The following is a 72,089-nucleotide window of genomic DNA, read 5'->3' as shown; positions in this document are numbered from 1 at the left end:
GTATGAAATGAATGAATTCACTACTGTAAGTCGCTCTGGATAAGAGCGTCTGCTAAAATGTGAAAATGTAAACAAACCAGATTAATATAATTATGACTCAGCTCTTGATCCAAACAGTCTGCTAATGTAACGAGTGTCGTACGGAGTAGACCAAGGCGCAGCGAGTTGAGTGCTCATTTTAACTTTTATTGAACACAAACAAAACAACGAACGAACGCACAGTATTGCAGGCTACACACAGCTATGCAAAAACAACTTTCCACAAACCACAGGTGAAAAAAGGGCTACCTAAGTATGACTCCCAATCAGCAACAACGATGTACAGCTGTTCCTGATTGAGAGCCATACCAGGCCAACAAAGAAATACACAACCTAGAAAATCATAGAGATACAAAACCAGAACAATACCCAAAAACCCCGGAACACATAAAACAAACACCCCTCTTACATAAGAACATATCCCAACAAACCCCGAACCACATAAAACAAACACCCCCTGCCATGTCCTGACCAAACTACAATAACAAATAACCCCTTTACTGGTCAGGACATGACAGCTAAACACACCAGATTATTATAATTCTGGATGTCACGTTGTTCGTAATAATTGGACCAAGGCGCAGCGTACGTAGAGTTCCACATAATTTATTAGAAAGTGAAACTTAGCAAAATACATAGCAATAAAGAATAAACAAACTGTGACGACAATGCAGTGCTAACAGGCAACTAAACATAAACAATGTCCCATTACCCCCAAGTGGAAAAAATGCTACTTAAGTATGATCCCCAATTGGAGACAACGATAGCCAGCTGCCTCTAATTGGGAATCATACCAAACACCAACATAGAAAAACTAAACTAGAACCCTGCATAGAAAATACTAACTAGAAAAACCCTCAGTCACACCCTGACCTACTCTACCATAGAAAATAAGAGCTCTCTATGGTCAGGACATGACACTGGATAACATTTAGATTTTTTTGCCACTTGCCTACACACAATACCCTATAATGTCAAAGCTGATATGTCTTCAATTAATAAGCATTCAACCCCTTTGTTATGACAAGCCTAAATAAGTTCAGGAGTAAAACTATGCTTAACAAGTCATATAATAAGTTACTTACTTTGTATGCAATAATAGTGTTGAACAGGATTTTTTGAATCACTACCTCATCTCTGTACCCCACACACACAATTATCTGTAAGGTCCCTCAGTTGAGTAGTGGATTTGAAACGCAGATTCAACCACAAAGACCAGGGAGGTTTTCCAATGCCTCACAAAGAAGGGCACCTATTGGTAGATGGAGAAATAAATACACCCAGTCAATACAAAGATACAGGTGTGGTTCCTAACTCAGTTGCTGGAGAGGAAGAAAACCACCAGGGATTTCACCATGAGGCCAATGGGGACTTTAAAACAGTTACAGAGTTTAATGGCTGTGATAGGAGAAAACTGAGGATGGATCAACAACATTGTAGTTACTACACAATACTAACCTAAATGACAGAGTGAAAAGAAGGAAGCCTGTACAAAATAACAAATATTCCAAAACATGCATCTTGTTTGCTGTAAGACACTCATGTAAAACTGCAAAAAACATGGCAGAGAAATGTACTTCATGTCCTAAAAACAAATGTTTGGGGCTAATCCAACCCATCAATGAGTACCACTCGTTATATTTTCAAGCATGGTGGTGGCTGCATCATGTTATGGGTATGCTTGTCATCGGCAAAGACCAGGGAGAACAGAGCTAAGAACAGATAAAATGCTAGAGGAAAACCTGGTTCAGTTTATTTTCCAACAGACACTGGGAGACAAATATAACTTTCAGCAGGACAATAACCTAAAACACAAGGCCAAATATACACTGGAGTTGCTTACCAAGATGACAATGTTCCTGATTGGACTAGTTACAGTTTTGACTTAAATCAGCTTGAAAATCTATGGCAAGACTTGTAAATGTCTGTCTAGCAATGATCAACAACTAACTTGACAGAACTTGAAGAATTTTAAAAACAGTAGTGTGCAAATATAGTACAGTCCAGGTGTGCAAAGCTCTTAGAGACTTACCAAGAAAGACTCACAGCTCTTAGAGACTTACCCAGAAAGACTCACAGCTCTTAGAGACTTACCCAGAAAGACTCACAGCTCTTAGAGACTTACCCAGAAAGACTCACAGCTCTTAGAGACTTACCAAGAAAGACTTACAGCTCTTAGAGACTTACCAAGGAAGACTCACAGCTCTTAGAGACTTACCCAGAAAGACTCATAGCTCTTAGAGACTTACCCAGAAAGACTTACAGCTCTTAGAGACTTACCCAGAAAGGCTTACAGCTCTTAGAGACTTACCCAGAAAGACTTACAGCTCTTAGAGACTTACCCAGAAAGACTCACAGCTCTTAGAGACTTACCCAGAAAGACTCACAGCTCTTAGAGTCTTACCCAGGAAGACTTACAGCTCTTAGAGACTTACCCGGAAACACTCACAGCTCTCAGAGACTTACCCAGAAAGACTCACAGCTGTAATCACTGCCAACGGTGATTCTATCATGTATTGACTCAGGGGTTTTTTCATATATATATTTATTTTTACAAAAGTTAGAATTTCTCTTCCACGTTGATATTACAGAGTATTTTGTGTAGATCGTTGACAAAAATGACAATTAAACCCATCTTTCTAACACCACAAAATGTGGAAAAAGTCAAGTTTGAATACTTTCTGAAGGCCCTGTGTGTGTGTGTGTGTGTGTGTGTGTGTGTGTGTGTGTGTGTGTGTGTGTGTGTGTGTGTGTGTGTGTGTGTGTGTGTTCTACATCTGTGAACATGCTAGCTGAATGCAGGAAGCTGGTTCAGGTCTGAGATCAATCACCTTTAAGTATCATTCCTGACCTAAACAAACCCTATGGACACAACAGTCACTGGTCAGCTAGTACCTGAACTAAGCAAACCCCCAGAAGCCTATTATTATACCTATTAAATCCTTCGTGCTGTTGAAAGGATGACCAAGGCGCAGCGGGAATATGGATGCTCATATTTTAATTTCAAAAAAGGAGTAAAGCATCCACTGAAAAAACAATAAACACAACAGGGACAGTCTTACAGGCATACAAAAACGCAGTGCAAGAACAACCACCCAAAACCCCAAAGAAAAACACACACACCTATATAGGACTTCCAATCAAAAGCAACTCAACACACCTGCCTTCAATTGGAAGTCCCAATTAACAACACAAACATTCCCAACACAAACATGCCACGTCCTGACCCCAAAACTAAAACACTAGCTCCATCTGCTGGTCAGGACGTGACAGTACCCCCCCCCCCCCCTCAAGGTGCAGACCCCGGAATGCACCTACCAACAGAAAAACACCAACAAAAAAACCATAAACAATAACCCCTAAACAATAAGGGAGGGAAGGGAGGGTGGCTGCCGTCACCGACGGCACTGTGCTACACCCTCCCTCCCCAACCCACCTATCCTGGAGGTGGCTCAGGTGCAGGCCGTGGACCTCGCTTCACCTTCGGCGTCGCCCACTTTGATGGCGCCGATAGCTGCGCCGGGCAGACGGGCCACTCGGGCTGACCCTGGCAGACGGACCACTCGGGCTGGACCGGAGGACAGGAGGGCCCCTCGGGCTGGGCCGGAGGGCAGGAGGGCCACTCGGGCTGGACCGGAGGGCAGGAGGGCCACTCGGGCTGGACCGGAGGGCAGGAGGTCCACTCGGGCTGGACCGGAGGGCAGGAGGGCCACTCGGGCTGGACCGGAGGGCAGGAGGGCCACTCGGGCTGGGCCGGAGGGCAGGAGGGCCACTCGGCTGGGCCGGAGGGCAGTCTGGCCACTCTGGCAGAACCGGGCAGTCTGGCCACTCTGGCAGAACCTGACTAGCGGGCGGCTCTGGCGACTCCTGACTGGCGGGCGGCTCTGGTGACTGTTGACTGGAGGGCGGCTCTGGCGACTGTTGACTGGCGGGCGGCTCTGGCGACTGTTGACTGGCGGGCGGCTCTGGCGACTGTTGACTGGCGGGCAGCTCTGGCGACTGTTGACTGGCGGGCAGCTCTGGCGACTGTTGACTGGTGGGCAGCTCTGGTGACTGTTGACTGGCGAGGCTGGGCTGACACACTAGCCTCCTGATGCGTGGGGCTGGTACCGGGCGGACTGGGCTGTGCGTCCGTATAGGCGAGATGGTGCTTACCTCAGCGTAACATGGCGCCCTCCACCTCATACGCACCTCCCTGTAGTCACGGGTAGCTGGCTTACGGCTCTTCCCTGGCCTGGCCAAGCTACCCGTGTGCCCCCCCCAAAAAAAATCTTGGGGCTGCCTCTCGGGTTTCCTACCCAACCATGTTCCTGCATAACGTTCCCGATGGTTCCTCTGTCCAGCTGCCTCCACTCTCCTGAGTGCCTCCACCTGTTCCCATGGGAGGCGATCCCTTCCGGCCAGGATCTCTTCCCAGGTATAGGCTCCCTTGCCGTCCAGGACGTCCTCCCATGTCCATTCCTCCCTTTTTCTCTCCTGTCGCTGCTCCTTCCTCTTCCGCTGCTTGGTCCTGGTTTGGTGGGTGGTTCTGTCACGGCTATCTGAGGAAGAAGTGGACCAAAATGCGGCGGAGTTAGGGTTCGTCATATTTAATACACGAACACTATGCAATTCACAAAAAACAAGAAAACTGACAGCCAACACAGTCCTGTCAGGTGCAACCACTGTGACAAGAACAACCACCCACAACCCCAAAGAAAAACACACACACCTATATAGGACTTCCAATCAAAGGCAACTCAACACACCTGCCTTCAATTGGAAGTCCCAATCAACAACACAAACATTCCCAACACAAACATGCCACGTCCTGACCCCAAAACTAAACCACTAGCTCCATCTGCTGGTCAGGATGTGACAGAAGCCTATTATCTGATACACAGTCCCCATGCGCTTAGTTAGATAACGTAATGCACAGACAGACTCACAGATACACACACACCAGAGGAGGCTCATGGGAGGAGCTATATAAGGATGAGCAGATTGTAACGGATGGAATGGAATAAATGGACATCATGTTGGACTCCATTAATTCCATTCCAGCCATTACAATGAGCCTGTCCTCCTATATCTCCTACCGCCAGCCTCCTCTGACACACACCCACTGGCTTCATATTGTTGTGACGAAGTGCACTAAATCCGGAACCTGCAGAGAAACGAAACAGTACAATCAGCTGTTGATTCCTTAATTGGACAGGGATAGCTGAGACTGTGGCCAACTCACTAGTCATTGGGATAGTGGAGACTGTGGCCAACTCACTAGTCATTGGGATAGTGGAGACTGTGGCCAACTCACTAGTCATTGGGATAGTGGAGACTGTGGCCAACTCACTAGTCATTGGGATAGTGGAGACTGTGGCCAACTCACTAGACATTGGGATAGTGGAGACTGTGGCCAACTCACTAGTCATTGGGATTGCTGAGACAACGAACTAGACATTGGGATAACGGAGACTGTGGCCAATACACTAGACATTGGGATAGCTGAGACTGGATAGTGGAGACTGTGGCAAACTCAGTAGACATTGGGATAGCTGAGACTGTGGCCAACTCACTAGTCATTGGGATAGCTGAGACAACGAACTAGACATTGGGATAACGGAGACTGTGGCCAATACACTAGACATTGGGATAGCTGAGACTGGATAGTGGAGACTGTGGCAAACTCAGTAGACATTGGGATAGCTGAGACTGTGGCCAACCCACTAGACATTGGGATAGTGGAGACTGTGGCCAACTCACTAGTCATTGGGATAGCTGAGACTGTGGCCAACTCACTAGTCATTGGGATAGCTGAGACTGTGGCCAACTCACCAGACATTGGGATAGTGGAGACTGTGGCCAACTCATAGTCATTGGGATAGTGGAGACTGTGGCCAACTCAGTAGACATTGGGATAGCTGAGACTGTGGCCAACCCACTAGACATTGGGATAGTGGAGACTGTGGCCAACTCACTAGTCATTGGGATAGTGGAGACTGTGGCCAACTCACTAGTCATTGGGATAGTGGAGACTGTGGCCGACTCACTAGTCATTGGGATAGTGGAGACTGTGGCCAACTCACTAGTCATTGGGATAGCTGAGACAACGAACTAGACATTGGGATAGTGGAGACTGTGGCCAACTCACTAGTCATTGGGATAGTGGAGACTGTGGCCAACTCACTAGTCATTGGGATAGTGGAGACTGTGGCCAACTCACTAGTCATTGGGATAGCGGAGACTGTGGCCAATACACTAGACATTGGGATAGCTGAGACTGGATAGTGGAGATTGTGGCAAACTCAGTAGACATTGGGATAGCTGAGACTGTGGCCAACCCACTAGACATTGGGATAGTGGAGATTGTGGCAAACTCACTAGTCATTGGGATAGTGGAGACTGTTGCCAACTCACTAGTCATTGGGATAGTGGAGACTGTGGCCAACTCACTAGTCTTTGGGATAGTGGAGACTGTGGTCAACTCACTAGACATTGGGATAGCTGAGACTGTGGCCAACTAATGGTCATTGGGATAGCTGAGAATGTGGCCAACTCACTAGTCATTGGGATAGTGGAGACTGTGGCCAACTCACTAGTCATTGGGATAGTGGAGACTGTGGCCAACTCACTAGACATTGGGATAGCTGAGACTGTGGCCAACTCACTAGTCATTGGGATAGTGGAGACTGTGGCCAACTCACTAGTCATTGGGATAGTGGAGACTGTGGCCAACTCACTAGACATTGGGATAGTGGAGACTGTGGCCAACTCACTAGTCATTGGGATATTGGAGACTGTAGCCAACTCACTAGTCATTGGGATAGTGGAGACTGTGGCCAACTCACTAGACATTGGGATAGTGGAGACTGTGGCCAACTCACTGGACATTGGGATAGCTGAGACTGTGGCCAACTCACTGGACATTGGGATGTGGAGACTGTAGCCAACTCACCAGACATTGGGATAGCTGATGTGTGCATGTGCGTACACACACATACAGCAAATGGTACACTGGGTGTTTTAGTGAAGGACGACGATGTGTGTGTTTGTTGTTGTGTTGACTTGGGGGAGACTTGACACGACTGACGACGGACGGCCTGTTTCCTCCCTATTATTGACAGCATATTATTGACAGCGCACCCACACACGGTGACGCACACACAAACTGGCACACACGCACGCAAGCACACATCCATTGACCTGCTTACCATTCAATCAATCACACACATTACACACACACACTTAGGAAACTATGCAGTTTTTTGTTTTTTTATTTCTTACATTGTTTGCCCAGAAAATCTTAATACGTGTTATTACACAAAGCCTGGAAGAACTTTTGGATATCAGAGCGACATCAATTTACCAGCACAACCAGCACTACGACCAGGAATACAACCAGCACTACGACCAGGAATACAACCAGCACCAGGAATGCGACCAGACCTACGACCAGGAATACGACCAGCACTACGACCAGGAATAAAACCAGCACTACGACCAGGAATACAAACAGCACTACGACCAGAAATACGACCAGCACTACGACCAGGAATACGACCAGCACTACGACCAGGAATACAACCGGCACTACGACCAGGAATACAACCAAACGTCAGTATAGAGACAAAGTGGAGGCGCAATTCAACGGCTCAGATATGAGACGTAATCAGGGACTATAAAAAGAAAACCATCCACGTCACAGACAACGACGTCTTGCTTCCAGACAAACTAAACTCCTTCTTATCCCGCTTTGAGGATAATACAGTGCCACCAACCCGGCCCGATATCAAGAGCTGTGCCCTCTCACCTCTGCTTCTCTGTGACCGACATGAGCAAGGCATTTAAACGTGTTAACCCTCTCAAGGTTGCCGGCCCAGACGGCTATCCCTAACTGCGTCCAGCTTGCTGGTGTGTTTATGGACATGTTCAATCTCTCCCTATCCCAGTCTGCTTTCCCCACATGTTTCAAGATGGCCGCCATTGTTCCTGTACCAAAGAAGGCGAAGGTAACTGAACTTAATGACTACCGCCCCCATAGCACTCACTTCTGTCATCATGAAGTGCTTTGAGAGACTAGTCAAGGATCATATCGCCTCTACCTTACCTGACAACCTAGACCCAGTTCAGTTTGTATACCGCCCCAATAGATCCAAGGATGATGCAATCGCCATCACACTGCACACTGACCTATCCCATCTGGACAAGAGGAATACCTATGTAAGAATGCTGTTCATTGACTACAGCTCAGCATTCAACACCATAGTACCCTCCAAGCTCATCCTTAAATCTTGAGGGCCTGGGTCTCAACCCCGCCCTGTGCGATTGAGTCCTGGACTTCCTGACTGGCCGCCCCCAGGTGGTGAAGGTGGGAAACAACATCGCCACTTCGCTGATCCTCAACACTGGGGCCCCACAAGGGTGCGTGCTCAGCCCCCTCCTGTACTCCCTGTTCACCCATGACTGCGTGGCCATGCACCTCCAACTCAATCATCAAGTTTGCAGATGACACAACAGTAGTAGGCTTGATCACCAGCAATGACAAGACGGCCTTTAGGGAGGAGGTGAGGAAACTCGAAGTGTGGTGTCAGGAAAACAACCTCTCACTCAACGTAAACAAATCAAAGGAGATGATCGTGGACTTCAGGAAACAGCAGAGGGAGTAGCCCCCTATCCACATCGAAGGGACAGCAGTGGAGAAGGTGGAAAGTTTCAAGTTCCTCGGCGTATACATCCCGGACAAGCTGAAATGGTCCACCCACACTGATAGTGTGGTGAAGAAGGCGCAAGGGCGCCTCTTCAACCTCAGGAGGCTGAAGAAATTTGCCTTGTCACCTAAAACCCTCACAGACTTCTACACATGCACAATTGAGAGCACCCTGTCGGGCTGTATCACCGCCTGGTACGGAAACTGCACCGCCCACAACCGCAGGGCTCTCCAGAGGGTAGTGAGGTCTGCACAACGCATTACCGGGTGCAAACTATCTGCCATCCAGGGCACCTACAGCACCCGATGTCACAGGAAGGCCAAAAAGATCATCAAGGACAACAACCACCCGAGCCACTGCCTGTTCACCCCGCTACCATCCAGAAGTCATGGTCAGTACAGGTGCATCAAAGCTGGGGCCGAGAGACTGAAAAACAGCTTCTATCTCAAGGCCATCTGACTGTTATACAGCCATCACTAACATAGAGAGGCTGCTGCCTAAATATAGACTTGAAATCATTGGCCACTTTAATAAATGGACCACTAGTCACTTTAGGAAACAAAAGTGCCACTTTAATAATGATATTTACATATCTTGCATTACTATTTTTTTTTAAATAAAAAAATATTTCACTTTTATTTAACCAGGTAGGCCAGTTGAGAACAAGTTCTCATTTACATCATCCCAGATCTATATACTGTCTTCTACACTATGTGTATGTAACCATCCAACCGTACATCCAGCCCCTCCTCTCCAGCTGTACTGACAGCCCCCCATCATTCCCCTCCTGAATAATCTCACCACTGTTAATCATTTCACACCTTTTTCTCACGCTTCGAGCACAACGATGACTCTAAGCTGCCGAGGAGAGCCCCTGAGGACGATGTGGGCTATGTACTTACGGTCTCCTACGGACAACGTATTTCCGTCGTACAAACATGTTAACCCTCGCAAGGCTGCCCGGGCCAAGACGGCATCCCTAGCCACCCCCTTTATAGCACGTGCTGAACAACTGGCTGTCGTATTTTCTGACATTTTTAATCTCTCCATAGTTTAGGCCACTATCCCCACCTGCTTCAAGATGTCCACTATCACCACAGTTTCCAAGAAAGGGGAAAGTAACTGAACTGAATTACTACCGATCAGTAGCACTCACTTCCGTGCTTCGAAAGGCTAGTCAAAAACCACATCACCTCCTCTCTCCCTCCCCGACACACTCAACCCTCTCCAATTCATCTACCGCCCTGACAGATCTACTGACGACGCAATCGCCACTGCACTGCACACTGCCTCTCACCCATCTGGACAAAGGAAATGCATATGTCAGGATGCTGTTCGTCGACTACAGCTCCGCCTTCAATACCATAGTGGCCTCCTCTAATCTCAACACAAAGCTTACATCTGCAGCCCTGTACATGTGACTATTAAACTCTATCTAATAATTGAAATTAACGCTATGGCGTGCAGAGACCATCCCTTTGAATATTACCCCCCCGACCCATATGACCAACTTTTCCTGGCCATACAAAAAGTTAAACAAACATTTCACCCTTTGACTGCTTGAATTACCTCACAAACATCCCCACAGAGAACACCACACACACACACAAAGAGAGAGAGAGAGAGAGAGAGAGAGAGAGAGAGAGAGAGAGGAGAGAGAGAGAGAGAGAGAGAGAGAGAGAGAGAGAGAGGAGAGAGAGAGGGAAACAGAGAGCGGAGAGAGAGAGAGAGGGAAACAGAGAGGGGAGAGAGAGACTGTTAACTGTCATCACTACCATCATCATTACTACTACTACTACCACCACTAAACTGTCATCACTACCATCATTACTACTACCACCACCACCACTAAACTGTCATCACTACCATCATTACTACTACCACCACCACCACTAAACTGTCATCACTACCATCATCATTACTACTACTACTACTACCACCACTAAACTGTCATCACTACCATCATCATTACTACTACTACCACCACTACTACTAAACTGTCATCACTACCCTCATCATTCCTACTACCACCACTAAACTGTCATCACTACCATCATTACTACTACCACCACCACCACTAAACTGTCATCACTACCATCATCATTACTACTACTACTACCACCACTAAACTGTCATCACTACCATCATCATTACTACTACCACCACCACCACTAAACTGTCATCACTACCATCATCATCACCACCACCACCACTAAACTGTCATCACTACCATCATCATTACTACTACTACTACCACCACTAAACTGTCATCACTACCATCATCATTACTACTACTACTACCACCACTAAACTGTCATCACTACCATCATCATCATTACTACTACCACCACCACCACCACTAAACTGTCATCACTACCATCATCATCACCACCACCACCACTAAACTGTCATCACTACCATCATCATTACTACTACTACCACCACCACTAAACTGTCATCAATACCATCATCATTACTACTACCACTACCACCACTAAACTGTCATCACTACCATATTCATTACTACTACCACCACCACCACTAAACTGTCATCACTACCATCATCATTACTACTACTACTACTACCACCACTAAACTGTCATCACTACCATCATCATTACTACTACTACCACCACCACTAAACTGTCATCACTACCATCATCATTACTACTACCACCACCACCACTAAACTGTCATCACTACCATCATCATTACTACTACAACTACTAAACTGTCATCACTACCATCATCATTACCACCACCACCACTAAACTGTCATCACTACCATCATTATTACTACTACCACCACCACTAAACTGTCATCACTACCACCACCACTAAACTGTCATCACTACCATCATCATTACTACCACCACCACTAAACTGTCATCACTACCATCATCATCATTACTACCACCACCACTAAACTGTCATCACTACCATCATCATCATTACTACTACTACCACTAAACTGTCATCACTACCATCATCATCACTACCACCACTTAACTGTCATCACTACTACCACCACTAAACTGTCATCACTACCATCATCATTACTACTACCACCACTAAACTGTCATCACTACCACCACCACTAAACTGTCATCACTACCACCACCACTAAACTGTCATCACTACCATCATCATTACTACTACCACCACCACCACCACCACTAACCTGTCATCACTACCACCACCACTAAACTGTCATCACTACCACCACCACTAAACTGTCATCACTACCATCATCATTACTACCACCACCACTAAACTGTCATCACTACCATCATCACTACCACCACCACCACTAAACTGTCATCACTACCATCATCATTACTACCACCATCATTAAACTGCTATTATTACCATCACCCTACTGCCCATACCACCTAATTTTGGAATGATAAACAACAATAATAACAGAAATAACAATAACAGCAATAACAATAATAGTAATAATAAGTTACTATTTACTATGCAGATGTTATTATTCAGTGTCTCTCAACCCTCTCTCTCTTATATCTCTCTCCCTCTCCCTCTCTCTCTCTCTTCTCCTCTCTCTCTCTCCTCCTCTCTCCTCTCTCGATATCCTCTCCTCTCCTCTCCCCTCCTCTCCTCTCCTCTCCTCTCCTCTCCTCTCTCTCTCTCTCTCTCTCTCTCTCTCCCTCTCCCTCTCCCTCTCCCTCTCTCTCTCTCTCTCTCTCTCTTCTCCTCTCTCCTCTCTTGATATCGCTCTCCTCTCCTCTCCTCTCTCGCTCTCTCCCCCTCTCCCTCTCTCTCCCTCTCTCCCCTCTCTCTCTCCCTCTCTCCTTTCTCCTCTCTCCCTCTCTCCCTCTCTCCTTTCTCCTCTCTCCCTCTCTCCTCTCTCCTCTCTCCTTCTCTCCTCTCTCCTCTCTCCTTCTCTCCTCTCTCCTCTCTCCCTCTCTCCACTGCCCTGCAGATCTACAAGACACGCTGCTACAGCACTCTGACAAGTCAATATGGTTGTTAGTTCAGATTCCCCTCAGAAACTAAAAACATGAGGACACAGATGTCTTGTTTTGTGTCCCAAATGGATCCCTTTTCCCTATGCAGTGCACTACTTTTGACCAGGGCCCACAGGGGGAATAGGGAGCTATCTGTAACTGGACTGCTAAGGGCCTACACTATTAACAGAATTAGGATCAGGAGTAATTTTACATTACATTTGGACATTCTAAGACACCACAACCACACATTCATAACTGCTTATAGCCACAACCACACATTCATAACTGCTTATAGCCACAACCACACATTCACAACTGCTTATAGCAATAACTATTTTGTTTGTTGCTATGTAACCTAGATTAGTGATGAGTGTGAGCTACTCTATGTTCTCTTCAATTTCTAGAAGCTTCTTCTATGTCCAGAATTTCAATCCTGTGGTCTACATTCAGTATCTCTATCAGTCCTGTGGTCTACAGTCAGTATCTCTATCAGTCCTGTGTTCTACAGTCAGTATCTCTATCAGTCCTGTGTTCTATAGTCAATATCTCTATCAGTTCTGTATTCTACAGTCAGTATCTCTATCAGTCCTGTGTTCTACAGTCAGTATCTCTATCAGTCCTGTGTTCTACAGTCAGTATCTCTATCTGTGTTCTACAGTCAGTATCTCAATGAGTCCTGTGTTCTACAGTCAGTATCTCTATCAGTCCTGTGTTCTACAGTCAGTATCTCTATCTGTGTTCTACAGTCAGTATCTCTATGAGTCCTGTGTTCTACAGTCAGTATCTCTATCTGTGTTCTACAGTCAGTATCTCTATCAGTCCTGTGTTCTACAGTCAGTATCTCTATCAGTCCTGTGTTCTACAGTCAGTATCTCTATCTGTGTTCTACAGTCAGTATCTCTATGAGTCCTGTGTTCTACAGTCAGTATCTCTATCTGTGTTCTACAGTCAGTATCTCTATCAGTCCTGTGTTCTACAGTCAGTATCTCTATCAGTCCTGTATTCTACAGTCAGTATCTCTATGAGTCCTGTGTTCTACAGTCAGTATCTCTATCAGTCCTGTGTTCTACAGTCAGTATCTCTATCTGTGTTCTACAATCAGTATCTCCATCAGTATGTATGTAGATGCTGGCTCTATGTCGTACAGTAGTATGTATCATATGTTGTGTTCCCCTGGGACTCCAGCCCCCTGCTCCTCGCTGTAGGAGGAATAAGCTCAACCTACCAGTTTATTCTGTTCAATGAACAACTTTTATAAACATTGTGTTTTACCAAAGCACGCTGGGTTACCAAGACTACCAAACATCTATGGAGTAGCCTGAGTATCATGTGAGCATGTGTGTGTGTGGGCTGTTGTCTTGGCAACGACGGCTGTAGCATCACACTGAAGTAACACTTTGGCGTTTAGAACCAACTGGCCGTGCCAGGCAGACTGGAGAGTCACGGTCATCTGGTTGGTACAGTCATTGGTTGAAGTGATCGGTCCGTTTAACCTCTCATATCTAGCGTGTGTGTAAAAACATACTTGATAGATGTGAGACATGACATTTGTACTTGTGATTGTGTGAACATTGTGTGTGTGTGCACATAACACTCAACGATACCTAACACTCAACGATACTTAACAATCAATGATACCTAACACTCAACGATACTTAACACTCAACGATATCTAACACTCAACGATACCTAACACTCAACGATACCTAACACTCAACGATACCTAACACTCAACGATACCTAACACTCAACGATACTTAACACTCAACGATACCTAACACTCAACGATACTTAACACTCAACGATATCTAACACTCAACGATACCTAACACTCAACGATATCTAACACTCAACGATACCTAACACTCAACGATACCTAACACTCAACGATACCTAACAATCAAAGATGCCTAACACTCAACGATACCTAACACTCAACGATACTTAACACTCAACGATACTTAAGACTCAACGATACTTAACACTCAACGATACTTAACACTCAACGATACCTAACACTCAGCGATACCAAACACTCAACGATACTTAACACTCAACGATACCTAACACTCAACGATACCTAACACTCAACGATACTTAACAATCAAAGATACCTAACACTCAACGATACCAAACACTTAACGATACTTAACACTCAACGATACCTAACACTCAGCGATACTTAACACTCAACGATACCTAACACTCAACGATACTTAACAATCAAAGATACCTAACACTCAACGATACCAAACACTCAACGATACTTAACACTCAACGATACCTAACACTCAACGATACCTAACACTCAACGATACCTAACACTCAACGATGCCTAACAATCAAAGATGCCTAACACTCAACGATACCTAACACTCAACGATACTTAACACTCAACGATACTTAACACTCAACGATACTTAAGACTCAACGATACTTAATACTCAACGATACTTAACACTCAACGATACCTAACACTCAGCGATACCTAACACTCAACGATACTTAACACTCAACGATACCTAACACTCAACGATACCTAACACTCAACGATACTTAACAATCAAAGATACCTAACACTCAACGATACCAAACACTCAACGATACGTAACACTCAACGATACCTAACACTCAGCGATACTTAACACTCAACGATACCTAACACTCAACGATACCTAACACTCAACGATACATAACACTCAACGATACCTAACAATCAAAGATGCCTAACACTCAGCGATACTTAACACTCAACGATACTTAACACTCAACGATACCTAATACTCAATGATGCCCAATACTCTACGATCAAATCAAATTGTATTTGTCGCATGCGCCGAATACAACAGGTGTAGACCTTACAGTGAAATGCTTACTTACGAGCCCTTAACCAACATTGCAGTTTAAAAAAAATATGGATAAAAATAAAATATAAAATGAACAAGTAATTAAAGAACAGCAGTAAAAAATAACAATATATACAGGGGGGTGCCGGTACAGTCAATGTGCGGGGGCACTGGTTAGTTGAGGTAGTATGGACATGTAGGTAGAGTTATTAAAGTGACTATGCATAGATGACAACAGAGAGTGGCAGTGGTGTGGAGAGGGGAGGGGTGGCAATGTGAGAAGTCTGGGTAGCCATTTGACTAGATATTCAGGAGTCTTGTGGCTTGGGGGTAGAAGCTGTTTAGAAGCCTCTTGGACCGAGACTTGGCTGCTCTGGTACCGCTTGTCATGCGGTAGCGGTATCGCTTTTCCTCTCTCGCTCTCTCGCTCTCTCGCTCTCACGCTCTCTCGCTCTCACGCTCTCTCGCTCTCTCGCTCTCTCGCTCTCTCGCTCTCACGCTCTCCCGCTCTCTCGCTCTCACGCTCTCTCGCTCTCTCGCTCTCTCGCTCTCTCGCTCTCGCTCTCTCGCTCTCTCGCTCTCTCTCGCTCTCTCGCTCTCACGCTCTCTCGCTCTCTCGCTCTCTCGCTCTCACGCTCTCTCTCTCTCTCGCTCTCTCGCTCTCTCGCTCTCTCGCTCTCACGCTCTCTCGCTCTCTCGCTCTCTCGCTCTCTCGCTCTCTCGCTCTCTCTCTCGCTCTCTCTCAATTCAATTAAATTTGCTTTATTGGCATGACGTAACAATGTACATATTGCCTAAGCTTACTTTGGATATTTACAATATGAAAATAATAAGAATCAAAATTGTAAACGGGACAACTGTAACAACAATTACCAAGGGTCAAATTTTTTTTTATTTATTTTATTTATTTCACCTTTATTTAACCAGGTAGGCAAGTTGAGAACAAGTTCTCATTTACAATTGCGACCTGGCCAAGATAAAGCAAAGCAGTTCGACAACATACAAAAACACAGAGTTACACATGGAGTAAAACAACATACAATCAATGATGCAGTAGAAAAAAAAATAAGACTATATACAATGTGAGCAAATGATGTGAGATAATGGAGGTAAAGGCAAAAAATGCCATGGTGGCAAAGTAAATAAAGTATGGCAAGAAGAAAACACTGGAATGGTAGATTTGTAGTTTGAAGAAAGTTAAAAGTTAAAATATAAATATAAATAATATGGTGCAAAGGAGCAAAATAAATAAAATAAATAAATACAGTAGGGGAAAAGGTAGTAGTTTGGGCTCAATTAAAGATGGGCTATGTACAGGTGCAGAGATCTGTGAGCTGCTCTGACAGCAGGTGCTTAAAGCTAGTGAGGGAGATAAGTGTTTCCAGTTTTAGAGATTTTTGTAGTTCGTTCCAATCATTGGCAGCTGAGAACTGGAAGGAGAGACGACCAAAGGAGGAGTTGGCTTTAGGGGTGACCAGAGAGATATACCTGCTGGAGCGCGTGCTACAGGTGGGTGCTGCTATGGTGACCAGTGAGCGGAGATAAGGGGGGACTTTACCTAGCAGGGTCTTGTAGATGACCTGGAGCCAATGTGTTTGGCGACGATGATGAAGTGAAGGCCAGCCAACGAGAGCATACAGGTCGCAGTGGTGGGTTGTATATGGGGCTTTGGTGACAAAACGGATGGCACTGTGATAGACTGCATCCAGCTTGTTGAGTAGGGTATTGGAGGCTATTTTGTAAATGACATCGCCGAAGTCGAGGATTGGTAGGATGGTCAGTTTTACGAGGGTATGTTTGGCAGCATGAGTGAAGGATGCTTTGTTGCGAAATAGGAAGCCAATTCTAGATTTCACTTTGGATTGGAGATGATTGATGTGAGTCTGGAAGGAGAGTTTACAGTCTAACCAGACACCTAGGTATTTGTAGTTGTCCACAAATTCTAAGTTAGAACCGTCCAGAGAAGTGATGCTGGATGGGCGGGCAGGTGCAGGCAGCGATCGGTTGAAGAGCATACATTTAGTTTTACTTGTGTTTAGGAGCAGTTGGAGACCACGGAAGGAGAGTTGAATGGCATTGAAGCTCGTCTGGAGGGTTGTTAACACAGTGTCCAAAGAAGGGCCAGAAGTATACAGAATGGTGTCGTCTGCGTAGAGGTGGATCAGAGATTCACCAGCAGCAAGAGCGACATCATTTATGTATACAGAGAAAAGAGTTGGCCCAAGAATTGAACCCTGTGGTACCCCCATAGAGACTGCCAGAGGTCCAGACAGTAGGCCCTCCGATTTGACACACTGAACTCTGTCAGAGAAGTAGTTGGTGAACCAGGCGACGCAATCGTTTGAGAAACCAAGGCTACTAAGTCTGCCGATGAGGATGTGGTGATTAACAGAGTCAAAAGCTTTGGCCAGGTCAATGAATACGGCAGCACAGTAATGTTTCTTATCGATGGCGGTTACGATGTCGTTTAGGACCTTGAGCGTGGCTGAGGTGCACCCATGACCAGCTCTGAAACCAGATTGCATAGCGGAGAGGGTGCGGTGGGATTCAAAATAGTCGGTAATCTGTTTGTTGACTTGGCTTTCGAAGACCTTAGAAAGGCAGGGTAGGATGGATATAGGTCTGTAGCAACTTGGGTCAAGAGTGTCACCTCCTTTGAAGAGGGGGATGACAGCAGCTGCTTTCCAATCTATGGGAATCTCAGACGACACGAAAGAGAGGTTGAACAGGCTAGTAATAGGGGTTGCAATAATTTCGGCAGATAATTTTAGAAAGAAAGGGTCCAGATTGTCAAGCCCAGCTGATTTGTAGGGGTCCAGATTTTGCAGCTCTTTCAGAACATCAGCTGAATGGATTTGGGAGAAGGAGAAATGGGGGAGGCTTGGGCGAGTAGCTGTGGGGGGTGCAGTGCTGTTGAATGCAGTAGGGGTAGTTAGGTGGAAAGCATGGCCAGCCGTAGAAAAATGCTTATTGAAATTCTCAATTATAGTGGGCTTATCGGTGGTGACAGAGTTTCCTATCCTCAGTGCAGTGGGCAGTTGGGAGGAGGTGTTCTTATTCTCCATGGACTTTACAATGTCCCAGAACTTTTTAGAGTTGGAGTTGCACGAAGCAAATTTCTGTTTGAAAAAGCTAGCCTTGGCGTTTCTAACTGCCTGTGTGTATTGGTTTCTAACTTCCCTAAAAAGTTGCATATCGCGGGGGCAGTTCGATGCTAATGCAGAACGCCACAGGATATTTTTGTGTTGGTTAAGGGCAGTCAGGTCTGGGGAGAACCAAGGGCTATATCTGTTCCTGGTTCTAAATTTCTTGAAAGGGGCATGCTTATTTAAGATGGAGAGGAAGGCATTTTTAAAAAATAACCAGGCATCCTCTACTGACGGGATGAGGTCAATATCCTTCCAGGATACCAGGGCCAGGTCGATTAGAAAGGCTTGCTCGTTGAAATGTTTCAGGGAGCGTTTGACAGTGATGAGTGGAGGTCGTTTGACCGCTGACCCATTACGGGTGCAGGCAATGAAGCAGTGATCGCTGAGATCTTGGTTGAAAACAGCAGAGGTGTAATTAGAGGGCACATTGGTTAGGATGATATCTATGAGGGTGCCAGTGTTTGCGGATATGGGGTTGTACCTGGTGGGTTCATTAATAATTTGTGTGAGATTGAGGGCATCAAGCTTGGATTGTAGAATGGCTGGGGTGTTAAGCATGTCCCAGTTTAGGTCGCCTAGTAGCACAAGCTCTGAAGATAGATGGGGGGCAATCAGTTCACATATGGTGTCCAGAGCACAGCTAGGGGCCGAGGGGGGTCTATAGCAGGCGGCAACGGTGAGAGACTTGTTTTTGGAGAGGTGGATTTTTAAAAGTAGAAGTTCAAATTGTTTGGGTACAGACCTGGATAGCAGGACAGAACTCTGCAAGCTATCTCTGCAGTAGATTGCAACACCGCCCCCTTTGGTCGTTCTATCTTGTCTGAAAACGTTGTAGTTAGGGATGAAGATTTCACAGTTTTTGGTGGACTTCCTAAGCCAAGATTCAGACACAGCCAGGACATCCGGGTTGGCAGAGTGTGCTAAAGCAGTGAATAAAACAAACTTAGGGAGGAGGCTTCTAATGTTAACATGCATGAAACCAAGGCTATTACGGTTACAGAAGTCATCAAAAGAGAGCGCCTGGGGAGTAGGTGTGGAGCCAGGCACTGAAGGGCCTGGATTCACCTCTACATCCCCAGCGGAGCAGAGAAGGATAAGTATGAGGGTACGGCTAAAAGCTATAAGAATTGGTCGTCTGTGACGTCCAGAATAGAGAAAAAAAGGAGCAGGTATCTGGGGGCGATAAAATAGCTTCAAGGTATAATGTACAGACAAAGGTATGGTGGGATGTGAGTACAGAGGAGGTAAACCTAGGCATTTAGTGATTATGAGAGAGATATTGTCTCTAGAAATATCATTGAAACCAGAAGATGTCATAGCATGTGTGGGTGGAGGAACTGAGAGGTTGGATAAGGTATAATGAGCAGGGCTAGAGGCTCTACAGTGAAATAAGCCAATAAACACTAACCAGAACAGCAATGGACAAGGCATATTGACATTAAGGAGAGGCATGCTTAGCCGAGTGATCAGAGGGTCCAGTGAGAATCAGACAGCTAGCCGGGCCATAGGTAGCAAGCTGGTGGAAGATGGGAGGGAGGTCTGTTTTTAGCCGCCTCGTGCGTTTCCGTCTGTGGGTTAGTGGGGTTCCGTGTGGAAGGGGGGACCTGTCCAAGTTGGCAAAATAGTTAGTTATAGTGGCCCAAGAAAAGTGTCCGACAGACCTATTCAGATCGCAGCCGAAAAGACAGTTAACGATTAGCTGGCCGCAGATGGGCGATCAGGTTACGTCGCGACGGAGGGGCCAGTTGGAACAACTCCCTCGGGCAGATAACGTCGGTGATCCAATCGTGAAGACCCAATGGGGCTCCGCATCGGCAGTAAAACGGGTCAGGATAGGTGAGTTGTAGCCAGGAGACACTTCAGCTGGCTAGCTCAGGAGTAGCCCACGAGTGGCTGACGGAATTCTTCAGCTGGCTAGCTAGCTAGCTCCGTAATAGTGTGTGTTAATTCCGAGACCGACGTTGCCAATAGTCACTCAGGTAGCAGCTAGTTAGCTGCAAGATCCAGGTGTAAATGTCCAGAGCCTGCGGTAGAAATCGAGGAAAGGAGAGAGAATAGGTCCGATATGCTCTGGTCTGAGTCGCGCTGTACAAAAACTGGCGATAGCTTTTCGAGCTAATGGATAGCTGAGGACAGCTAACCGTAGCTAGCTGAACTTCAACGTTAGCCAGTGAAAATAGCTAACCTCTGGCTAGCTTCTGTCGTGGAATTCAGATGAGGTAAATAATACTTTCTTTTTTTTTTAAATTGATGAGGCGGGTTGCAGGAGAGTGCTTTGAGGTTGAGTGTTTAGAATAAAAAAATGTAAAAAGATAAGTGAAGAAAAAAAATATGTAAATATATATATATATATACACGGGACACGACAGGACGTCTGAACTGCTACGCCATCTTGGATCAAAAAAAATAACCATACATTGAACAATAACAATAATTATACAGTAGAGGACATGTGCAGGTTTATTGGTCTGTCAGACACTGTCCCTCATCTTATGGCAGGCAGCATTGTAAGGCGCTGCCAATCCACAGCTCTCTGCGTCCTCCCCCAACAGGATGGCTAGCCTACTCTCATCAGAGAGGTCTTTAACCTTGAATAAGGGTTTCAAATTTTGGGAAATGACACTCTCTAATTGTTTTATATTTTTTACATTTTGTCAGGAAATGCAGCTTTGTCTCAGGTTCTGTTGTTGTGCAGTGGTTGCGCAGCCTTTCCTCTACAGGGAGTCAGGTTTTTCTGTGTCTACCCTTCTCAATGACAAGGCTGTGCTCACTGAGCCTGTACTTTGTCAAGGTTTTTCTAAGGTTTTGATCAGTAACCATGGTCAAATAGTTAGCCACGGTGTACTGTCGATTTAGGGCCAGATAGCACTGCATATTGCTTTGTGCTTGTGCTTGTGTTTCCCAATAAGCAATGTAGTTTTGTTTTGACTGTGTTGTAGTTTGGTTTATTCTGATTGGTTGGATGTTCTGGTCCTGAGGCTTCAATGTGTTAGTAGAACAGGTTTTTGAACTCAGCCCCAAGACCAGCTGGATGAGGGGACTCTTTTCTTTGTTCATCTTAATTATGTCCTGCATGCATTGTTTGTAGTTTTCCTCTGGACATGTAATAGAATCTTACAGACCTCTGCATGCAGGGTTTCAATGGGGTGTTTGTCCCATTTGGTGAAATCTTGTTTTGTAAGTGAACCCCACACCTCGCTGCCATAAAGTGCAATTGGTTCAACAACACATTCAATTCGTTTTAGCCAAATTTGAATAGGTATTTCAATTTGAAATTGTTTTTTAATGGCGTATAATGTCCTGTGTGCTTTCTCTCTCACTTCATTCACTGCCTCATTAAGGTGTTCAGTTGAGCTTATTTTAAAACCTAAGTAATTGTAGTGTGTGCAGTACTCTATATATTTTGTACCAATTGAGAACTTTAGTCAAATTCCCTGAGATCTAGATCTTCTCTGGAAAATCATTGTTTTTGTATTTTGGGGGTTTACTGCCAGGGACCAGGTCTGGCAGTACTGCTCATGCAGGTCCAGGCTCTGCTGTAGGCCATGTGCTGTGGGGGACAGCAGGCATAGGTCATCTCTGAATTGTGGAGACTAACACCAGGGGCTGAGGATTTTTCTAGAATAGTGGCCAATTCGTTGATGTAAATATTGAAGAGTGCAGGGCTCAGATTGCATCCCTGGCGAAGGCCCCGCCTCTGGTTAAAGAATTCTGTTCTTTTCTTGCCAATTTTAATTCTGCACATATTGCCAGTATACATGGATTTAATTATGTCATATGTTTTACCCCCTACACCACTTTCAATAACTTTGTAGAACAGTCCTGTATGCCAAATAGAATCAAATGCTTTTTGGAAGTCGATAAAGCAAGCGTACATTTTGGTATTATTTTGGTGGACATGTTTATCTATCAGGGTGTGTAGGCTGTAAATATGATCAGTCGTGCAATGTTTTGGTATAAATCCAATTTGGCTTTTACTCAAGACATTTTAAGGAAGTTTAGAACTCTTACATTTATAATACCACAGAAAACCTTCCCCAGGTTACTCTTCACACAAATGCCTCTGTAATTGTTATGGTCAAATTTGTCTCCATTCTTAAAGATTGGGGTTATGAGTCCTTGATTCCAGATGTCAGGGAAATAACCTACACTCAGGATCAAATTAAACAGCATTAATATAGCCAATTGAAATTTTGCACTAGTAGGTTTGAGCATCTCATTTAGGATGCCATCAGGTCCGCGTGCTTTTTTAAATTTAGAGCTCCTGGTCAGTAATTGGGGAGTCCAATGGATGTTGATTGTCCTTTATAGCTTTTTCTAATCCATTCAACTTCTCATGGATTTGGCGTTGTTCTGCATTTGTGTCAATTTGAACGGTGTTGTAGAGTTTTTTAAAATGGGTTGTCCATATGTCACCATTTTGTATCGCTAATTCCTGTTGTTAATTATTATAATTTTTTTCCAATTTTGCCAGACATTGTTTGTGTTTATGGACTCCTCAATTAGTGTCAGCTGCTTGCTGTTGTACTGTGTTTTTTTGGTTCTGAGTGTACGTTTATAGAGTTTTAAAGTCTCCCAGTAATGAAGGCGTAATTCACCATTATCTGGGTCTCTGTGCTTTTGATTGGATAGTGTTCTAAGTTTTGTCCTTATAATTTTATAATCTGCATCAAACCAGTTGTCATCTGTGATCTTTTTTGTTTTGTTTTTTATCAATTTCAGCTGTGCTTCTTTTGTCGTTTGCCTGAATATATAGTTGATGTTTTTTACTGCTAGATTGATGCCTTCTTTACCGCGAGTGAATGTGCTCTCCAGAAAGTTATCTAAGAGTATTTGGATATTTTGGTTACAGTTTTTTTTGTATTATTCTGTGCTGTTTTGGGCCCATCTGCATGAATTTCTGATGTTGTACAGCTTACTAGGCTGTGAATGTGTGGTTGTTTCCATGTCTGTTCTTTTGAGGAACAACGTAATTTGGCTGTGATCAGACAGAGGTATTCGTGGCTTGACAGTGAATGAGCTGAGAGAGAAAGGGTCAATGTCTGTAATCATATAGTCTACTGTGCTGTGGCAAAGAGGTGAGCAATAGGTGAATCTCCCCAAAGAGTCCCCCTGTAACCTACCACTGACAAAGTACAGACCCAGGCTTCTACAGAGCTGCAACTTCCGTTGTTGTTGATGATGGTGCTGTCACATGACTAACTTCCGGTCCGGAGCGAGCAGTCACACTTCGCTTCGCTCCACAGGTAATATTACACTTCTTTACATTACAACGGTTTGGTTTGTTTGATCTGAGCAATTTTTCTTAGCTATCAAAGATAATTGTGTAGTCTAGAGTAATTAGAGTAATTACCGAGGCTAGCTATTTTTTCGTCCTCCTAACGTAGTCAACACTGCTAGCTAGCCAACCGTTACCGACTAGCAGCGCTGTAGATACTAATACATTACAACAGAACGATTTGACCAGTGCAGTGTCAGCTAGCTAGCTACATAGCTGTCTTTGTCATAGCTTGATAATTGTGTAGTTTAGTAATTATCGAGGTTAGCTAGGTTAGCTAGCCAGCTATTTCCGTCCCCCGCGACGCCATTGTTCCATTGTTCCATACCTAGCCAACCTAGCCAACTATTACCGACGAGCAGCATTGTAGAAACTAAATACATTACAAAGGAACGTCTTGATTAGTGTTATGTTAGCTAGCTACAAAGTTGCTTTTGTATAATAGCCAACCTCTACCGACTAGCAGCACTGTAGAAACTATCACATTACAACGGAACGACTTGATTAGTGTAGTGTTGTGTTAGTTAGCTAGCTAGTTAGCTAGGATTTTCGTCATTTTAGTCAATAAGATTTTCGTAACGTAAGCTTAACTTTCTGAACATTCGAGACGTGTAGTCCACTTGTCATTCCAATCTCCTTTGCATTAGTGTAGCCTCTTCTGTAGCTTGTCAACTATGTGTCTGTCTATCCCTGTTCTCTCCCCTCTGCACAGGCCATACAAACGCTTCACACCGCGTGGCCGCTGCCACTCTAACCTGGTGGTCCCAGCGCGCACGACCCACGTGGAGTTCCAGGTCTCCGGCAGCCTCTGGAACTGCCGGTCTGCGGCCAACAAGGCTGAGTTCATCTCAGCCTATGCTACCCTCCAGTCCCTAGACTTCCTGGCGCTGACGGAAACATGGATTACCACAGATAACACTGCTACTCCTACTGCTCTCTCCTCATCTGCCTACGTGTTCTCGCATACCCCTAGAGCATCGAGCCAGCGGGGTGGTGGCACTGGAATCCTCATCTCTCCCAAGTGGACATTCTCTCTTTCTCCCCTGACCCATCTGTCTATCTCCTCATTTGAATTCCATGCTGTCACAGTTACCAGCCCTTTCAAGCTTAACATCCTTATCATTTATCGCCCTCCAGGTTCCCTTGGAGAGTTCATCAATGAGCTTGATGCCTTGATAAGTTCCTTCCCTGAGGATGGCTCACCTCTCACAGTTCTGGGTGACTTTAACCTCCCCACGTCTACCTTTGACTCATTCCTCTCTGCCTCCTTCTTTCCACTCCTCTCCTCTTTTGACCTCACCCTCTCACCTGCCCCCCCTACTCACAAGGCAGGCAATACGCTTGACCTCATCTTTACTAGATGCTGTTCTTCCACTAATCTCATTGCAACTCCCCTCCAAATCTCCGACCACTACCTTGTATCCTTTTCCCTCTCGCTCTCATCCAACACTTCTCACTCTGCCCCTACTCGGATGGTATTGCGCCGTCCCAACCTTCGCTCTCTCTCTCCCGCTACTCTCTCCTCTTCCATCCTATCATCTCTTCCCTCTGCTCAAACCTTCTCCAACCTATCTCCTGATTCTGCCTCCTCAACCCTCCTCTCCTCCCTTTCTGCATCCTTTGATTTTCTCTGTCCCCTATCCTCCAGGCCGGCTCGGTCCTCCACTCCTGCGCCGTGGCTCGACAACTCACTGCGAGCTCACAGAACAGGGCTCCGGGCAGCCGAGCGGAAATGGAGGAAAACTCGCCTCCCTGCGGACCTGGCATCCTTTCACGCCCTCCTCTCTACATTTTCCTCTTCTGTCTCTGCTGCTAAAGCCACTTTCTACCACTCTAAATTCCAAGCATCTGCCTCTAACCCTAGGGAGCTCTTTGCTACCTTCTCCTCCCTCCTGAATCCTCCTCCCCCTCCCCCCCCCTCCTCTCTCTCTGCGGATGACTTCGTCAACCATTTTGAAAAGAAGGCTGATGACATCCGATCCTCGTTTGCTAAGCCAAACGACACCGCTGGTCCTGCTCACACTGCCCTACCCTGTGCTTTGACCTCTTTCTCCCCTCTCTCTCCAGATGAAATCTCGCGTCTCGTGACGGCCGGCCGCCCAACAACCTGCCCACTCGACCCTATCCCCTCCTCTCTTCTCCAGACCATTTCCGGAGACCTTCTCCCCTACCTCACCTCGCTCATCAACTCATCCTTGACCGCTGGCTACGTCCCTTCCGTCTTCAAGAGAGCAAGAGTTGCACCTCTTCGGAAAAAACCTACACTCGATCCCTCCGATATCAACAACTACAGACCAGTATCCCTTCTTTCTTTTCTCTCCAAAACTCTCGAACATGCCGTCCTTGGCCAGCTCTCCTGCTATCTCTCTCAGAATGACCTTCTTGATCCTAATCAGTCAGGTTTCAAGACTGGGCATTCAACTGAGACTGCTCTTCTCTGTGTCACGGAGGCTCTCCGCACTGCTAAAGCTAACTCTCTCTCCTCTGCTCTCATCCTTCTAGACCTATCTGCTGCCTTTGATACTGTGAACCATCAGATCCTCCTCTCCACCCTCTCCGAGGTGGGCATCTCCGGCGCGGCCCACGCTTGGATTGCGTCCTACCTGACAGGTCGGTCCTACCAGGTGGCGTGGCGAGAATCTGTCTCCGCACCACGTGCTCTCACCACTGGTGTCCCCCAGGGCTCTGTTCTAGGCCCTCTCCTATTCTCACTATACACCAAGTCACTTGGCTCGGTCATATCCTCACATGGTCTCTCCTATCATTGCTACGCAGATGACACACAATTAATCTTCTCCTTTCCCCCTTCTGATAACCAGGTGGCGAATCGCATCTCTGCATGTCTGGCAAACATATCAGTGTGGATGACGGCTCACCACCTCAAGCTGAACCTCGGCAAGACGGAGCTGCTCTTCCTCCCGGGGAAGGACTGCCCGTTCCATGATCTCACCATCACGGTTGACAACTCCCTTGTGGCCTCCTCCCAGAGTGCTAAGAACCTTGGCGTGATCCTGGACAACACCCTGTCGTTCTCCACTAACATCAAGGCGGTGACCCGATCCTGTAGGTTCATGCTCTACAACATTCGCAGAGTACGACCCTGCCTCACACAGGAAGCGGCGCAGGTCCTAGTCCAGGCACTTGTCATCTCCCGTCTGGATTACTGCAACTCGCTGTTGGCTGGGCTCCCTGCCTGTGCCATTAAACCCTTACAACTCATCCAGAACGCCGCAGCCCGTCTGGTGTTCAACCTTCCCAAGTTCTCTCACGTCACCCCGCTCCTCCGCTCTCTCCACTGGCTTCCAGTTGAAGCTCGCATCCGCTACAAGTCCATGGTGCTTGCCTACGGAGCTGTGAGGGGAACGGCACCTCCGTACCTTCAGGCTCTGATCAGGCCCTACATCCAAACAAGGGCACTGCGTTCATCCACCTCTGGCCTGCTCGCCTCCCTACCTCTGAGGAAGCACAGTTCCCGCTCAGCCCAGTCAAAACTGTTCGCTGCTCTGGCACCCCAATGGTGGAACAAGCTCCCTCATGACGCCAGGACAGCGGAGTCAATCACCACCTTCCGGAGACACCTGAAACCCCACCTCTTTAAGGAATACCTGGGATAGGATAAAGTAATCCTTCTAACCCCCCCCCCCCCCTAAAAGATTTAGATGAACTATTGTAAAGTGGTTGTTCCACTGGATATCATAAGGTGAATGCACCAATTTGTAAGTCGCTCTGGATAAGAGCGTCTGCTAAATGACTTAAATGTAAAATGTCTCGCTCCATCCACCAACGCCACGTTGCACCACAGACTGTCCAGGAGTTGGCAGATGCTTTAGTCCAGGTCTGGGAGGAGATCCCTCAGGAGACCATCCGCCACCTCATCAGGAGCATGCCCAGGCGTTGTAGAGAGGTCATACAGGCACATGGAGGCCACACACACTACTGAGCCTCATTTTGACTTGTTTTAAGGACATTACATCAAAGTTGGATCAGCCTGTAGTGTGGTTTTCCACTTTAATTTTGAGTGTGACTCCAAATCCAGACCTCCATGTGTTGATAAATTGGATTTCCATTGATTATTTTTGTGTGATTTTGTTGTCAGCACATTCAACTATGTAAAGAAAAAAGTACTTAATAAGATTATTTATTTCATTCAGATCTAGGATGTGTTGTTTAAGTGTTCCCTTTATTTTTTTGAGCAGTATATATACATATAGGAATATAAATATTCCTATTCATTGAACAAGTAAACTTTTAGTACAACGTGTATGTGTGTGTGTGTGTGTGTGTGTGTGTGTGTGTGTGTGTGTGTGTGTGTGTGTGTGTGTGTGTGTGTGTGTGTGTGTGTGTGTGTGTGTGTGTGTGTGTGTGCATGCATGCGTCCGTGTGGGTTTTGTGCAGTTTAGTGCAGATGTATTGGGGGAGGTGTTTACTTAATCCTGCAGGGTTCTCTTGTCTTCTGATAACCAGCTGCGCTGGTCCTGCTGTTGGGCCCTGTGGAGTGGAGGGGGCCCAGGTCTGGGCCGGGGGGCTTCCTCTCTGGTCTGGTAGGGGTGGTGGTCTGATGCAGGATAGTAGGCTGGGCCCTGTGGAGTGGAGGGGGCCCAGGTCTGGGCTGGGGGGCTTCCTCTCTGGTCTGGTAGGGGTGGTGGTCTGATGCGGGATAGTAGGCTGGGCCCTGTGGAGTGGAGGGGGCCCAGGTCTGGGCCGGGGGGCTTCCTCTCTGGTCTGGTAGAGATGGTGATCTGGTGCGTGATAGTAGGCTGGGCCCGGTCCAGTCTGGCTAAGCCGATGGAAGTGATGATGCTCTGGTGGTGTGTGGGGCCTGTGGGGTGCGCTGGGACTGGTGGGGCACTGAAGGGGCCTGGGGCTCCTTGGTGGTGCAGTGGTCTGGTAGGGGTCTCTGGGTGCTCCTCTGTCCAGTGCGGCATGGGGTGTTTGTCTTCCAAGTGCCACGTCCTTTAGAGACTTGGCAAACATCCCTACTGTCTGCTTCCTCAGGTGGGAGTGGTCGTGCAGATGCTCTGGGGTGATTGTTGGGGTGGTGAGCAACGTGTACGTTCGGGAGTAGGCCACACCCTCAGGTGATGTCAGCGTTGACTTTCTGAATGGTACGGGGATGAAAGTCTTTGCGGGGCAGCAGAGTGGAGATGGGGATGTGGGAGTTGGGGAACCACTCAGAGGCCCTCTCTGCTACTCTGTTGACCAGGCTGCCTACTCTCTCCTGCTCCTCTCGCAGGTTGTTGGTGCCAGTGTGAATAATAATGTGGCCTGGTGTGTCAAAGTCAGGCTGGGACAGGATGTGGAGTGCATCCTGTGTTTTTGGGCACCATATTTTGCACACCTTGTGGTGGGGGAGGAGTTTATCCTCTTGGATGAATTTCCCATTTGAGTCAATGAGGATGGCCACCTCAGTGGGTTTTACCAGAGTAGTGCATTTACAGTCTGTAGCTAGGGTACACAGGGCCTCTCTCTCTCTCTCTCTCTCTCTCTGCCTCCCTCTCTCTCTCTCTCTCTCTCTCTCTCTCTCTCTCTTTCTCTCTCTCTCCCTCTCTCTCTCTCTGCCTCCCTCCCTATCTATGTCTCTCTCTCCCAGTCTCTCTCTCCCCCTTCTCTTTCTCTCTCTCGCTCGCTCTCTCTCCCTCCGCTCTCTCTCTCTCCCTCCCCTATGGCCTTGCCATAGGTTGATGCAGAGCTATTGATCTCTTGTCATTGGAAGGAAAGAACATGACAAGTAAATCAATTACACACACAGTGTTTAGGGATAGGGGGCAGCATTGGGAAGTTTGGATGAAAAGCGTGCCCAGAGTAAACTGCCAGTTACTCAGGTCCAGAAGCTAGAATATGCATATAATAGATTTGGATAGAAAACACTCTAAAGTTTCCAAAACTGTTAAAATAATGTCTGTGAGTATAACAGAACTCATATGGCAGGCATAAACCTGAGAAAAATCCAACCAGGAAGTGGGAATTCTGAGGTTTGTAGTTTTCAAAAGAATGCCTATCGAATGTCCAGTGTCTGTGGGGTCAGATTGCACTTCCTAAGGCTTCCACTAGATGTCAACAGTCTTTAGAAGTTGTTTCAGGCTTCTATTGTGAAAGGGGAGTGAATAAGACCACTCTAAGCTGATGGCCCAGGTGAAAGCCTCTAGTTTAGTCACGCGCGTAGCCGTGAGCGCGAGCTCCATTCCCTTTCCTTTCTAATGAAAACACTATTGTCCGGTTGAAACATTATTGAATATTTATGATAAAAACACCCTAAGGATTGATTAGAAAATCGTTAAACATGTTTCTATGAACTCAAATTGAACTTTTTTGACTATTCGTCTAGACTTTGTGCCCCGCTTTGTGCATTTGGATTACTGGACTAACTCGAACAAAAAGGAGGTATTTGGACATAAAGATGAACTTTATCAAACAAAACAAACATTTATTGTCTAACATGGAGACCTGGGAGTGCCACCAGATAACGATCATCAAAGGCGATTAATTTTAATGCTATTTCTGACTTTTGTGACTCCTCTCCTTGGTTGGAAAATGTCTGTATGGTTTTTGTGGCTAGGCGCTGACCTAACATAATCGCATGGTGTGCTTTCGCCGTAAAGCCTTTTTGAAATCAGACACTGTGGCTGGATTAACAAGAAGTGTATCTTTAATCGTATGTATAACACTTGTATCTTATGTCAATGTTTATGATGAGTATTTCTGTAATTTCATGTGGCTCTCTGCATTTTCACCGGGTGTTTGTTTGAGACAATGCATTTCTGAACATAACACGCCAATTTCAAATGAGGTTTTTGGACATAAAGATTAACTTTATCGAACAAAACAAACATTTATTGTCTAATATGGAGTCCTGGGAGTGCCACCAGATAAAGATCATCAAAGGTTAGTGATTAATTGGTTGGATTAATGAGAAGTTTATCTTTAAAATGGTGTATAATACTATGTTTGAGGAATTTTAATTATGAGATTTCTGTTGTTTGAATTTGGCGCCCTGCATTTTCACTGGCTGTAGGCCAGGTGTTCCGCTAACAGAACCTCCTTCCCAGAAAGGTTAATCAGGTTTCAGATAGAAAACTGCTGGGCATGAAATGTTCAAGTGACACAGTATAAGCTATTTGGGGAATATCATTTGTGTAATGAACAGCTGTGACAGACAGACGAGGGAGGGAGGGAGGGAGAGAGAGAGAGAGAGGGAGAGAGAGAGAGAGAGAGAGAGAGAGAGAGAGAGACCACTACAATACTGTAGCTAGTTAACAATTGAAGGGATAATCATTTAATAGCCGTGATTATTTATTTGAGACAAGATAACTTAACAGGTGAGAAGACGGTTAGCCTACCTGGAGGCTAAAGGTGAAACGTCTTCAGTTGCCAGTTACTTCTCTTGTGGTGAGGGCGGCTGAAGTGTCAGGTGTGTTAGTGTACAATATACATAAAGATATACAGACAATCGTGGAAAAGAGGTCAAGTCATCTTTTCACTTCCTGTACATCAGTTTACCTACTGTTCTCGTTTCACAAAGGTCAGCGGGCAACAACAGGACATCTAACCGCATGGTCTTAATAGCCAGAAGCATGTAGCTTCTTAAATTGCTTCAGTTGTTGCCTACTGTGGGCTACATGTTGTGAGATTAAGGTGAGGGGAGTTCCACAGGCTAGCGTTACGGATATCCCACTGTTGTGAGATTACAACCACTACCTTACACATTATAGTTTAAATCCTCTGTGTGTGTGTGTGTGTGTGTGTGTGTGTGTGTGTGTGTGTGTGTGTGTGTGTGTGTGTGTGTGTGTGTGTGTGTGTGTGTGTGTGTGTGTGTGTGTGTGTGTGTGTGTGTGTGTGTGTGTGTGGCTAATCGGTTTGGTAACACACTCCATGAAGACAATAGCTGGACAAGATGTTATATTTGAAGTCTGACCTTCTTGTGATTGACAGAGAGAACCCTCTGCTCCTGCCTAAAGAACCCTGCTGAACATTAGTGCACTATAGAATAGGGTGCCATTTATGGGAAAATTAGTGCACTATAGAATAGGGTGCCATTTATGGGCAAAATTAGTGCACTATAGAATAGGGTGCCATTTATGGGCAACATTAGTGCACTATAGAATAGGGTGCCATTTATGGGCAAATTAGTGCACTATAGAATAGGGTGCCATTTATGGGCAAAATTAGTGCACTATAGAATAGGGTGCCATTTCAGAAGGAGCGCCCGTCTCCTCTCTAAAGCTCCTAATATAGTTACACTGTTGGACTGGCTGTTTTCTGTACTATGACTGACTGGTTGTCTGCTCTACAGTGACTGACTGTGTCACGGTTGCCGTTGGTAAAGGAGGACCAAAACGCAGCAGGTATGTGTATGCTCATCTTGACGTTTAATAAATTCAAAATGAACACCAAAATAACAAAAGAACGAACGATCAACAAAACAGTCTGGTAAGGCACAAGGCTAAACACAGAACAATCTCCCCCAAATGACAAACACACCCTAATATATGGGACTCTCAATCAAAGACAAATAGACAACACCTGCCTTCAACTGAGAGTCCCAACCCCAATTAACCAAACATAGAAACAGACACACTAGACTAAACATAGAATACATGAAAATCAAACAGTGCCCAAACACCCCGGAATACTTAAATCAAATGCCCCTTCAACAAACACACCACCCCGAACCACATAAAACAAATACCCTCTGCCACGTCCTGACCAAACTACAATACTAATTAACCCTTATACTGGCCAGGACGTGACAGACTGGCTGTTTTCTGTACTATGACTGACTGGCTGTTTTCTGTAATGTGACTGACTGGCTGTTTTCTGTAATGTGACTGACTGGCTGTTTTCTGTACTATGACTGACTGGCTGTTTTCTGTACTATGACTGACTGGCTGTTTTCTGTAATGTGACTGACTGGCTGTTTTCTGTACTATGACTGACTGGTTGTCTGCTCTACAGTGACTGACTGGCTGTTTTCTGTAATGTGACTGACTGGCTGTTTTCTGTAATGTGACTGACTGGCTGTTTTCTGTACTATGACTGACTGGCTGTTTTCTGTAATGTGACTGACTGGCTGTTTTCTGTACTATGACTGACTGGTTGTCTGCTCTACAGTGACTGACTGGCTGTTTTCTGTACTGTGACTGACTGGCTGTTTTCTGTACTGTGACTGACTGGCTGTTTTCTGTACTGTGACTGACTGGCTGTCTGTGGGACGGCTCCATTCTTGCTTCTCTCCTCTCCGCAGTTCGCCTGACAGTACGTTTTCCCGTTCGCTCCCGTTGCCTTTTACGCGCCACTCGACATCTGCAGATACACACACACACACAGTAGCCTGGTGTACCCTCACAGCACACACACACCCCCCAATCGATGGAGGTATATATCGAATACTCATACTAGGAGTCTCTATCATCTTCTACAAAACTGCCTTCCTTCATTTCTGCTGAGTATTTTTCATCAAGAGGGTAGACTAAATGTTTTTTATTCCTCGTTTGAGTTTATCAAAATGTTGGAGACATGTTGTCTATTGACTCAGAGTCGCGTTCAGAGCGCAGAGCTCGGGAATCTTAGCGGATTGACTGAAGGGGATCCCGGATCAATTATTTATCTCCTTCCCCCGTCGGAACAAGAGTTTGCATGCAAAAGGTGGTTTATTTCGGCAAGGTAAGACTCGTGCATTTTCTAAATGTGGTAAAACCCTTTTCCCTTATGGCCCATGCAGTCTTGTTGCTGTGTTTTCTGGCTACTTTAAACAGTATACCATTTTGCATGTTGGTGGGTGTGCGCGGGGGAATATTTTTTTGTGATATGAAAAATAGAAACAATTAAATTAGTTAAAATTAGGCTCAATGGTGCAACGAAAGAGTTGTGCAACAGTTTCTGGGGGGGGGGGGGTGACAGGTTGGCGGCTGCAATCAATACTATCATACACATTTCCATTACTGAAATATTATGTAATAAATACAGTGTAGTTCAGCCTATTTAAATCCACAATTCACACACCTAATTAAACCAGTAAATTTAACGGAAGTATAATTTAATCAATTCAAAATGTCTAGCTTTACCTTCAGGCTATATTTAGGTTTTGTAATATATAGTTATTAATCTCCATTAATAATCTCAGTTATTAAAGACTAGGCTACTATGTGTCAGTGTTGCGTCACATAATAATGTCCGTGATCACTCAGGGGAGTGACGACCGCAATTAGAAACATTTTCCAGTCTGTCCCACACCAGCCCTCTTACCAATACCGTATCATTTATTAAACAGAAAAGAGGCACTTGGATTACAGATATTCGCATAGATGTAAACGATTTGATAATGTATGATGAACACGACAGCAGAGATGTAGGCTATGTAATATGTCATGGTTGAATATAACAACAAGGTTCTTAGTCGAGTGGGTCAAAATTTACTTTTTAGCTGCATCTTTAATATGGCTTCATATAGTCCGCTCAGGCGTTATCTATAAAGCTTCATACGGTCCGCTCAGGCGTTATCCATAAAGCTTCATACGGTCCGCTGAGGCGTAATCCATAAAGCTTCATACGGTCCGCTCAGGCGTTATCTATAAAGCTTCATACGGTCCGCTCAGGCGTTATCTATAAAGCTTCATACAGTCCGCTGAGGCGTTATCTATAAAGCTTCATATAGTCCGCTCAGGCGTTATCCATAAAGCTTCATATAGTCCGCTCAGGCGTTATCCATAAAGCTTCATACGGTCCGCTCAGGCGTTATCTATAAAGCTTCATACGGTCCGCTCAGGCGTTATCTATAAAGCTTCATACGGTCCGCTCAGGCGTTATCCATAAAGCTTCATATAGTCCGCTGAGGCGTTATCTATAAAGCTTCATACGGTCCGCTGAGGCATTATCTATAAAGCTTCATACGGTCCGCTGAGGCGTTATCTATAAAGCTTCATATGGTCCGCTGAGGCGTTATCTATATAGCTTCATACGGTCCGCTGAGGCATTATCTATAAAGCTTCATACGGTCCGCTGAGGCGTTATCTATATAGCTTCATATGGTCCGCTGAGGCATTATCTATAAAGCTTCATACGGTCCGCTGAGGCGTTATCTATAAAGCTTCATACGGTCCGCTGAGGCATTATCCATAAAGCTTCATACGGTCCGCTGAGGCATTATCTATAAAGCTTCATACGGTCCACTGAGGCATTATCTATAAAGCTTCATACAGTCCGCTGAGGCGTTATCTATATAGCTTCATACAGTCCGCTGAGGCGTTATCTATATAGCTTCATACATTGGCGAAAATCTGATATCAACTTTGGAGGGGACAATTACATGAAATTTTCTCAAGAGCAATTCCTGAGGGGGACACCAAAAGTAGTGCTGTAACACATAGTCTACGTTTAATATGGTAAATGTATATTGAGGAACCAAAGAAATAAGGTGTTTGCCGTACTCCTAACTACCGGTACCCAAAACTACACAACTAATCACAACAGCAATACCATTGCCTTTAACAAATCTTAGTTCAGTCACCAGTTTAAGTTGAGAGTGGGGGGTATCCATGGCATTTTCCAATTATGTTCCTATTTTACAAGTCAAAAAAATTGAGAACCTTTCATAATGTTGCCAAACAAAGACTCAACAAACTTACCTGAGACTCCCTGTCTCTGCCAGTCTGTCCCTGCATATCTGTCCCCAACTCTGCTGTCTGTGTGCCATCTGTTGCCTGCTCTGCCTAATGACATCATTGTGAAACATTTCCATTAGAATTTCATTTCTTTCTTATGAACATTTTATCAACTAGTCTTTGAGATATTAGGCTACTAGGGTTCTTACTTTGCGTTTTGGTGTGTTGAAAAATACTCTGATGTCCGTCTTTTATTTTTCTGCCATTTTTCTACCTGGCTGGCTGGCTGGCTACACACACACAGTGTGTAGGTTATTTACAGTAGGAGATGGGCTTCTATCATCTTCAATCATTCTATTTGGGCTTCAATCTAAAAGGTAGCTAGCAAATGTGAAACGGATTAAAATGACAAGAGTTGACAGCTGTATGAGTTCACCATTTACACAACATATGCTGCAACCTTTTGTAATTTTAATAGTTTGTTTCTTATTGGCTGGCTTCCAACAATAGCTGAATTTGCAAAGCTAGCGAGCACCAATTCAGTTTCAGTGGTGTTTGCTATAATCTTTGCTACCCTGGTTAAATAAAGGTGAAATAAAATAAATTAATAAAAGTTCACTTGCGACAATTTAGCTTTTGCAACGAGACCATTAAATATATTTAAGACAATGGTAGAAGAGAGTGTAGTTCTGTTCAGTTTGGATTTCAGTTTATCGCTAACCTTATCACAGGGACTTTGAAGCACTAACTTACATCTGCATGCTGATTCCGTCTTTGACGACGCCACATAAATGGAATAGGTACTAGCTAGCTTAATAGTTAATATTTGCGCACTAGCGCTGCATATTCAGCTAGTGTGTGTGCGCGATTGACTGGATTAACCTCACGTCAGTTACGTTCATTGAGTGCCTTTCAGACAGTAGATACGACCCCTCTGTTACCTGGCCAACTAAGGAACTGGCAGTGGATCAAACCATTGTGAGGCAAAGGGTGGGGGGGTTGCAATCTTTTGAAACTTAAAAACGCGCTATTAAGTGTCTATAATCAGCACAATTGCTTTCATTGCGTATTATTAATATTATTTAAATTACATAGTTCTGTTTCAGTGATATATTGGGGGGGACAAATCATATTTTTCCCAGGATGGGGGGGTCGTGTCCCCCCCGTCCCCCCCGGGATTTCCGCCCCTGTCTTCATATAGTCCGCTCAGGCATTATCTGTAAAGCTTCATATAGTCCGCTCAGGCATTATCTATAAAGCTTCATATAGTCCGCTCATGCGTTATCTGTACTAGCGTCCAGGGAGTGCAACCTTGAGAAGATACAAGGCAGTGATAACGATTGATGTTGGTTTTGGCAGGGAGATAATGACTTGTGTAAATTGCAGGTAAATACTTCTCTGAATGAAAGAATAAAATCTACGTCGACTCTGCTCCCCTGATCCTGGTCCAGTATTTATAAAACGTCTCAGACTAGGAGTGCTGATCTAGGATCAGATCCCCCCCCCCACCCCATGTCCATGTGATCTTATTTATTTGAGATGGAAAAATACATAACTGATCCCAGATCAGCTGTCCTACTGTAATCTGAGACGCTTCCTGTGTAGAGGTAGTTCAAAACAGATCCTCCCGTCATGATAGAGTACTGTAGCCTAGGTCCCATCACATAGGTAAATCAACATTATCTGTTGTTATTTTAACCTTTATTTAACTAGGCAAGTCCTTTATGAACAAATTCTTATTTACAATGAAGGCCTACCGGGGAAAAGTGGGTTAACTGCCTTGTTCAGGGTTAGAAAGACAGTGTTTGTACCTTGTCAGCTCAGGGATTCAAATCCAGCAATCTTTCGGTTACTGGTACAACGCTCTGACCACTAGGCTACTTGTAACGTTAGTGGGTTACTCACGGGCACAGTACAGCGGTTTTGATTTTGAGACTGGAGTGCAATGAGTCCAATTGAATGAGTCCAATTGAATTGATTTCAAATGAAGGTAACACTTCAACTGTGATGATAATGTAACTGTCATAAATAACTTAAATCAAATCACATCACATTTTATTGGTCACATACACGTGTTTAGCAGATGCTATTGTGGGTGTAACTAAATGCTTGTGTTCCCAGCTCCAACAGTGCAGTAATATCTAACTAAATGCTTGTGTTCCTAGCTCCAACAGTGCAGTAATACCTAACTAAATGCTTGTGTTTCTAGCTCCAACAGTGCAGTAATATCTAACTAAATGCTTGTGTTTCTAGCTCCAACAGTGCAGTAATATCTAACTAAATGCTTGTGTTTCTAGCTCTGACAGTGCAGTAATATCTAACTAAATGCTTGTGTTTCTAGCTCCAACAGTGCAGTAATATCTAACTAAATGCTTGTGTTTCTAGCTCCAACAGTGCAGTAATATCTAACTAAATGCTTGTGTTCCTAGCTCCAACAGTGCAGTAATATCTAACTAAATGCTTGTGTTTCTAGCTCCAACAGTGCAGTAATATCTAACTAAATGCTTGTGTTTCTAGCTCCAACAGTGCAGTAATATCTAACTAAATGCTTGTGTTCCCAGCTCCAACAGTGCAGTAATATCTAACTAAATGCTTGTGTTCCCAGCTCCAACAGTGCAGTAATATCTAACTAAATGCTTGTGTTCCTAGCTCCAACAGTGCAGTAATATCTAACTAAATGCTTGTGTTTCTAGCTCCAACAGTGCAGTAATATCTAACTAAATGCTTGTGTTTCTAGCTCCAACAGTGCAGTAATATCTAACTAAATGCTTGTGTTCCCAGCTCCAACAGTGCAGTAATATCTAACTAAATGCTTGTGTTTCTAGCTCTGACAGTGCAGTAATATTAATTAATATCTAACATTTTCACAACATATACCCAATACACACATATCTAAGTAAAGGAATGGAATTTAAAAGGCTTTCATTCTGAGGTACTGTCACGTCCTGACCCTAGTAAGATGTCATTTTCTATAGTAGAGGAGGTCAGGGAGTGACGGGGTGTTTTGGGTGGTTTGTCTATGTTTTCTATTTCTATGTTTTGTTCTAGTATTCTATTCCTATGTTGGAGGTTTTTGGGATGATCTCCAATTAGAGGCAGCTGGTTCGCGTTGTCTCTAATTGGAGATCATATTTAAGTTGGGGTTTTTTCTAGTGTGTTTGTGGGCAGTTGTGTTCTGTGTAGACATGTAGCTGTGTTCTGCGTAGACGTGTTCTGTGTAGACATGTTCTGTGTAGACGTGTTCTGTGTAGTTGTGTTCTGTGTAGACGTGTTCTGTGTAGCTGTGTTCTGTGTAGTTGTGTTCTGTGTAGTTGTGTTCTGTGTAGTTGTGTTCTGTGTAGTTGTGTTCTGTGTAGTTGTGTTCTGTGTAGTCGTGTTCTGTGTAGTTGTGTTCTGTGTAGTTGTGTTCTGTGTAGTTGTGTTCTGTGTAGTTGTGTTCTGTGTAGTTGTGTTCTGTGTAGTCGTGTTCTGTGTAGTCGTGTTCTGTGTAGTCGTGTTCTGTGTAGTCGTGTTCTGTGTAGTTGTGTTCTGTGTAGTTGTGTTCTGTGTAGACTTCAGTACCTGACAGAACTGTTAGCTGTTGGTTTTCTCTTTGTTATTTTCTTTAGTGTTCTGAGTTTTAATAAACGTCTTCATGAGCACTCAACACGCTGCACCTTGGTCCCCTCTATACCACAGCCGTTACAGGTGCACTCAAATGTTATGAAAGAAATTTGATTATTTTGCTGAAATTAAATTGGATATTGATAGATTTATATTGATTTTGATTTGAAGACTTATATTGTAGTGTTATTGTAACAACAGGTGTCTCTGGCTCTATCTGCCAAATCTCTGTTTTGCTATAAGGACTAGACCACTGTGTTGTTACTATAAGGACTAGAACACTGTGTTGTTACTATAACACTGTGTTGTTGCTATAAGGACTATAACACTGATTTGTTTCTATAAGGACTAGAACACTGTGTTGTTACTATAAGGACTAGACCACTGTGTTGTTACTATAAGGACTAGAACACTGTGTTGTTACTATAACACTGTGTTGTTACTATAAGGACTAGAACACTGTGTTGTTACTATAACACTGTGTTGTTACTATAAGGACTAGAACACTGTGTTGTTGCTATAAGGACTAGAACACTGTGTTGTTACTATAAGGACTAGAACACTGTGTTACTATAAGGACTAGAACACTGTGTTGTTACTATAACACTGTGTTGTTGCTATAAGGACTAGAACACTGTGTTGTTACTATAAGGACTAGAACACTGTGTTGTTTCTATAAGGACTAGAACACTGTGTTGTTTCTATAAGGACTAGAACACTGTGTTGTTTCTATAAGGACTAGAACACTGTGTTGTTTCTATAAGGACTAGAACACTGTGTTGTTTCTATAAAGACTAGAAAACTGTGTTGTTTCTATAAGGACTAGAACACTGTGTTGCTATAAGGACTAGAACACTGTGTTGTTACTATAAGGACTAGAACACTGTGTTTCTATAAGGACTAGAACACTGTGTTGTTTCTATAAGGACTAGAACACTGTGTTGTTACTATAAGGACTAGAAAACTGTGTTGCTATAAGGACTAGAACACTGTGTTGTTACTATAAAGACTAGAACACTGTGTTGTTTCTATAAGGACTAGAACACTGTGTTGCTATAAGGACTAGAACACTGTGTTGTTACTATAAGGACTAGAACACTGTGTTTCTATAAGGACTAGAACACTGTGTTGCTATAAGGACTAGAACACTGTGTTTCTATAAGGACTAGAACACTGTGTTGTTTCTATAAGGACTAGAACACTGTGTTGCTATAAGGACTAGAACACTGTGTTGTTTCTATAAGGACTAGAACACTGTGTTGTTTCTATAAAGACTAGAACACTGTGTTGTTTCTATAAGGACTAGAACACTGTGTTGTTTCTATAAGGACTAGAACACTGTGTTGTTTCTATAAGGACTAGAACACTGTGTTGTTACTATAAGGACTAGAACACTGTGTTGTCACTATAAGGACTAGAACACTGTGTTGCTATAAGGACTAGTACACTGTGTTGTTACTATAAAGACTAGAACACTGTGTTGTTGCTATAAGGACTAGAACACTGTGTTGCTATAAGGACTAGAACACTGTGTTTCTATAAGTACTAGAACACTGTGTTGTTTCTATAAGTACTAGAACACTATGTTGTTTCTATAAGGACTAGAACACTGTGTTGCTATAAGGACTAGAACACTGTGTTGTTGCTATAAGGACTAGAACACTGTGTTGTTTCTATAAGGACTAGAACACTGTGTTTCTATAAGGACTAGAACACTGTGTTGTTTCTATAAGGACTAGAACACTGTGTTGCTATAAGGACTAGAACACGGTGTTGTTGCTATAAGGACTAGAACACTGTGTTGTTTCTATAAGGACTAGAACACTGTGTTTCTATAAGGACTAGAACACTGTGTTGTTACTATAAGGACTAGAACACTGTGTTGTTTCTATAAGGACTAGAACACTGTGTTTCTATAAGGACTAGAACACTGTGTTGTTTCTATAAGGACTAGAACACTGTGTTGTTTCTTTAAGGACTAGAACACTGTGTTTCTATAAGGACTAGAACACTGTGTTGTTTCTATAAGGACTAGAACACTGTGTTGTTTCTATAAGGACTAGAACACTGTGTTGTTTCTATAAGGACTAGAACACTGTGTTGTTTCTATAAGGACTAGAACACTGTGTTGTTGCTATAAGGACTAGAACACTGTTCAATAGAGATATCTGTAAATATGCCAGTTCAGAACCTCCAGAACCTCCATCTCTTCTCTGTTGTAATAATTTAATTTTACTGACCTTTATTTAATCAGGGAGTCACCAGTGTCTCTTTTACGATGGAGTCCTGCATATACAATTTCATAAAATGCATAAACAATCTAATACTATGTAAAACTAATAAAACACGTATTGAACAGACAAACATATAAATACATTCAACTAAAACACATTCTTCATCATAAAAATCCTCTGTTGAACCCACTCAGGTAGTTTGCAATATACAGGTTCTTCTGTTTTTTCTCACAATACCAACTCTCTCTCTCTCTCTCTCTCTCTCTCTCTCTCTCTCTCTCTCTCTCTGTCCCTGTCTCTCTCTCTCTGTCTGTCTGTCTGTCTGTCTGTCTGTCTGTCTGTCTGTCTGTCTGTCTGTCTGTCTGTCTGTCTGTCTGTCTGTCTGTCTGTCTGTCTGTCTGTCTGTCTGTCTGTCTGTCTGTCTGTCTGTCTGTCTGTCTGTCTCTCTCTCTCTCTCTCTCTCTCTCTCTCTCTCTCTCTCTCTCTCTCTCTCTCTCTCTTTGTGAGTCTTCATTCTCTCAGCCAAGGAGGAAGTTGTCTAATGAGGACCCAAAATAATTCTGCTTCTTTTTATTTCCCCTCATCTCCTCCCCAGATAAGCCTCCTCCTCCTGTCCTCCATCCCTCCTCCTCCACCACCACCACACCACCATGGCTGAGACAGTCGGACCTAAGACCCCCCTCAACACTCCACGGGGTAACAACCACCCAGGGGTAACCTCCCTCCCCCCAGAGCCCATCCAAATCATCCGCACCAAGGCCAGCTCCAGGAGGGTCCGCATCAACGTCGGAGGTCTAAACCACGAGGTCCTTTGGCGGACGCTGGACAGGCTCCCCCGCACCCGCCTTGGAAAGCTCTGCGACTGCAACACCCACGAGAGCCTGATGGAGGTCTGCGACGACTACAGCCTCAATGAGAACGAATACTTCTTTGACCGGCACCCTGGCGCCTTCACTTCGATCCTCAACTTCTACCGTACAGGGAAGCTGCACATGATGGAGGAGATGTGTGCCCTGTCATTCGGCCAGGAGCTGGACTACTGGGGTATAGATGAGATATACCTGGAGTCCTGCTGCCAGGCCCGGTACCACCAGAAGAAAGAACAGATGAACGAGGAGCTGCGGAGGGAGGCGGAGACGCTGAGAGAAAGAGAGGGAGAGATTGAGTTTGATAACACTTGCTGCCAGGAGAAGAGGAAGAAGCTTTGGGACCTCCTGGAGAAACCAAGCTCCTCCCTACCTGCCAAGGTAAGAGATGGAGTGATTAGATAAATAATGGAAGGAGGGGAGAGGGTGTAACTGTACCTGTAACTGTACCCCCGCTAGTTTTGTGTGTGCTGTGTACTCTCACTGGTTTTGCTCCAGAGAGGAGGGAGCGTGATGTTATTTTTTGTATTTCTGGATCGTCACTTATAGTGTTTGTGAGGAGAGGAGAGGAGAGGAGAGGAGAGGAGAGGAGAGGAGAGGAGAGGAGAGGAGAGGAGAGGAGAGGGGTAGAGAAAGATATAGGGAGGGGAAGGGTATTTTCTGGATCGTCACTTATAGTGTTTCTGAGGAGAGGAGACGAGAGGGAGGGAGGGCAGTGAGAGGACAGGAGAGGAGAGGAGAGCAGAAGAGAGGAGAGGAGAGGAGAGGAGAGGAGAGGAGAGGAGAAGAGAGGAGAGGAGAGCAGAAGAGAGGAGAGGAGAGGAATAAGAGGGGAGGAGTTGCCACAGGTAGCAGGTATAGCTAGTAGTACTACAACAGAGATGAAGAACTGTTCTGTTGGATATTGGACTTTGTGAAATATGCTCACACTCTCCTATGTGTTCAGCATAGAGCTGAAGTACAGTGATGTATCCTACATTATGGTGACAGTATTGTACAGTATGGTGACTGTATTGTACAGTATTGTGACTGTATTGTACAGTATGGTGACTGTATGGTGACTGTACTGTACAGCTTGGTGACTGTATTGTATAGTTAGGTGACTGTATTGTATAGTTAGGTGACTGTATTGTATAGTTTGGTGACTGTATTGTATAGTTAGGTGACTGTATTGTATAGTTTGGTGACTGTATTGTATAGTTTGGTGACTGTATTGTATAGTTAGGTGACTGTATTGTATAGTTAGGTGACTGTACTGTATAGTTTGGTGACTGTATTGTATAGTTAGGTGACTGTACTGTATAGTTTGGTGACTGTATTGTATAGTTAGGTGACTGTACTGTATAGTTTGGTGACTGTATTGTATAGTTTGGTGACTGTATTGTATAGTTTGGTGACTGTATTGTATAGTTTGGTGACTGTATTGTATAGTTTGGTGACTGTATTGTATAGTTAGGTGACTGTACTGTATAGTTTGGTGACTGCATTGTACAGCTTGGTGACTGTATGGTGACTGTATTGTATAGTTAGGTGACTGTACTGTATAGTTTGGTGACTGTATTGTATAGTTAGGTGATTGTATTGTATAGTTTGGTGACTGTATTGTATAGTTTGGTGACTGTATTGTATAGTTTGGTGACTGTATTGTATGTGCTGGATGCAGCACGTGTGTGTGTTGATACATTATGGTCATCGTTTGTCATCGTGTTAGCCATATTTTCCTGCGGTCATTAGCAATCTTAGAATTCAAACCGTTTCCATAGTCACTAACACAGTCTAAGGTAATTACGTTGTGATGATATTGGTTGTCTCTAAGTGAATTACAATGGCTGTAGGGGGATGGTGTAGGGGCCAATAGTTGTAGGGGGATGGTGAAGGAGCCAATGGCTGTAAGGGGATGGTGAAGGAGCCAATGGCTGTAGGGGGATAGTGTAGGAGCCAATGGCTGTAGGGGGATAGTGTAGGGGCCAATGGCTGTAGGGGGATGGTGTAGGGGCCAATGGCTGTAGGGGGATAGTGAAGGAGCCAATGGCTGTAGGGGGATAGTGAAGGAGCCAATGGCTGTAGGGGGATAGTGTAGGGGCCAATGGCTGTAGGGGGATGGTGTAGGGGCCAATGGCTGTAGGGGGATAGTGAAGGAGCCAATGGCTGTTGGGGGATAGTGTAGGGGCCAATGGCTGTAGGGGGATGGTGAAGGAGCCAATGGCTGTAGGGGGATAGTGTAGGGGCCAATGGCTGTAGGGGGATGGTGAAGGAGCCAATGGCTGTAGGGGGATAGTGAAGGAGCCAATGGCTGTAGGGGGATAGTGTAGGGGCCAATGGCTGTAGGGGGATGGTGTAGGGGCCAATGGCTGTAGGGGGACGGTGAAGGAGCCAATGGCTGTAGGGGGATAGTGAAGGAGCCAATGGCTGTAGGGGGATAGTGAAGGAGCCAATGGCTGTAGGGGGATGGTGAAGGAGCCAATGGCTGTAGGGGGATAGTGAAGGAGCCAATGGCTGTAGGGGGATAGTGAAGGAGCCAATGGCTGTAGGGGGATAGTGAAGGAGCCAATGGCTGTAGGGGGATAGTGAAGGAGCCAATGGCTGTAGGGGGATGGTGAAGGAGCCAATGGCTGTAGGGGGATGGTGAAGGAGCCAATGGCTGTAGGGGGATAGTGAAGGAGCCAATGGCTGTAGGGGGATGGTGTAGGGGCCAATGGCTGTAGGGGGATGGTGTAGGGGCCAATGGCTGTAGGGGGATAGTGTAGGGGCCAATGGCTGTAGGGGGATAGTGAATAGTGAAAATCAGTGGCGGTCAGTGCCGTTTAAAATGAGGGAGGAAGAAACATTTTTTTTATGAGCACAGCCTTATTTCTATTACAGCATATTGGATGACTGTCATTCATATTCACCCAGTTCAATGTAACATCCATACTTTTAGGCAGCAGTTGAAAAAGTACTCAATTGTCATACTTGAGTAAAAGTAAAGATTCCTTAATAGAAAATGACTAAGTGAAAGTCACCCAGTAAAATACTACTTGATTAAAAGTCCAAAAGTATTTGGGTTTAAATATACTGAAGTATCAAAAGTAAATGTAAAAGTATAAATACCTGCACCCTAAATGACTCCCTGCACCCTAAATGACTTCCTGCACTCTAAATGACTCTCTGCACCCTAAATGACTCTCTGCACCCTAAATGACTCCCTGCACTCTAAATGACTCCCTGCACCCTAAATGACTTCCTGCACCCTAAATGACTCCCTGCACCCTAAATGACTCCCTGCACCCTAAATGACTTCCTGCACCCTAAATGACTACTTGCACCCTAAATGACTACCTGCACCCTAAATGACTCCCTGCACCCTAAATGACTTCCTGCACACTAAATGACTACCTGCACCCTAAATGACTCCCTGCACCCTAAATGACTCCCTGCACCCTAAATGACTTCCTGCACCCTAAATGACTACTTGCACCCTAAATGACTCCCTGCACCCTAAATGACTTCTTGCACCCTAAATGACTCCCTGCACCCTAAATGACTTCCTGCACCCTAAATGACTACTTGCACCCTAAATGACTTCCTGCACCCTAAATGACTCCCTGCACCCTAAATGACTCCCTGCACCCTAAATGACTTCCTGCACCCTAAATGACTTCCTGCACCCTAAATGACTACCTGCACCCTAAATGACTCCCTGCACCCTAAATGACTTCCTGCACCCTAAATGACTACCTGCACCCTAAATGACTCCCTGCACCCTAAATGACTCCCTGCACCCTAAATGACTTCCTGCACCCTAAATGACTACTTGCACCCTAAATGACTCCCTGCACCCTAAATGACTTCCTGCACCCTAAATGACTCCCTGCACCCTAAATGACTCCCTGCACCCTAAATGACTACCTGCACCCTAATTGATTCCCTGCACCCTAAATGACTTCCTGCACCCTAAATGACTACTTGCACCCTAAATGACTCCCTGCACCCTAAATGACTCCCTGCACCCTAAATGACTCCCTGCACCCTAAATGACTTCCTGCACCCTAAATGACTACTTGCACCCTAAATGACTCCCTGCACCCTAAATGACTACCTGCACCCTAAATGACTACTTGCACCCTAAATGACTACTTGCACCCTAAATGACTACCTGCACCCTAAATGACTACTTGCACCCTAAATCACCACTTGCACCCTAAATGACTACTTGCACCTAAAATGACTTCCTGCACCCTAAATGACTCCCTGCACCCTAAATGACTCCCTGCACCCTAAATGACTCCCTGCACCCTAAATGACTCCCTGCACCCTAAATGACTACTTGCACCCTAAATGACTACTTGCACCCTAAATGACTCCCTGCACCCTAAATGACTACTTGCACCCTAAATGACTAACTGCACCCTAAATGACTCCCTGCAACCTAAATGACTACTTGCACCCTAAATGACTATTTGCACCCTAAATGACTTTCTGCACCCTAAATGACTCCCTGCACCCTAAATGACTGTCAGTCACTCTAGTCACTGACCCAGGATTTCTCACACACACGCACACACACACACACACACACACACACACACACACACACTCCCACACACACACACACACACACTTTAACTATTTGCACATCGTTGTGTCTCTACATCCATCATTTATCTCTCTCTGTCCATCCATCCCTCTCTTCCTCTTTCACTGAAAGTCCTTTTCTCTATGCTAAGTCTCTCACCACCTCTGTCTGTTCCTCTCTCTCTCTATCTCGTCCCACAATCCCTCTCTCTGTTTCTACCTCCATCCCTCTCTCCATCTCGTCCCACAATCCCTCTCTCTGTTTCTTCCTCCATCCCTCTCTCCATCTCATCCCACAATCCCTCTCTCTGTTTCTACCTCCATCCCTCTCTCTATCTCATCCCACAATCCCTCTCTCTGTTTCTACCTCCATCCCTCTCTCCATCTCATCCCACAATCCCTCTCTCTGTTTCTACCTCCATCCCTCTCTCCATCTCATCCCATAATCCCTCTCTCTGTTTCTACCTCCGTCCCTCTCTCCATCTCGTCCCACAATCCCTCTCTCTCTGTTTCTACCTCCGTCCCTCTCTCCATCTCGTCCCACAATCCCTCTCTCTCTGTTTCTACCTCCGTCCCTCTCTCCATCTCGTCCCACAATCCCTCTCTCTCTGTTTCTACCTCCGTCCCTCTCTCCATCTCGTCCCACAATCCCTCTCTCTCTGTTTCTACCTCCGTCCCTCTCTCCATCTCGTCCCACAATCCCTCTCTCTCTGTTTCTACCTCCGTCCCTCTCTCCATCTCGTCCCACAATCCCTCTCTCTCTGTTTCTACCTCCGTCCCTCTCTCCATCTCGTCCCACAATCCCTCACTCTGTCCTTCTTCCTCTCCCACTCCCTCTCCCCACTGTCCCACTACACAGCTGTCTGTAGTTGATGCATGCAACCCTACTATGGTTGATCCCTTTGCCTACATACAGACTTGATTTCATTGGCCACTTTAATAAATGGAACACTAGTCACTTTAATAATGTTTACATATCTTGCATTAGTCATCTCACATGTATATACTGTATTTTATACCATCTATTGCATCTGTCGTTGCTCATCCATATATTTATATGTACGCTGCCGTTCAAATGTTTGGGGTCACTTAGAAATGTCCTTACTTTTGAAAGAAAAGCACATTTTTTGTCCATTAAAATAATATCAAATTGATCAGAAATACAGTGTAGACATTGTTAATGTTGTAAATTACTATTGTAGCTGGAAATGACAGTTTTTTAATGGAATATCTACATAGTTGTACAGAGGCCCATTATCAGCAACCATCACTCTTGTGTCTCCGTTCAGGTTCCCCGTTAGAGTTACAGCCTGTGTCTGAGTTCAGGTTCCCCGTTAGAGTTACAGCCTATGTCTCCGTTCAGGTTCCCCATTAGAGTTACAGCCTGTGTCTGAGTTCAGGTTCCCCATTAGAGTCTCCGTTCAGGTTCCCCATTAGTGTCACGTTCCTCTCCAGACCCACTCAGCAGAAGTTCATTTGATTTAGGTTGGGGTTTCCTATTGAAGTAATTTACAGTCGGAAGTTTACATACACCTTCGCCAAATACATTTAAACTCAGTTTTTCACAATTCCTGACATTTTAATCCTAGTAAAAAATCCTTGTCTTAGGTCAGTTAGGATCACCACTTTATTTTAATGTGGAATGTGAAATGTCAGAATAATAGTAGATAGAATGATTTCTTTCAGCTTTTATTTCTTTCATCACATTCCCAGTGGGTCAGAAGTTTACATACACTCAATAAAAATTTGGTAGCATTGCCTTTAAATTGTTTAACTTGGGTCAAACGTTTCGGGTAGCCTTCCATAAGCTTCCCACAATAAGTTGGGTGAATTTTGGCCCATTCCTCCTGACAGAGTTGGTGTAACTGAGTCAGGTTGGTAAGCCTCCTTGCTCGCACACGCTTTTTCAGTTCTGCCCACAAATTTTCCATAGGATTGAGGTCAGGGCTTTGTGATGGCCACTCCAAAACTAAAACTTTGTTGTCCTTAAGCCATTTTGCCACAACTTTGGAAGTATGCTTGGGGTCATTGTCCATTTGGAAGACCCATTTGCGACCAAGCTTTAACTTCCAGACTGATGTCTTGCGATGTTGCTTCAATATATCCACATAATTTTCCTATCTCATAATGCCATCTATTTTGTGAAGTGCACCAGCCCCTCCTGCAGCAAAGCACCCCACAACATGATGCTGCCACCCCCGTGCTTCACGGTTGGGATGGTGTTCTTTGGCTTGTAAGCATCCCCCTTTTTCCTCCAAACATAATGATGGTCATTATGGCCAAACAAATCTATTTTTGTTTCATCAGACCAGAGGACATTTCTCTAAAAAGTACAATCTTTGTCCCCATGTGCAGTTGCAAACCGTAGTCTGGCTTTTTTATGGCGGTTTTGGAGCAGTGTCTTCTTCCTTGCTGAGCGGCCTTTCAGGTTATCTCGATATAAGACACGTTTTACTGTGGATATAGATACTTTTGCACCTGTTTCCTCCAGCATCTTCACGAGGTCCTTTGCTGTTGTTCTGGGATTGATTTTCACTTTTCACACCATAGTACGTTTATCTCTAAGAGACAGAACACGTCTCCTTCCTGAGCGGTATGACGGCTGCGTGGTCCCATGGTGTTTATACTTGCGTACTATTGTTTGTACAGATGAACATGGTACCTTCAGGTGTTTGGAAATTGCTCCCAAGGATGAACCAGACTTGTGGAGGTCTACAATTGTTTTTCTGAGGTCTTGGCTGATTTCTTTTGATTTTCCCATGATGTCAAGCAAAGAGGCACTGAGTTTGAAGGTAGGCCTTGAAATACATCCACAGGTACACCTCCAACTGACTCATTGGAGGTCAATTAACCTATCAAAAGCATCTAAAGCCATTACATCATTTTCTGGAATTTTCCAAGCTGTTTAAAGGCACAAGTGAACTTAGTATATGTATACTTCTGACCCACTGGAATTGTGATACAGTGAATTATAAGTGAAATAATTTGTCTGTAAACAACTGTTGGAAAAATGACTTGTGTCGTGCACAAAGTAGACGTCCTAACCGACTTGCCAAAACTATAGTTTGTTAACAAGACATTTGTGGAGTGGTTGAAAAACGAGTTTTAATGACTCCAACCTAAGTGTATGTAAACTTCCCACTTCAACTGTAGCTCAGGCTTCCCCTTATCACAGACACACACATATACACACACACACACACACACACACACACACACACACACACACACACACACACACACACACACACACACACACACACTGACCAGTGACATGTCAGTTAGAATGGCCAGTGCTCAGTGGGCCTCAATGAGAGAGGAGCTGAATCTCTGATGTAAATCACGATCGCGCGGCATATTAAATGACCTTCTACGCGTCTCTGATACGGTCTGGATAGCATCGTAATTATTCTAGGTATCCTAAACTAGGTATTGGCAGGTGCGTTGCAGCTAATTCATATTGCTTCCCTGCCTGGGTCTTGAAAAGCTATTACTGAGGGAAGGGAGAGTCCACCTTGTAAAGGGAAACAAATCACTATTTCATTCAGGAAATGTTTCCAGCGCATGCAAAGCTCGTAAATGTAGAACTAGCCAGCCAATGAAGGAAGAGGGAACTACAGGATGTTGACAGTTAATACGATGTTTAAAATCCCTAGTCCTTAAGCTTAACCCTAAAACACAGGATAGCCACCAACATTAGAAACTTGTTCCTCTCCCAATCCCTATGTTTTATATTAGTAAACTAGTGCACTTTATAGGGAGTCGTGTGCCATTTGAGACATATGGGCAGCCCTATATTTCTCACTCTTCCTCCTCTTCAGTCTCCTTATAGCCTGCCTCCTCCTCTCCCTCCTCTCCCTCCTCTTCAGTCTCCTTATAGCCTGTCACCTCTCCCTCCTCTCCCTCCTCTCCCTCCTCTTCAGTCTCCTTATAGCCTGTCACCTCCTCCTCTCCCTCCTCTCCCTCCTCTCCCTCCTCTTCAGTCTCCTTATAGCCTGTCACCTCTCCCTCCTCTCCCTCCTCTTCAGTCTCCTTATAGCCTGCCTCCTCCTCTCCCTCCTCTTCAGTCTCCTTATAGCTTGCCTCCTCCTCTCCCTCCTCTTCAGTCTCCTTATAGCTTGTCACTGCAGGAGCAGAAAAGGATGTGTTGCAGCCCCCAGGGCTGGTCAAAACGAATGCGCTACTTAGGGAATAGGGAGCCATTTGGGATGCAGGTACGGCAGCTGTAGGAGGTAGCTGTGTTCATGATCCACTCTCCCAGACATGAAATATAATCCTAACCCTCCATCCCTCCATCCCTCCATCCTCTAACCCTCCCTCCTCTAACCCTCCCTCCTCTAACCCTCCATCCTCTAACCCTCCATCCTCTAACCCTCCATCCCTCCATCCTCTAACCCTCCATCCCTCCCTCCTCTAACCCTCCATCCCTCCATCCTCTAACCCTCCATCCCTCCATTCCTCCATCCATCCCTCCATCCTCTAACCCTCCATCCTCTAACCCTCCATCCTCTAACCCTCCATCCCTCCATCCCTCCCTCCATCCATCCATCCCTCTATCCCTCTATCCCTCCATCCTCTAACCCTCCATCTGTCCCTTCATCCCACTATTAGTCCCACTGGTCTCCTCCCTGGCTGGGATGGAACAAAGTGTAATGTATCTGTGTGAGGAGATGAGGCCACTCAGCTAGCAGCTCTGTGTTTATGCGTACTGTAAAACTGAATGATGTGTCTTAACTATTGTTGGGCTCCATCTCATGTCCACCCAACACCTTATTTACAGGTGGTGTTCAACATGGAACAACAGGACTTTACTGACACAGTACAGTACATTACAGATATTAGTTGATACTTAGAGAGTCCTCTGGGTGTGTCACTTAGAGAGTCCTCTGGGTGTGTCACTTAGAGAGTCCTCTGGGTGTGTCACTTAGAGTCCTCTGGGTGTGTCACTTAGAGTCCTCTGGGTGTGTCACTTAGAGAGTCCTCTGGGTGTGTCACTTAGAGAGTCCTCTGGGTGTGTCACTTAGAGAGTCCTCTGGGTGTGTCACTTAGAGAGTCCTCTGGGTGTGTCACTTAGAGTCCTCTGGGTGTGTCACTTAGAGAGTCCTCTGGGTGTGTCACTTAGAGAGTCCTCTGGGTGTGTCACTTAGAGAGTCCTCTGGGTGTGTCACTTAGAGAGTCCTCTGGGTGTGTCACTTAGAGTCCTCTGGGTGTGTCACTTAGAGTCCTCTGGGTGTGTCACTTAGAGAGTCCTCTGGGTGTGTCACTTAGAGTCCTCTGGGTGTGTCACTTAGAGAGTCCTCTGGATGTGTCACTTAGGGAGTCCTCTGGGTGTGTAATTTGAAGTTTGTAAGAACGATGGCCATTCAGTAATGATTTGTGGAGTCATAAAAAAACATAGTTTTGCCCAAACTGTGTCATCCAAAATTTCCAGAAAATCATGGTTGGATGATTTCTGAAATGAGGAGGGACAACTCAAGGACAGAATCCTTCATTTGGGAGTCCTTCACAAACCTTGGAATTGTTCTAAAGTTACCAGAGCTTAACAACCCTAGATGTCATATAAAAGTATACATGTTGTCTAAATAGTCCCAGTGACTCTAAACAGACAGGGTTCAGGCCCAATACATGGTCCCAGTGACCATAGATAAACAGGGTTCAGGCCCAATACGTGGTCCCAGTGACCATAGACAGACAGGGTTCAGGCCCAATACGTGGTCCCAGTGACTCTAGACAGACAGGGTTCAGGCCCAATACGTGGTCCCAGTGACCATAGACAGACAGGGTTCAGGCCCAATACATGGTCCCAGTGACTCTAGACAGACAGGGTTCAGGCCCAATACGTGGTCCCAGTGACCATAGACAGACAGGGTTCAGGCCCAATACGTGGTCCCAGTGACCATAGACAGACAGGGTTCAGGCCCAATACGTGGTCCCAGTGACCATAGATAAACAGACAGGGTTCAAAATCAAATCAAATCAAATGTATTTATATAGCCCTTCGTATATCAGCTGAAATCTCAAAGTGCTGTACAGAAACCCAGCCTAAAACCCCAAACAGCAAGCAATGCATGTGAAAGAAGCACGGTGGCTAGGAAAACTCCCTAGGAAAAACTCCCTAGAAAGGCCAAAAACCTAGGAAGAAACCTAGAGAGGCACCAGGCTATGAGGGGTGGCCAGTCCTCTTCTGGCTGTGCCGGGTGGATATTATAACAGAACGTGGTCAAGATGTTAAAATGTTCATAAATGACCAGCATGGTCAAATAATAATAATCATTGTAGTTGTCGAGGGTGCAACAAGCACGTCCGGTGAACAGGTCAGGGTTCCGTAGCCGCAGGCAGAACAGTTGAAACTGGAGCAGCAGCATGGCCAGGTGGACTGGGGACAGCAAGGAGTCATCATGCCAGGTAGTCCCGAGGCATGGTCCTAGGGCTCAGGTCCTCCGAGAGAAAGAAAGAAAGAGAGAAAGAGAGAATTAGAGAGAGCATATTTAAATTCACACAGGACACCGGATAAGACAAGAGAATACTCCAGATGTAACAGACTGACCCTAGCCCCCCGGCACATAAACTACTGCAGCATAAATACTGGAGGCTGAGACAGGAGGGATCAGAAGACACTGTGGCCCCATCCGATGATACCCCCGGACAGGGCCAAACAGGCAGGATATAACCCCACCCACTTTGCCAAAGCACAGCCCCCACACCACTAGAGGGATGTCTACAACCACCAACTTACCGTCCGAAGACAAGGCCGAGTATAGCCCACAAAAATCTCCGCCATGGCACAACCCAAGCGGGGGGCGCCAACCCAGACAGGAAGACCACGTCAGTGACTCAACCCACTCAAGTGACGCACCCCTCCCATGGATGGCATGGAAGAACACCAGTAAGTCAGTGACTCAGCCCCTGTAATAGGGTTAGAGGCAGAGAATCCCAGTGGAAAGAGGGGAACCGGCAAGGCAGAGACAGCAAGGGCGGTTCGTTGCTCCAGCCTTTCCGTTCACCTTCACACTCCTGGGCCAGACTATACTTAATCATAGGACCTACTGAAGAGATAAGACTTCAGTAAAGACTTAAAGGTTGAGACTGAGTCTGCGTCTCCCTAATGGGTAGGCAGACCATTCCATAAAAATTGAGCTCTATAGGAGAAAGCCCTACCTCCAGCCATTTGCTTCGAAATTCTAGGGACAATTAGGAGGCCTGCGTCTTGTGACCGTAGCGTACGTATAGGTATGTACGGCAGGACCAAATCGGAAAGATAGGTAGGAGCAAGCCCATGTAATGCTTTGTAGGTTAGCAGTAAAACCTTGAAATCAGCCCTTGCCTTAACAGGAAGCCAGTGTAGGGAGGCTAGCACTGGAGTAATATGATCAAATTTTTGGGTTCTAGTCAGGATTCTAGCAGCCGTATTTAGCACTAACTGAAGTTTGTTTAGTGCTTTATCCGGGTAGCCGGAAAATAGAGCATTGCAGTAGTCGAGCCTAGAAGTAACAAAAGCATGGATTAATTTTTCTGCGTCATTTTTGGACAGAAAGTTTCTGATTTTTGCAATGTTACGTAGATGGAAAAAAGCTGTCCTTGAAACAGTCTTGATATGTTCTTCAAAAGAGAGATCAGGGTCCAGAGTAACACCGAGGTCCTTCACAGTTTTATTTGAGACGACTGTACAACCATCCAGATTAATTGTCAGATTGAACAGAAGATCTCTTTGTTTCTTGGGACCTAGAACAAGCATCTCAGTTTAAAAGTAGAAAGTTTGCAGCCATCCACTTCCTTATGTCTGAAACACAGGCTTCTAGCGAGGGCAATTTTGGGGCTTCACCATGTTTCATTGAAATGTACAGCTGTGTGTCGTCCGCATAGCAGTGAAATTTAACATTATGTTTTTGAATGACATCCCCAAGAGGTAAAATATATAGTGAAAACAATAGTGGTCCTAAAACGGAACCTTGAAGAACACCGACATTTACAATTGATTTGTCAGAGGACAAACCATTCACAGAGACAAACTGATATCTTTACGACAGATAAGATCTAAACCAGGCCAGAACTTGTCCATGTAGACCAATTTGGGTTTCCAATCTCTCCAAAAGAATGTGGTGATCGATGGTATCAAAAGCGGCACTAAGATCTAGGAGCACGAGGACAGATGCAGAGCCTCGGTCTGACGTCATTAAAAGGTCATTTACCACCTTCACAAGTGCAGTCTCAGTGCTATGATGGGGTCTAAAACCAGACTGAAGCGTTTCGTATACATTGTTTGTCTTCAGGAAGGCAGTGAGTTGCTGTGCAACAGCTTTTTCTAAAATTTTTGAGAGGAATGGAAGATTCGATATAGGCCGATAGTTTTTTATAATTTCTGGGTCAAGGTTCGGCTTTTTCAAGAGAGGCTTTATTACTGCCACTTTTAGTGAGCTTGGTACACATCCGGTGGATAGAGAGCCGTTTATTATGTTCAACATAGGAGGGCCAAGCACAGGAAGCAGCTCTTTCAGTAGTTTAGTTGGAATAGGGTCCAGTATGCAGGGTTCAGGCCCAATACATGGCCCCAGTGACGATAGATAGACAGACAGGTCCTAGACAGGCTTAGACAGTGTTCAGTCCTAGACAGAGTTTAATCCCAACATGAGAGATGTAATGATCTGTACTTGTCTTTAAAGGAGAGTGGAGTTTAATCCAAACATGAGAGATGTAAGGTTCTGTATTTGTCCTTAAAGGAGAGTGGAGTTTAATCCAAACATGAGAGATGTAAGGCTCTGTGGACCCCTCCATTACTCTTCCCATTTATCTAATAAGATCTGTTCTAAGTGCCAAGGCCTGTGTATGGGAGGGAGGGAGGGAGGGAGAGGGGGAGAGAGGGAGGGGGAGAGAGGGAGGGGGAGAGAGAGAGGGAGGGAGGGAGAGGGGGAGAGGGAGAGAGGGAGGGGGAGAGAGGGAGGGAGGGAGAGGGGGGAGAGGGGGAGAGAGGGAGGGGGAGAGAGGGAGGGAGAGAGGGAGAGGGGGAGAGAGGGAGAGGGAGAGAGGGAGGGGGAGAGAGGGAGGGAGGGAGAGGGGGAGAGGGGGAGAGAGGGAGGGAGGGAGAGAGAGAGGGAGGGAGGGAGAGAGAGAGACTAGTGCTATGTAGTCCTCTCACGCCTTCCTCCTAACCTGCAAAAATAAAACAGTCGGTCAGAAACAGTCGGTCAGAAACAGTCGGTCAGAGACAGTCGGTCAGCGACAGTCAGTCAGAAACAGTCAGCCAGAAACAGTCAGCCAGAAACAGTCAGCCAGAAACAGTCAGGCAGAGACAGTCAGCCAGAAACAGTCAGCCAGAAACAGTCGGACAGAAAAAGTCGGCCAGAAACAGTCGGCCAGAGACAGTCGGTCAGAGACAGTCGGTCAGAGACAGTCGGTCAGAGACAGTCAGTCAGTGAATGTCAGTCAGAGGAAGTCAGGCAGAGACAGTCAGCCAGAAACAGTTGGTCAGAAACAGTCAGTCAGAAACAGTCAGTCAGTCAGAAACAGTAACTACAGTAAATGTTTACTTTAGTAGAGCCATGTGTTTTGCACAATCATGTGACAACAAGAAAAACGTGATTGTGCTGGACCATCTGACATCAAAACATGTGATTGTGCTGGACCATCTGACATCAAAACATGTGATTGTACTGGACCATCTGACATCAAAACATGTGATTGTGCTGGACCATCTGACATCAAAACATGTGATTGTAATGGACCATCTGACATCAAAACATGTGATTGTGCTGGACCATCTGACATCAAAACATGTGATTGTGCTGGACCATCTGACATCAAAACATGTGATTGTAATGGACCATCTGACATCAAAACATGTGATTGTGCTGGACAGAGAACAGCTTGATGTTAAAGCTTTAAATAAAGGTTCAAATCAAGGCATGCCGCATGATTGCTCAAAAAACTACAAAATGTGAACCCTTTTGCATCTCTGAAGGCAGACTTTATTGTTCGCTTTTAGTCTGAAAGAGTGTACAGCCTCTTACAATGATGAAGTGTGTGTGTGTGTGTGTGTGTGTGTGTGTGTGTGTGTGTGTGTGTGTGTGTGTGTGTGTGTGTGTGTGTGTGTGTGTATTGCACTGGGACTGTGTGTGGTCCAGTGTGTAACCCTGCAGTTTTGAGATACAAGTCTTCAGTCAGCAAGTCAAAGGCTCTCTCTCACTCTCTCACTCTCTCTCTCTCTGTCTCTCTGTCTCTCTCTCTCTCTCTCTCTGTCTCTCTCTCGCTCTCTCTCTCTCTGTCTCTCTCTCTCTCTCTCTCTCTCTGTCTCTCTCTCTGTCTCTCTGTCTCTCTCTGTCTCTCTGTCTCTCTGTCTCTCTGTCTCTCTGTCTCTCTTCTCTCTCTCTCTCTCTCTCGCTCTGTGTGTGTGAGTCTGGCATAGAGTACCAGGTGCTCCCCTCTTTTCATTACCTGGCTTTCATCTCTGCATGAGTTGTTGTACGTCCTTACAGGACTGGATCGATAGGCATCAGCATTTCTGAGAACCCTTTCAGCTAGTTGGACAAATTCATTCTTCAGCTACTTCACTTTTGTTTATTTTGTGAAAAGCCTAAAGATGTTTTATCACCTTATGGTCTATTTAACATACTGTAAATCGACTGTAAATCTTGTCCAGGTATTCACTCAGTCCCCTTACGGTATATTTAATCTACTGTAATTCTACTGTAAATTGACTGTAAATCTTGTCCAGGTATTCACTGTCACCTTATGGTCTATTTAACATACTGTAAATCGACTGTAAATCTTGTCCAGGTATTCACTCAGTCCCCTTAAGGTATATTTAATCTACTGTAATTCTACTGTAAATCGACTGTAAATCTTGTCCAGGTATTCACTCAGTCACCTTATGGTCTATTTAAGATACTGTAAATCGACTGTAAATCTTGTCCAGGTATTCACTCAGTCCCCTTACGGTATATTTAATCTACTGTAATTCTACTGTAAATCGACTGTAAATCTTGTCCAGGTATTCACTCAGTCACCTTGTGGTCTATTTAACATACTGTAAATCGACTGTAAATCTTGTCCAGGTATTCACTCAGTCCCCTTACGGTATATTTAATCTACTGTAATTCTACTGTAAATCGACTGTAAATCTTGTCCAGGTATTCACTCAGTCCCCTTACGGTATATTTAATCTACTGTAATTCTACTGTAAATCTACTGTAATTCTACTGTAAATCTACTGTAATTCTACTGTAAATCTACTGTAAATCTACTGTAATTCTACTGTAAATCTACTGTAATTCTACTGTAAATCTACTGTAAATCTACTGTAATTCTACTGTAAATCTACTGTAATTCTACTGTAAATCTACTGTAAATCTACTGTAAATCTACTGTAAATCTACTGTAATTCTACTGTAAATCTACTGTAATTCTACTGTAAATCTACTGTAAATCTACTGTAAATCTACTGTAAATCTACTGTAATTCACCTTGTTGAATGGCATTTTCGTCTCTTATCCACCTGTATCCAGTCCTATTGGCCACGTCTTCATCTACAGTATAGCCAAACCTATTGGCTACCACGTCTTCATCTACAGTATAGCCAAACCTATTGGCCACGTCTTCATCTACAGTATAGCCAAACCTATTGGCCACGTCTTCATCTACAGTATAGCCAAACCTATTGGCTACCACGTCTTCATCTACAGTATAGCCAAACCTATTGGCCACGTCTTCATCTACAGTATAGCCAAACCTATTGGCCACGTCTTCATCTACAGTATAGCCAAACCTATTGGCTACCACGTCTTCATCTACAGTATAGCCAAACCTATTGGCTACCACGTCTTCATCTACAGTATAGCCAAACCTATTGGCCACGTCTTCATCTACAGTATAGCCAAACCTAAGGACTCTCATGGAGTTGTATTGCATTGAAACGCTCGTACATTTCTGGAGGCAATTGACATCTAATAGACCTTTGTCCTGTATTCCGCTACATCCTCTAGTCTGGTAATAGACCTTTGTCCTGTATTCCACTACGCCCTCTAGTCTGGTAATAGACCTTTGTCCTGTATTCCACTACGCCCTCTAGTCTGGTAATAGACCTTTGTCCTGTATTCCACTACGCCCTCTAGTCTGGTAATAGACCTTTGTCCTGTATTCCACTACGCCCTCTAGTCTGGTAATAGACCTTTGTCCTGTATTCCACTACGCCCTCTAGTCTGGTAATAGACCTTTGTCCTGTATTCCACTACGCCCTCTAGTCTGGTAATAGACCTTTGTCCTGTATTCCACTACGCCCTCTAGTCTGGTAATAGACCTTTGTCCTGTATTCCACTACATCCTCTAGTCTGGTTTTCATTTAGGTAGAGCATACCTTGTCTGTGTACCAAATGACTCTCTATTCCCTTTATAGTGGCAGGTTAGCGTTTTTAGTCATGAATGTCGTTCTGGACAGCATATTTTGGACTTTGCAGCTGGCCTATCTAAGGGGAAATCGCTCAGTTCTGCCTCCAGGACAAGTCTTATGACAAGAAACGTTAACCTGCTATATAGTACACTGCAAAGTGGTGCACTTTATAGGGAATAGTTTGTCATTTGGGAAGTACCCTTACTACCCTCCTGCAGTACACTATCTACCCTCCTGCAGTACACTATCTCCCCTCCTGCAGTACACTACCCACCCTCCTGCAGTACACTATCTACCCTCCTGCAGTACACTATCTGCCCTCCTGCAGTACACTACCCCCCCTCCTGCAGTACACTATCTACCCTCCTGCAGTACACTATCTAACCTCCTGCAGTACACTATCTACCCTCCTGCAGTACACTATCTACCCTCCTGCAGTACACTATCTACCCTCCTGCAGTACACTATCTACCCTCCTACAGTACACTATCTACCCTCCTACAGTACACTATCTACCCTCCTACAGTACACTATCTACCCTCCTACAGTACACTATCTACCCTCCTGCAGTACACTATCTCTCCTCCTGCAGTACACTATCTACCCTCCTACAGTACACTAAACCAGACAGTGAGGTTTAAGTACGGCACCCCTTCGCCCCTCCTGCAGACAGTCCTGTCTTCGTCCCTACAGAGGTTACATCATATTTTCCACCGGGCACAGCCTTGGCGTTTAGGCAGCCAGGTCCTAAATCCTCTTTACCCCACATTTATAATCAGATAAGGAGAGGACTTTCCTGTCTGCCTGTCTGCCTGTCTGTCTGTCTGTCTGTCTGTCTGTCTGTCTGTCTGTCTGTCTGTCTGTCTGTCTGTCTGTGTCCTGTCTGTCTGTCCTGTCTGTCTGTCTGTCCTGTCTGTCTGTCCTGTCTATCTGTCCCGTCTGTCTGTCCGTCTGTCCGCCTGCCTGATTAAGGGTGGTCCAGCACCATTACAGACACTCCTAGGACACACGGCTTAAAATAACCTGAAACACCTTGGGACAACACCTGTGTCACAATACTTGTTGTACATATTACAATGTGTATTTATTCTGATCCTGAAAGAAAGAAATGACACCTTGGGAACAATAAAGTTGATTGAATATGTCATGTGATACTGTGGCTCACAGTGTCTTTAAAAGACATCTGCCAACTTCATCATAACCATCATTAAGATTATACTGGATTATGTATCATGTGGTAATTATCAGAACCATTATAGAAATATTATACTAGATTATGTATCATGTGGTAATTATCAGAACCATTATAGAAATATTATACCGGATTATGTATCATGTGGTAATTATCATGAGCATTATAGAAATATTATACTAGATTATGTATCAATGAGATAATCATCATAACCATCATAAATCAAATGAAACGTTATTAGTCACATGCGCCGTATAGAACATTTCACCTTACAGTGAAATGCTGAATACAACAGGTGTAGTAGACCTTAGTGAAATGCTGAATACAACAGGTGTAGTAGACCTTACAGTGAAATGCTGAATACAACAGGTGTAGTAGACCTCACAGTGAAATGCTGAATACAACAGGTGTAGTAGACCTCACAGTGAAATGCTGAATACAACAGGTGTAGTAGACCTCACAGTGAAATGCTGAATACAACAGGTGTAGTAGACCTTACAGTGAAATGCTGAATACAACAGGTGTAGTAGACCTTACAGTGAAATGCTGAATACAACAGGTTTAGACCTTACAGTGAAATGCTGAATACAACAGGTGTAGTAGACCTTACAGTGAAATGCTGAATACAACAGGTGTAATGCAACAGGTGAAATGCTGAATACAACAGGTTGTATTCTGTTGTATTCAGCATTTCACTGTGAGGTCTACTACACCTGTTGTATTCAGCATTTCACTGTGAGGTCTACTACACCTGTTGTATTCAGCATTTCACTGTAAGGTCTAAACCTGTTGTATTCACCTTACAGTGAAATTTACGAGAACCTGACCGACAGTTTCAAAAAATATGGATAACATGTATTTTTAACCTCACGCTTGATGTTAAGGAAATACCCAAGTTATGAAAATCTGTTTTTGTACAGCCTCTCCTGAAAGGTGGAGATCCTTCGCTACTTGACAACTATCGACCCATATCAACGCTGTCTGTACTGTCTAAAGGTACTGGAGTCCTTAGTTAGTAGGCAGCTAAAGGCCTACTTCCAAGAAAACAACATCTTAAATGGATGCAGTCAGGGTTTAGGTCTGGCCACAGCACTGTTTCAGCAACATTGAAGGTTTTAAATGACATCCACTGTGCTCTTAATAAGAGGTTACATTTTGCGTCTGTCTTTATTGATTTGTCGAAAGCCTTTTGACACCGTGGACCATGCTGGTGTTAGTGCAAAGGTTAAAATGTTGTGGAATTACTGGTCATACTCTAGATTGGCTTTATAAATTACCTATAAAATTGTACACAATGTGTAATGGCGGATGGTTGTAAATCTGAGTCCATAGAGGTGTGCTCAGGTGTTCCGCAAGGTTCTATTTTAGGCCCACTGTTGTTCATTTTGTATATCAACAACATTGGGGATCTTAATTGAAACAGCGGATGTTCATTTTTATGCAGATGATACTGTTCTTTATTCAAGTGGTAGTAGTTTATCTTTAGCTTTTGAAAATGTCCAAAGAGCATTTAACATCATACAACAGAATCTGTATGATTTGAAAGCTGGTTCTAAATTCAGGTAAAACAAAATGCATGGTATTTTCAAAATGCCAGGCATGTTACTAATCATGTCATTGCTACATTGGCTGGACATACTATAGAGCAAGTTAAAGTGTATAAATATTTGTGTGTGTGGGTGGATGACAGGCTGAGCTTCACTGTGCATGAAGAGAACTTGATAAGGAAGCTCAAGCTGAGAAGAGGTTTTTATTACCAGCATGAGGCTTGTTTTTCTCTGGAGGCCAGGAAGGAGCTGGTACGATGTACATTACTGGTGGTTTTAGAGTGTAGTGATGTTATATATATGCAGGCCTCAAGCACTTCCCTGAGAGCACTTGATTCAGTGTATCACGCAGCCCTCAGGTTCATTACAAATCAGAAATGTCTAACACATCGTTGTGATCTCTACAGCGCTGTTGCCTGGTCGTCATTGACCTTGCGTAGGCTTAAACACTGGTATACACTGATTTATAAGGCCATATTAGGTCAAATGTAATTTTATCTCTGTTCTTTTTTAGTCAGGTCGGTAAATAAATATCAATTACGGTCCCATTTTCATTTGCTTCTAACAGTACCAAGAATTAGAACAGGTCATGGTAGAAATTGTTTTAGTTACTCAGCACCGTGGTCCTGGAATTCTCTCCTGAACATTTTAAAATGTGATGATTTAGTTTCGTTGGTGGAGTTTAAACACTTGATCAATGTATATATCATAGAAGAGTGTAATTGTCTTTAGGACAGCTGTTTGTTGTCAAGACTTTTGGGTTTTTTAACGTAAAATGTAATTGTTGTACTGTATGTGTGTTTATAAGTTTGTTTAATGTTGTGTTAGTGTATGTTTTTGTTGTACTGTATGTGTGTTTATAGTTGTGTTTAATGTTGTGTTAGTGTATGTAAGTTGTTTTGCCTGAAATGTTGTTCCCCTGCTGCTATTGGACCAGGTCTCTCTTGGAAAAGAGATGTTATCTCAACGAGAAAAACCCGTATAAATAAAATTAAATAAAATAAGAATAAAATATAAAATTAACAAGTAATTAAAGAACAGCAGTAAAAAATAACAATATATACAGGGGGGTGCCGGTACAGTCAATGTGCGGGGGCACTGGTTAGTTGAGGTAGTATGTACATGTAGGTAGAGTTAATTAAAGTGACTATGCATAGATGACAACAGAGAGTGGCAGTGGTGTGGAGAGGGGAGGGGGGGGGGGGCAATGTGAATAATCTGGGTAGCCATTTGACTAGATATTCAGGAGTCTTGTGGCTTGGGGTTAGAAGCTGTTTAGAAGCCTCTTGGACCTAGACCCGGCTCTCCGGAACCGCTTGCCGTGCGGTAGCAGAGAGAACAGTCTATGACTTGGGTGGCTGGAGTCTTTGACAATTTTTAGGGCCATCCTCTGACACCTCCTGGTATAGAGGTCCTGGATGGCAGGAAGCTTGGCCCCAGTGATGTACTGGGCCGTTCGCACTACCCTCTGAAGTGCCTTGCGGTCGGAGGCCGAGCAGTTGCCATACCAGGCAGTGATGCAACCAGTCAGGATGCTCTTGATGGCGCAGCTGTAGAACCTTTTTAGGATCTGAGAACCCATGCCAAATCTTTTCAGTCTCCTGAGGGGGAATAGGTTTTGTCATGCCCGCTTCTTGACTGCCATGGTGTGCTTGGACCATGTTAGTTTGTTGGTGATGTGGACACCAAGGAACTTGAAGATCTCAACTTGCTCCACTGCAGCCCCGTCGACGAGAATGGGTGCGTGCTCGGTCCTCTTTTTCCTGTAGTCCACAATCATCTCCTTTGTCTTCATCACACTGAGGGAGTTGTTGTTGTGCTGGCACCACACAGCCAGGTCTCTGACCTCCTCCCTATAGGCAAATTTAATAATGGTGTTCGAGTCGTGCCTGGCCGTGCAGTCAGGAGTAAACAGGGAGTACAGGAGGTGGGCTGAGCACGCACCCCTGAGGGGCCCACGTGTTGAGGATCAGCGTGGCAGATGAGTTGTTACCTACCCTTACCCCCTGGGGGCGGCCCGTCAGGACGTCCAGGATCCAGTTGCAGAGGGAGGTGTTTAGTCCCAGGGTCCTTAGCTTATTGATGAGCTTTGAGGGCACTATGGTGTTGAACGCTGAGCTGTAGTCAATGAAAAGCATTCTCACATAGGTGTTCCTTTTGTCCAGGTGGGAAAGGGCAGTGTGGAGTGCAACAGAGACTGCATCATCTGTGGATCTGTTGGGGCGGTATGCAAATTGGAGTGGGTTTCTGGGATGATGATGTTGATGTGAGCCATGACCAGCCTTTCAAAGCATTTCATGGCTACAGATGTGAGTGCTACGGGTCGGTAGTCATTTAGGCAGGTTACCTTAATGTTCTTGGGCACAAGGACTATGGTGGTCTGCTGAAACATGTTGGTATTACAGACTCGGACAGGGAGAGGTTGAAAATGTCAGTGAAGACAGTTGCTAGTTGGTCAGCGCATGCTCGCAGTACACATTCTGGTAATCCGTCTGGCCCTGCGGCCTTGTGAATGTTGACCTGTCTAAAGGTCTTACTCACATCAACTGCGGAGCGCGTGATCACACAGTCTTCCAGTACAGCTGGTGCTCTCATGCATGTTTCAGTGTTATTTTGCCTCGAAGCGAGCATAGAAGTGGTTTAGCTCATCTGGTAGCTCTATCCTTTAGCTCAGTGCCGATGCTGCCTGTAATCCATGGTTTCTGGTTGGAGTATGTACATACGGTCACTGTGAGGACGACGTCATCAATGCACTTATTGATGAAGCCAATGACTGATGTGGTGTACTCCTCAATGCCATCGGAAGAATCCCGGAACATGTTCCAGTCTGTGATAGCAAAACAGTACTGTAGCTTAGCATCTGCTTCGTCTGACCACTTTTTTATTGACCGGTATTGACTGGTGTTTCCTGCTTGAATTTGAGCTTGTAAGCAGGAATCAAGAGGATAGAATTATGGTCAGATTTGCCAAATAGAGGGTGAGGGAGGGCTTTGTATGCATCTCTGTGTGTGGAGTACAGGTGGTCCAGAGTTATTTTCCTTCTGGTTGCACATTTAAAATGTTGATAGAAATTAGGTAAAACTGATTGAAGTTTCCCTGCATTAAAGTCCCTGGCTACTTGGAGCGCCGCCTCTGGGTGAGCGTTTTCTTGTTTGGTTATGGCGGAATACAGCTCATTCAATGCTGTCTTAGTGCCAACCTCTGACTGTGGTGGTATGTAAACAGCTACAAAGAATTTAGATGAAAACTCTCTCGGTAGGTAATGTGGTCTGCAGCTTATCATGAGAAACTCTACCTCAGGCGAGCAATAGCTCGAGACTTCCTTAGATATCGTACACCAGCTGTTGTTTACAAAAATACATAGACCGCCGCCCCTTGTCTTACCAGACGCCGCTGTTCTATCCTGCCGGTACATCGTATAACCAGCCAGCTGTATGTTCATAGTGTCATCGTTCAGCCACGACTCCGTGAAGCATAAGATATTACAGTTTTTAATGTCCCAGTTGGTAGTTTAATCTTCCCAATAACTTGTCAATTTTATTGATCGCCTCCTACTTCTCAGAAGGCAGCCCGCCCTCCGGCCTCTCTTTCTCCGCCTCCTCTTCACGCAGATCACGGGGGTCAGGGCCTGTTGCCGAGGGAGCCGTATATCCTCCGCCTCGGGCTCGTCAGAGTCGTGAAAGAAGAAAAAGGATTCTGCTAGTCCGTGGGTGAGTAATCGCAGTCCTGATGTCTTGAAGTTATTTTCGGTCATAAAGATTATACCAGGTTATGTATCAATGAGCTAATTATCATAACCATCATAAAGATCATACCAGGTTATGTATCAATGAGATCATTTAGATGAGAGGTGTGACAGTGGGGGTGATGTCAGGTTTATTAAAAGAGATCCGGCACTTAATAAGCATCAGGGAAAGATTTGGGTTACAGAAATGATAGAGGTGTCTTATCTAGGGAAGAACTTATAAGCACACCTCAGGCAGGAAGAGAAATGCTAATATTTCCTATGAATATGGATGGGTGTGTTCCAAAGGGCGCACTATTCCCTATATAGTGCACTACTTTTGACCAGAGACCATAGAGAAAAGGGACAAATTTCACTTCTTCTGAGAGATCACTTCTGCATGAAATTGATGGGATTGGTCACATTAAATTATGATGGAAATGACGTTTTGTTTTTGTCACTTTGGTACTATTTTCACAAGTATGTGGTAAAATTTCACAACTCTTAGTTGAAAACTCAAAACAGATCATCAAAAAGGCAGTATTTTTATTTTTAAATGTAAGCACGTTCAGTTGACTAAGTACAAACACAAAATCACACAGTAACCTTTTGACCAAACCTTATCATTGTTTCATCTAGAAATACCTTTCATATAAAGTAATTGCCTTTCACAATGCAATGGTTTCGCAATACTTTTCATATGATTCTCTTCTCATTTGTTTAAATACATTTGACCATCACTTAATCCAACTGCCCATCAGAAAGGTGGGAATGGGAGTGGACAGGGAATGACATACGGCTGTCTGAAATAAAGCAGGCCATTGAGGAGAACGATGACACCTTTGCCAATGTGGCATCCATCAGCCTACCAACAATCTCCCTGCCTTTTGAAGAGGTAATGAAACACAGTTACCTGGTGCCTTTTTGAGAGAAACAACGACCAGGTGAAACAACTGTGTTCAGCTACAGCACAAATATACTGTATTACTGATACTATTAATGCACATGTTACTTCACAATATCATACTGGAACTATACTGTTAAAATAACTAATCAAAATATATTTTTAGAGGGTGATGGTGCTTGATGCTGCTTTGGCACAAGTATATCTGTGTTGATGAAGCGGGCTTCAAGCTGGCCAAAAATCGGCGTCGTGGGCAGAACCTCGTCGACCAATGAACGACCATCCAAGTTCCTGGACAACATGGCGGGGAAACATCTCCATGTGCACAGCTATGTCTGAAGATGGTGTGGTAGGACGCAGGCCATTACTTGGATCCTAGAATGCTGCACCTCCTTGTGTTTCTCAATAAAAATGGTCACCTATAACAATGAGTGGGACAATGTCAGGTTCTACCATGCGGAGGTGGCTCAGGTTTCGGACCAATCCCCGATTCCTGACCCTATACCTGCCTCCATACTCTCCTTTCCTCAACCCTGTTGATGCATTTTTTTCAGCGTTTAGGTGGAAGGTGTACGATAGTCATCCACATAATCTTGTTTCTCATGTTCTGAGATTCCTTTTAGCAAACTCCAAGTGGGCTTTCGTGTGCCTTTTACTGAGGAGTGACTTCCGTCTGTCCACTAAAGGCCTGATTGGTAGAGTGCTGCAGAGATTGTTGTCCTTCTGGAAGGTTCTCCCATCTCCACAGAGGAACTCTGGAGCTCTGTCAGAGAGACCATCTTGTTCCTTAGGTGGTTAGCCTTGGAAAAGGGTGGTTGGAATAGGGTGGTTAGCCTTGGAATAGTGCTGAGCCAGGGTGGCACAACACCGTATTTGTATCTGTAGTTATTTGTATTTATTATGGATATGTTATCGCATGTCTGTGTGTGTGCGTGTGTGTGCGTGTGTGTGCGTGTGTGTGTGTGTGTGTGTGTGTGTGTGTGTGTGTGTGTGTGTGTGTGTGTGTGCGCGCGCGTGTGTGTGTGTGTCTTTGCCTATGTTTGTTTGCTCCTATCCTGCCTTGGTATTGGCTCTGAGATTAAATTGACTATGATGTCATGCTTCTATCCTGCCTTGGTATTGGCTCTGAGATTAAATCGACTATGATGTCACGCTCCTATCCTGCCTTGGTATTGGCTCTGAGATTAAATTGACTATTTGTATTTGAATTTGTATTTATTATGCATCCCCATTAGTTACTGCCAAACCAGCAGCTACTCTTCCTTTGGTCCAGCAAAATTAAGGCAGTTTATACCATTTTAAAACATTACAATAGATTCACAGATTTCACAACACACTGTGTGCCCTCGGGCCCCTACTCCACCACTACTACATATCTACAGTACTAAATCCATGTGTATGTATAGTGCATATGTTATAGTGTGTGTGTGTGTGTGTGTGTGTGTGTGTGTGTGTGTGTGTGTGTGTGTGTGTGTGCAAATGTTTGTATCTCTTCACAGTCCCTTCTGTTCCATAAGGTATATTTTTATATGTTTTTTAAATCAAATTTTACTGATTGCATCAGTTACCTGATGTGGAATAGAGTTCCATGTAGTCATGGCTCTATGTAGTACTGTGCGCCTCCCATAGTCTGATCTGGACTTGGGGACTGTGGAGAGACCTCTGGTGGCATGTCTTGTGGGGTATGTATGGGTGTCTGAGCTGTGTGCCAGTAGTTTAGACAGACCACTGGTAGCATGTCTTGTTGGGTATGTATGGGTGTCTGAGCTGTGTGCCAGTAGTTTAAACAGACCTCTGGTGGCATGTCTTGTTGGGTATGTATGGGTGTCTGAGCTGTGTGCCAGTAGTTTAGACAGACCTCTGGTGGCATGTCTTGTGGGGTATGTATGGGTGTCTGAGCTGTGTGCCAGTAGTTTAGACAGACCACTGGTAGCATGTCTTGTTGGGTATGTATGGGTGTCTGAGCTGTGTGCCAGTAGTTTAAACAGACAGCTCGGTGCTTTCAACATGTCAATACCTCTCACAAATACAAGTAGTGATGAAGTCAATCTCTCCTCCACTTTGAGCCAGGAGAGATTTAGCTCCTGATTGGTGCAGTGGTCTAAGGCGCTGCATCGCACCTGGTTCAATCCCGGGCTGTATCACTACCAGCCATGATCGGAAGTCCCATAGGGCTGCACACAATTGGCCCAGCGTCGCCCTGGATAGGGTTTGGCCCGGGGTAGGTCGTCATTGTAAATAATATTTTGTTCTTAACTGACTTGCCTAGTTAAATAAAGGTTAAATTAAATAAAAAATATAAGATTGATATGTTAATGTTAGCACTCTGGGCAAGTTGTGCTTCCCTGTTCTGAGCCAATTGCAAGTCCTTCCTTGTGGCAGCTGACCACACAACTGAACAGTAGTCCAGGTTCGACAAAACTAGGACCTGCCTTGTTGATAGTGCTGTTAAGAATACAATGCTTTTAGTTTTAGAAATATTTAGGACTAATATATTCCTTGCCACCCACTCTGAAACTAACTGCAGCTCTTTGTTAAGTGTTGCAGTCATTTCAGTCGCTGTAGTAGCTGACGTGTGTAGTGTTGAGGCATCCACATACATATGACACACTGGCTTTACTCAAGGCCAGTGTCGTCATGTCGTTAGCAAAGATTGAAAAAAGTAATGGTTCTCGAAAGCTGCCCTGGAGAATTCCTGATTCTACCTGGATTATGTTGGAGAGGCTTCCATTAAAGAACACACTCTGTGTTATTTTAGACAGTCAACTGTTTATCCACAATATAGCAGGGGGTGTAAAGCCATAACACATGGGTTTTTCCAGTAGCAGACTATGATCAATAATGTTAAAAGCCGCACTGAAATCTTAACAAAACAGCCCCCACAATCTTTTTATCATCAATTTCTCTCAGCCAATCATCAGTCATTTGTGTAAGTGCTGTGCTTGTTGAATGTCCTTCCCTATAAGCGTGCTGAAAGTCTGTTGTCAATTTGTTTAGAGTAAAATAGCATTGTATCTGGTCAAACATAATAAAAAAAAAGTTTACTAAGGGTTGGTAACAGGCTGATTGGTCGGCTATTTGAGCCAGTAAAGGGGGCTTTACTATTCGTATGTAGCATAATGACTTTAGCTTCCCTCCAGGCCCCAGGACACACACTTTCTAGTAGGCTCAATTAGGAGTGGCAATATCGTCCTCTATTATCCTCAGACCCGGTGGCTTGTCATTATTGATAGACAACAATAATTATTTACCTCTTCCACACTCCCTTAATGGGATTCAAAATTACAGTGCTTGTCTTTCATAATTTGATCAGTTATACTTGGATGTGTAGTGTCAGCGTTTGTTGCTGGCATGTCATCCCTAAGTTTGCTAATCTTGCCAATGAAAAATCATTGAAGTAGTCGGCAATATCAGTGGGTTTTGTGATGAATTAGCCAACTGATTCAATTAATGATCGGGCTGAGTTTGCCTTTTTGCCCAAAATTTAATTTAAGGTGCTCCAAAGCTTTTTATAATCATTCTTTTTTTTTAATCATTTATCTTTATTTCATAGTACAGTTTATTCATTCTTCTTATTCTGTTTAGTCACATGATTTCTCAATTTGCAGTACGTTTGCCAATCGGCTGTGCTGCCAGACCTATTTGCCATTCCCTTTTGCCTCATTGCTCTCAACCATACCATTTTTTAATTCCTCATCAATCCGCAGTTTTTACAGTCCTTTTCTTAACGGGTACACGCTTATTAGTAACTAGGAATAAGCAATTTCATAAACCATATATTACTACCACTGTATCACCAAAGATATTATCTAAGTGAGTTTCACAGATAGTCAGAATATGAATGTCGTCTGTTACTAGCAAGTTATTGACTTCATGAACCTTGTTTCTTAGGCTACATATGTTAATATGGGCTATTTCTAGCACTGTTCTGAGATGCTTGATTCTTTTCATTGCTTTACTGAGAAGCTTAGCAGAAGTAGACATGCTCATGTTATTTATGTTTGAGTTGATAGTGCAGGGTGAGCTGCACACAGTGGACTTCCTACTAGGGCACACCGCCTCAGTGCTAACAGTATAACTCTGGTTCATAGGCACATAATTACAGTATACAATAGCTGTGGAATCAGCAGAGGCATTCAGGGCAGTTATAGGGACATAAATTAGGTGACTTACATTGTGTCTTCCAGCTCCCCTGGGATAATGTAAATTTGCTGAAGCATTATGACAACTTAGCGTCACAATGGTAGGGATTAACTGAGCTGGGCTTGGGTCATTGATAAGTCATTGTCTCAACGCATCCTTATAATGCTGTGAAAGGATCCAGGAACCCAAATGATTTGGGTGGATCCCATCCTCCTTATAAAACAAGCTTTGTTTCCAGAAGGTATCAAAGATGTCAATACATTTTACACCCATAGAGCTGTAATAGTCTCGTAGCCAGTTATGAAGGACTAAAAGTCTGTTGAACCGTTCAATGCCACGATTTAGGGAGGGCAGAGGGCCAGATATTATGAGGCGTTTTTTTGGTGTCAAGCAGAGACCCAATCAGTTCTTTAAAGTCCATCTTCAGCTCTTCTGAGCTGCCCTTCACAATGTCATTGAATCCCACATGAACTATGATTTACTCAATTTGCTGATGCTGGTTTAAAATGTTTGAGAGTAGCTTATTGATGCCCTGTACTCGTGCTCCTGGATAGCACAGATTCATACCACCCCTCTCCATCTCTCCATCTCTCCCTCTCTCTGCCTCTCTTCATCTCTCCATCTTTCTCTCTCTCTCTCTCCCTTTCATTACTAATCTCCATCTTTCTCTCTCCCTCTCTCCCTCTCCATATCCCCCTCTCCCTCTCTCCATCTCTCCCTCTTTTTCTCTTTGACTTTCTCTTCCTACCCATCATCCTCTCTTCCTACCCATCATTCTCTCTTCCTACCCATCATTCTCTCTTCCTACCCATCATCCTCTCTTCCTACCCATCATCCTCTCTTCCTACCCATCATCCTCTCTTCCTACCCATCATTCTCTCTTCCTACCCATCATTCTCTCTTCCTACCCATCATCCTCTCTTCCTACCCATCATCCTCTCTTCCTACCCATCATCCTCTCTTCCTACCCATCATCCTCTCTTCCTACCCATCATCCTCTCTTCCTACCCATCATCCTCTCTTCCTACCCATCATCCTCTCTTCCTACCCATCATCCTCTCTTCCTACCCATCATTCTCTCTTCCTACCCATCGTTCTCTCTCTCTCTCTCTCTCTGTGTGTGTGTGTGTGTGTGTGTGTGTGTGTGTGTGTGTGTGTGTGTGTGTGTGTGTGTGTGTGTGTGTGTGTGTGTGTGTGTGTGTGTGTGTGAGAGAGAGAGAGAGTATATTGGCAGACTCGTTGCAGCATTGCTATATTTGGCTCACGGTCAATCATGTTTGTGATCTCATGATTCTCCTCTCCTCTCATCATTCTCCTCTCCTCTCATCATTCTCCTCTCCTCTCATCATTCTCCTCTCCTCTCCTCTCCTCTCCTC

At 44.6% G+C, this 72,089-nt stretch overlaps 1 protein-coding gene across 1 annotated transcript; it reads left to right on the top strand.

Moving 5' to 3' along the window:
• The first annotated feature begins 33,341 nt into the window (after positions 1-33,341).
• Positions 33,342-42,678, top strand: LOC115149099 (potassium voltage-gated channel subfamily B member 2-like). The gene is made up of 2 exons (XM_029691623.1): positions 33,342-33,630; positions 42,000-42,678. Exon 2 carries the CDS (start codon positions 42,055-42,057, stop codon positions 42,673-42,675), a length of 621 nt encoding a protein of 206 aa, XP_029547483.1. The 5' UTR covers positions 33,342-33,630; positions 42,000-42,054; the 3' UTR covers positions 42,676-42,678.
• Positions 42,679-72,089: the final 29,411 nt, after the last annotated feature.

This window comes from Salmo trutta, chromosome 2, assembly GCF_901001165.1.
Source record: "Salmo trutta chromosome 2, fSalTru1.1, whole genome shotgun sequence".
Lineage (NCBI taxonomy): Eukaryota > Metazoa > Chordata > Actinopteri > Salmoniformes > Salmonidae > Salmo > Salmo trutta.
Note: the sequence above shows the minus strand (reverse complement) of the source record. Positions and strands in the feature narration are given on the sequence as shown.

What these genes read in the sequence shown, in the direction of transcription:
- LOC115149099 (XM_029691623.1), top strand. Translation starts at nt 42,055, where the DNA reads ATGGCTGAGACAGTCGGACCTAAGACCCCCCTCAACACTCCACGGGGT.